Below are 60948 nucleotides of genomic sequence, written 5' to 3' on the forward strand. Positions count from 1 at the left end.
AAACATTCAAATGAATTAAAACATACGGCCATTAATTTTAGTTTAATTCATATAAATAAAACTTGTTAAAATATTTGTTTCCATAGGATTAGTTTAAAATGAAAAAAGTAGAGAGAGAAAAAAAAATTGCAAAAGAAAAACTTGAATTATGCTTATCAAAGTATGAATAGGAAATTAGCAATAATCTCTAATATTATTGGTGTAATACCTATTAGATTTAAATACAAATAAAACTCATAATTATGAACATTCGAAAAAATATATATACAAAGCAATAAACAAAACTTCTTTTATGAATACAAAATAAAACAAAATTTTTCACTCAACATTTAACGCAGTCAAATAAATTATCTCACATCAGGTTCAATGTTTAATTATCTCTTTAGTGTTTTGAAAGAGTTTCTATTTCTTTTTTCCACAATAATCAAAAGAAATTTTTGCGTTATTTTGCTTTCAAAAGTTGAAAAAGTACTTACCAAAAAATGCCTGAAAACCCCTAAATTGAATCAACGTCAAATTTAACCTCCACAACTCACAAAAATAATAATAATAATAAGAAGAAGAAGAAGAAGAAGAAGAAGAAAAGATAATTCTTTACTTCACTTCAAACAATAGTAAAGTGTACTTGTAGTTATATAATCACATTAAGAATGTTGTGTAATTGTTAAATGATTTTTTTTCTAAATACTGATATATCCAAGCAACGAAATTTTAGATTAAATAGAAAGCTTAAACTGAATCAACATCAAATTCAACCTCCACAAAATCACCAAAAAAGAAAATACCGCTCGTGGGGGTTTACTGCAAAAAGGCCCCTGCATATGGGGTTTTAAATAACGTATTAACACATATAACTCTTGATTTTATATTTGAGATTTTAAGTAAATGTATTAATATATATTAACGAAACCAATTCAATTTTAATTAAAGGACCAGTTCACTAGGGGTGTAAAGCTGGCCAGTTATAACCGACCACCAACCGGTAACCGACCAACCGCTTTTAAACGCGGATGGAAATAATTGATAACTTGCTACCCAGGGTTGTTACCGATTTTTGCATTTTCAAACATCCCGATATATATGGTTGGTTCTTTAATTTACTATGCCTTGTATGATAAATTTATTAAGTTCTGTGCCTAATAATTTGTTTCTTCAACGTCTCCAAAATCTAAAGAAAAAACTGTTCTATTGTCATAGGATTCTTCTTCTGTTGTTGCCTTTAGTATCTACTTTGCTTGCAGTTATACAATTTTTTTTTCTTCTTATTTTTTGACCCCGTAGAAAACAAGGGGAAAATGCATTTACGCGCCCCCCCCCCCCCCCCCCCCCTTCCCAAGTTTCACCCCATTTGCAATTTGGACTCCAATATTTAAAAATTGGCAATGTACCTCAACAAAGTATCAAAAATTTTCAATTTGACTCATCTATTACGTTACCCATTTCCATCTAGTTTGACTGAAAATTTCACACGCACATGCATTTTTTGTCTCTACTTCCTAAACTTGGCCCATATTTTTTCGACAAAATTCCAAAAATACCCCCAAGTAAAAAAAAAAAAAATTGTCTTTTTCAAATTTTTTAAAATATAAGGGCAATTAGGCCTTTTCAATAATTTCCATTAGAGATAACGGAAATTATTGGCATATGGGTCACATTGCGAATTTTTGATACTTTGTTGAAATACATTGCTAATTTTTAAACATTGGAGGCCAAATTACAAATGGGGTGAAACTTTAATGAAGTAAAATGCATTTTCCCCAAAAACACAAAAATTTGTAATCCAATACTTGACAGATTACCTAGGAAAACTGTCAACTCAAGCCATAATATTCCAAGATACAGTTGGATAAGCTATAAAATCTTGTTCCTTATTCCAAGTATTCTTCTCGTATTTGCACCATATTCATTAAGAATGATTTTTCTGAAAGGATAAGTTAATTATAGTGAGGATATATTTAGAATTTGAAAATTGGCAAAAAAAACCCTAACTTTGTTTTTTAAAAATGGCAAAAAAAAAAAAAAAAAAATGTATGACTTAAGGCCAAAAAGTAGGCTCAATACTTAAAATAAGCCGAAATTGTCCAATTTTTTAAAGACCTGATTACCGGTGCGGATAACCAGTTATCGATGGTTATTATATAACTGGGTGTTACAAGCCTTGGATTGAGATCTTGTAACAGGGCGATGGATACGTGAATTAGCAGGTTTGGTCCTACTGTGTTTTCCTATGGTGGAATGAAGGGGATGGAAAATAGGGTTTGAGGTTAAGAGGACCTCACCTCACAACACAAGGTTGATTTATGATAAATATTCGCTGCCATGCTTTATTCCTTAAAAGTGCTTATATAAAGGTTACAGGGCCGACTCATACTAGAATTAGAACATATAATCCTACACAGGTTAGGACTCCAACCCAAGCAAGGACTTGACTCCTACGACTTTGACAAGGAAAGTAAATAAAGACTAATTACTGGCAGAGATGACTAAGAGTCCTACTTTGACAAGGGTTGTAACATTCATTTCCCCTTAAAAGTGTCTTTGTTTTCAAGGACAAGGTCTGGATAACGAGAAAGGAAATCATCTTTCTTCCCCCATGATGCATCTGCTGGAGAATACCCTGCCCAATGTACTAGGATTTCTGGAAAACCCTTATACACTCTTTGTTCTAGAACTGCTAGAGGTTGGATTTGCAAGGAAGGAATGTCTGGTAGCTTAGCTTCTGTAGGAATTGTAGTCCCCACATGCTTCTTCAAAACGGAGACGTGGAAAACTGGATGTAACTTAGATTCCTTTGGTAACTCCAGCAAGTAAGCAACAGACCTAATTTTCTTCAAAATCTTAAATGGGCCATAATATTTGGCTGCTAATTTAGCATTGCTTCGCAACTTCACAGAAGATTGCCGATACAGCTGTAACTTCAAATATACCCAATCCTCGACATCAAATTGTTTCTCTTTGTGATGCTTGTTGTAAACCTGAGTTATACGATGTTGAGCCTTGTGCAAGTGATCCCTTGAATCCGTGAGTATTTGATCACGCTCCTCCATAGTTCTTCCAACAGCTTCTACCTGCGTTGTTCCCTTGACATATGATAGTAGAGTAGGGGGAGATCGCCCATATACTAATTCAAAAGGAGTAGTGTTATGAGCAGAATGTGTGCTCGTGTTATAACAATACTCAACCCATGGAAGCCACGTAACCCAATCTTTAGGTTTTAAACTCGTTAGACACAGTAAGTACATCTCCACCGTACGATTGAGGACCTTCGTTTGCCCATTAGTTTGCGAATGGTAGGCGAAACTAAAATTGAATTTAGTTCCATGAAGCAAGAACAACTCTGTCCAAAATCGGCTAGTAAATGTTGGGTCTCGATCACACACAATAGATTCCAGCATGCCATGTAGTTTAAAAATATTATTAAAGTAAATTTTCGTTACATGATGGGCTGTATAAGGATGACTAATAGAAATAAAATGGCCATACTTAGAAAGACGATCGACAACCACAAGGATTGTAGATTTTCCATGTGACTTAGGTAGCCCATCAATGAAGTCCATTGAAATTTTAGCCCACTCCTTAGTAGGGATGGGTAATGGCTACAGAAGGCCCGAAGGCATTGTTGTATCAACCTGGACTCTTTGGCAGAACTCACACTCCCAGATGAAGGTATTGACCCGTTCCTTCATTCTAGGCCAATACAACACAGTATTGAGCTGGCTCATAGTTTTAAAGAACCCTTCATGTGTGCTCCCATGAAATTCGATTAGGATGGGTTGGATGAGAGGAGAAGTGCTAGGCAAGTAGACTCGTTCTTTAAAAAAAGTTACACCCCTCTCTGAATTTCCATGGACCCACTGCTTCCCATACCTGTATACGGATTACTAAAGCTTGCAGTTCCGAATCGAATTGAATTTCTTCTTGAATTGGCTCCAACCAATGTGGAACAGGATGAGAAATAGCCATTAATGTTTTGGGCCCCTCTACTCGGGATAGAGCATCAGCTATTGAATTTCTTTTCTCCGCTTATACTCAATGTTATAATCATATCCCAATAATTTTACTAGCCAGCGTTGTTGAGCTGTGGTAGATATAGTTTGATCCAAGAGAAAATTCATACTTTTTTATTCGTATGAACAATGAATTTAGATCCCAACAAATAAGGCCTCCACCTTTAGACCGCCAAAACTAAGACCAACATCTCTTTTTCATAGGTAGATAAGTCCAACTCCGTCCCTTTGATTGCCTTGCTGAAATATGCTATAGGCCAGTTGTCTTGCACAAGTACTGCCCCAATGCCTAACCCTGAAGCATCACACCGCTACGAATGGTTTGGAGAAATCAGGAAGAGACAGAATTGGGGCTTGAGTCATGGCTTGCTTCAATTGAAGGAAGGACTGCTCTGCTTGAGATGACCACCCAAACGCATTCTTTTTTAATAGCTTTGTTAAGGGTTTGGCAATTGTGCCATACCCTAGAACAAATTTGCGGTAATATCCCGTGAGGCCCAAAAATCCTCTCAACTCCTTGAGGGTAGTCGGCGCAGGCAACCGTATCACGGACTCAATTTTTTCCAGATCCATCGCCACCCCTTGTGGAGAGATTATGTGCCCCAAGTAGCTCACCTTAGTTTTGCCAAGTTGGCATTTATCCCGTCGTACATACAATTGATGAGTTAATAAAATTTCAAAAACTTGGCCCACATTGTGTAGGTACTCTACCCAGGTTTTGCTATAAATCAATATGTCATCAAAAAAAATCAGAACGAATTTTTGAAGTACCTTTTGGAATATGTCATTCATTAGGGTTTTAAAAGTGGATGGAGCATTGGATAATCCAAATAGCATGACAAGAAACTCATAGTGCCCATGGTGAGTACGAAATGCCTTCTTTTCAATGTCAAGTGGGTGAACCCGGATCTGATGATAGGCTGCCCGTAAGTCCAATTTAGAGAAGATTTGGGCTCCATGTAATTCATCCAAAAGTTCGCCGATCACCGGTATTGGAAATTTATCCTTCACTGTAATGTGATTCAAGGCTCGGTAGTCGAGACATAATCGCCATGATCCATCATGTTTCTTGACCAACAAGACTGGTGAAGAATAGGGGCTTGTGCTAGCCCTGACTATCCCAGAATTGACCAATGCCGAAACTTGCAGCACAATTTCATTTTTTTGATAAAAAGGGTATCAATAAGGCCGAACACTAACTGGACCCTAACTAGGTAATATGGGTATTTTATGATCATGGGCTCGGATTGGCAGAATGCCCTTTGGTTCTTAAAACAGAGCAGAGTATTGGTCCAATAAGGTTTGTATATCAGCTTGTAGTGCTTCTATTTGGTCTCCCTTTTCTCCTAGGCGGACAACCTTTATTTACAAAATCGCCCCCCTTTGACAACCACGTAGTAGTTTGCAAATTGTTGACTCATCCACAATTTTATCGTGTGGCCTTGAAATTCCATGCAACACCACTCTATCTCCTTGTTATACAAAACTCATCCACAAGCTGAAAAAGTCTCATAGAATGGGTCCGAGTGTCTTCAGCCAAATTGCTCTAAGAACACCCTCGCAACCTTCAATGTCCAAGATGTAGAAATCCACTGTGAATGAAAACCCTCCTATCTTAATGGAGACTCCACAACAGAGACCCCCACTATGCAGCCTTTCACCATTAGCCACAAGTACTTCTAGGCTCCCTTTTGATGTTGGCGTAATGCCCATCTTTTGGGCTGCCTGTGTGCTAAGGAAATTGAGGGTACTCCTACCATCCACGAGGAGCATAACCTTGAAGCCTCCTATGGAGCTCTTGACCCGCATGGTATGAGAATCAAGAGTCCGTTGTCACAGTTTTCTTCCAAGTTCTCAATGACTCCTTCTAGCAAAACTCATTCTTCCACGTCCTTCAATTCCAGCCAAAACAATTTGGCACACCGATGTCCCGGTACAAACTTCTCATCACAATTGAAGTACAATCCTTTCTCCTTTCTATCTTTTAATTCTTCAGGACTAAGTTTTTTGATTTGAGGGTTGTGGGTTCTGGTTAACGCCGGTAATGACAAAGGCGTTGGGCCCCTCCGATTTTCTAGTAACCCATTCCGTCGTTGGGCTTGTTGCTTAGCTTTATACAACCGGGCAAAACCTATTGTAGCAGTGAGATTTGAAGGTCGTGATGCCTGCACCTTCGTGCGTAGTGTGTCCTTAAGTCCACTAATGAAACACCCTAGTTGGTGTGCCGGGGATAGTTTCCCCAACACGACTTAGGAGTCGCTCAAATTGGATTTGGTAATCACGCACTGACCCAACTTGTTTCAGCTTAGACAGGTCGCCAAAAAAATCCTCGTATAGGGTCGGACCATACCAAGTGTGTAGCCCCTCTTTCAACGCGTCCCATGTGACTTCCTCTGCTTCACTTCCTCAAAAGAGCCGATAACATAGCTGCGCATCCCCTTCGAGGTGATAGGCCGCCAGTGGCAGCTCGTCTCCTTCTTACCATGGAATTCAAAAAACTGCTCTACCTGTAAGATCCAACTAGTTGGGTCTTCGTCGCCGCCGTACCTCGGAAAATCTAATTTACCAATTTTTGGAGCTCTTGACCCACTTGTTCCTGAGCCAATCCGGGTGATTTTTGGCCCCTTGTTTCAACTGTTGGATCCCTTTCCAGCGCTAGAGCGACGATTTGCTGCGAGGTCATCAAAGCGGGTATTCATAGCTGCTAGAAGCTCACGGATACCACACATCTCAAACTTGACCGTAGCCTCCAAGTAGTCCATCCTCTGTTCGGGGGTGGAAACGAAGCGGACATTGGTGGCTCTGATACCAAGTTATTACAAGCCTTGGATTGAGATCTTGTAACAGGGCAATGGATATGTGAATTAGCAGGTTTGGTCCTGCTGTGTTTACCTATGGTGGAATGAAGGGGATGGAAAATAGGGTTTGAGGTTAAGTGGACCTCACCTCACAACACAAGGTTGCTTTATGATAAATATTCTCTGACATGCTTTATTCCTTAAAGGTGCTTATATAGAGGTTACAGGATTGACTCATACTAGAATTAGAACATATAGTCCTACAAGGGTTAGGACTCAAACCCAAGCAAGGACTTGACTCCTACGACTTTAACAAGAAAAGTAAATAGACTCTTGCAAGGAAAGTAAATAAAGAAAAATAAATAAAGACTAATTACTGGCAGAGACGACTAAGAGTTCTAGTTTGACAAGGGCTGTAACATTGGGTAACCCGGTTTTCTAATTTGACCAACCGGCTACCCCAATTACAGTTAGCGGTTTTAACCAATAATTGCTAACCAAGTTTGACCAATAACCGCTAACCGCAACCAAGTTTTCACCGATACGGTTTACTACTTAAATTACCTGTTCACTTACTAAAAGATGTAGATTCATACCACATGTTGCAATTTTAAAGCATTTCCAAGGTGGATTTCTTTTGTTTACAAGTTACAACTAATAAAAAGTTTAGTTAATGTTCTCCTTAATGGGTCATGTTGGAAGGACTCGTTGTAGGCAATGCTCCATCTATTTAGGTAACCATGGTTGTTGTTGGATTGGTGGTTCTAGTTACCTTTGTGGATGCTCATTTCTTTCTGATATCAAACATTTTTTTATTTTTTTATTTTTTAGGAATGCTAGGCTTACAAACACATTTTACAAAAAAAAAAAAAAATAAATTTACAAACTGATGTGGCACAATATGATTAGATATGAAATAAATTTAAATTTTGAGAAATTCAATCATGTTGTGCCACATCAGTTTGTAAAAGGTTTTTTTTTTTTTTTAATCAAAACTCACTTCATTATTATGTTAAAACAATCAAATTCTTTTTCCTTTTTGTTTCAAATTCAATTTAACATTCTTACTTTTTATATCATATTGTTCACATTTTATTACTATTCAAATAAAAAAATCACTATAAAACAAAATTTTTTCACTTTTTCGTATCAAACATTCGTACATTTTTCATGCATCAATCAAATCTTGTGGGCCTATTTTTTTTTCAAGCCAATGGCAAACACAGCTTTATGACATTGAGAATGTCTTGTATGTGAATCCTCGTACACACGAACACTAAAAGCCTGGCTAAAAGAATTTAATGAAGGAAAAAAAAAAAAAAACTTATGCCCATTTTTTTATTTTATTGGAAAAGAATTACACACGCTTGAGCTGAAGAAAGCCCTATGAGTCACTGAAACGACGTCAAAGCGTGCGTTTCAATCTTCTCAATAAAGGGAGCAAAAATAGATTAATTTAAAAAAAGATATATTTATTTTCATCTAAAAATATGTTTATCAATGCTCAGGAGTATTTTTGACATTCTAAAAAACCCACGATGATCAAAATATTAATTCTACAGCCAGTAAATAAGCATGCATAAAACAACTTTAAGCAACTGAAGTATAAATTTTCGAACATAATATTGTTTAAATTACGGTATAAATGTAGTAAAATCAGATGCAAGTTCATAAAACCATAACAAGCACTGTCATATTACTTACAATTAAAGCATGTAATTTCATTACAGAACATATTTACGGAGGCAATCATAAGAGCCATTTTTAAAATATATAAATATAGACAACCACATATCAAGTGATCTTTCAAGTTGCAGATTATGTATGCATCAATCATGCACTGAATCCCTTCTCCAGAGAGCTCCAAGGCCCAGAAGGAACTCGGACACAAGCTTGAGCAGATGCCTCAGCCATCTGCTCCTTCACAATCCCAGCGTTGCAGATGTTGGCAAAGGACCTCATGTGTTTCATCCCATATTGTGATAGGGATCCACAATGTGTCTCAAAACTCCTCACCTGCACAGATGATCTTTTGTTTTAACAAAAAAAATTGACGTTTTCTTTTTAAGTGCTTATACAAACTCTTAAATGCTTACTCTTTGACGTGGTAGTAAAAATCATCATTAGATGAAATAACAAATGAAAATAAATGTAGCATTCAATGGTGATTTTTATTGCATCGTCAAAGAGTGAGCAATTGGGAGTAGATTTAACATTTCTCTTTCATTTTTATTTTAAAAGTACTCTTGGTGTAGGCTTGCTTAGAAGCAGCCATCCTTGTCAGATAGCTCAATGGCAGCCAGATCCTGGTATTAGAGGATCCGGCTAATTTTTACTTGAGACAGTGGACGAGAATAAAAAAAGTGTTCAAAGAGATAAACGGACAGGCTGAGGATTGGTAATATTACCAGCGTCTTAAGGCAGTCCCAATCATCAACAAGTGGCTCCCCAGCAGGTCGAACAATGTTGAGCACCTCTGGACCTTTCCCGATTCCAAATAGGAGCTTCCCGATATGTTTCACGCTCTGATCTATATGCATTCTATGTGCCATTGCTTCAAAAAACTGCTTCTGAGCTTCAACTTTCCTAGGAGAGCCTTCTGGAGCCTTGAGGAACTGCAAACGAATTTAGAAAGAGAAGGCCAGGTCATTAGAGACTAAAATTAAAGGCCGGCAGCCTCCAAACAAAAACAATCTAATGACTCATGTTCCTTATAATCAAGTGCTCCTCGTATAATTACGAGTAAAGGGCAAAAACAATAGAGAAATTCGAATAAAAGAGTTGGGGAACAAACCTTATCCCAGAAATGGACAAGATCAGCATCTCGCTGGTTGGTTGCAGATTTTGTACGTGGCCTCAAGAAGTTCTCCTCCACAAAAGTGTAGTTGTCATTCGCAGGATTTGTACCCAAATACAGGTCAAGATTGTTCTTGCTAAGACCTATATCACCATATTGCATGACATGAGAGCCATAAGCAGAATTGTCATTTGCTGTCCTCGTTTTGACCTGTGAATTCCAACATAAGGAAATCATACAATCATATTAGCAATTAATAAGGCCATAGACGGCATCTAGATGCTTTTGATACAACAGACCCTTGAAAACACACATTTCTTGACCTCAGAACCTTGTATTGGCACCAATTGTTGACACAGTAAGTATATGGTAATATCATTGGAAATGTGATTCGGTGCTTTCTTACCCCCTCCCCAAAATCAATTTATAATGTCTATGACAATGCAGCAGTTGATTCTCACCAGTTCATACTGCTGGCGCAAAGTTTCTGTCTGCAGATTGTGTACGTCACTGATCACAAATTCAGATTGTTAAAACTTGAACAAAAAAGTATAAATTGAACATTATCAATTGTATATTTGTAAAATTGTGTTCTTCAGCATAATAAAACATTTAAGCAAAAGTGATAAGATCAAAAGCATCAAAAGCCAAGGAGGGAAAACTGCATGATGTAATAATATCATTGACCAATTAAGAGATGGTGTAGATTTCAGCTAACATCCATTCACCTTTAAAGGTATATATTTTAACAATATTCAATTTTTGGGAGGTGAGTGCATGTGCAAAATCTACTCAATTCTAGAAACTGATATTAAAGGCTGCTTTCGTTTTCCCTTCTCCTATGACATGAATTCCTAAACACATGTTTTGCGTACCTGTCTTCCATCCAAGCAACACTATACAAGTCACCCAGACAAGTTTCATATTCTGGGGGAGGACTAGGAATCTCTCCAGGGCAATAAGTTCCCCAGCTGCTCTCTTCAGCATTTGATGCTGTTGTTGCATAGATATTCAAACCTTCTGGAAGAAGACCCTCAAAGATGCTTCCAGATTCACAGGCTTCAAGATAAAATACCTACAATTTTAAAAAGTAGTCAGCTAACAATTAAAATCAAACCAAAATGTAATATGCCTCAAGAAAATGATAGTTCAACTAGTAACATACCAAGCTTTTATAGGTCCCAGATGCGTGCTTTTTCTTCAAGACTTCTATTAGGTCTCCAGCGTAGAGGTAAGGATTGGTAGGCATCCCTGACAAAAAAATTACAATATGGATAAGAATATAAAATCCATCCGTAATCAAGTCTTCTACAATGAAATAACAGTTTAAACATCCATAACCTAATCGAACAAAAATGTATTTAAGAAACTCAAATTAGTTTCTTCAATTAACTCTTAAACTAGTTTAAGTTTTGACCAACTGATTGGAAACACTAGTGGCCTTGTAATGTAGTGGCCAATTTCTCAGGAGATTCCAAGGCTTATAGTATAGACTGGCCTTGTAATATAGTGGCCAATTTTAAAAGGATTGGATATTAATACATTCAAGGGAGAGTTGTAAAGTGATAAGAGGACAAAAGAAAATATAGATTTAGAATCTTACACATATATTAGGATCATAGCCTCACTATCTTGAATGGTAATCATAGCCAAAACTTTCTTTCTTTCCTTCTCTCTTGCCAGTGGCACAATGTACCATATAAGACAAGAAAAAAAAATTTGGGGCCAGAACTCTTTAAACGAACCACGGTTCCTCTACAACTAGATGGGTAATATAAATTTTAAAATATCATCAAATCATCAAAGACACAGTTCATAAGTCATATTTATACACCAACAAAAATATGTTTTCACATGGGAACCAATGCTAAATAGCTTCAGGTTGAGGCTAGAAGTTTTCTCAGAAACTTTGGGCCCATTTCGTAAAATTTTCAAAACCCCTTTTCACTTCTCAAATGCTGAAAACTCTTTCCAAATATCAGTTAACCAAACAAATTTTCAGATGTGGCCCCCCACCACTAACACACTTTTCAAAACAAATTACAAAACACAAAACACAAAATTAAAAAAAAATTAAAAAAATAAAGCTACAGAGATTCTGCTGCAGGGCCGCCAGTGGTGGCCACCAAAAGATGTGGCAACCAGGCGGTGGCTGCTAGAGGGATTTGGCGGCCGCTGCGGCTGCCTGAGATCTGGCAGCCGGCTGCAGCTGCATCATCGCCACAGTGGCAGCAGAAGTTTTTTACCACATTTTTATATTATTTTGTAATTGTTTTTCCAAAACTCAAAACACTTCTCAAAATTTTACCAAACTTTTATTTTGTGGACTCCACATACAACACTTCTTTCAAATGTGGCTCCAACCAAATCAATTCTCTTTACCAAATGGGCCTTTCTTTCTTTTGTTTTTTGTGCGCGTGTGCTTCGGGGAGGGGGATTGAATTTGCCAGTGTAAACCTTAACTACACAAACCAAGAGATGAAGCCAAGAAACAATCAATGGGAAATCAATAGGGGAGACAGTTTTTTACTTTCAGCTACAAGTTTCATATTGGGCAAAGTACTTATACTGAAAATTATCATCAAGAATTACTTTATCAACCACCATCTCCTTAAGGGCTCCCTCTTGAAATATTTTTCAAATACAACAAGAGTTCAGCCTCTTCCCACGAATTAGTAAATTGGCAGGATTTGTTTTTCTTTTATATTTTTGTTTTCAAGCAAAGCTGAGAAGCACTCTAAAGACTTTGGGGGCAAAGGATGGAATTGAATACGTGAGGAAAATAGTTCCTTATTTAAGGCTATATCAACAAAGTAATTCTTAAACCTATTATATCGTGCAAAGTGAATGGAGTCAGCCTTAACTGCTCTAATCCAACTGCATAACTGCTGCATCTATCAGCAGCCAGATCTATGGCTTGCCCTATCTAGCAAAGTCAGCCACACTGGCTTAGAGACCGACTTCTAACCCTAACAAATGAGAATTGAGCCATTGGGTGAATTTCTACAACCAACACAAGCAAGTTACAGAATTTTATGAGAAATTTATTTCTAAGAGAGCTACTAACCAAGCACTCCAGGGCCCCCATGATCACTATAGTATATGAAAATATGATCGTTGGGACCGCTATCCACAACCTTCCCACTGCCTCCTGTAAGAGCAGTTCTATTTCCAAGGATAACGGCAAAAAAGTTCTCAACAGTAACATCTTCCCCAGTATAATCCTGCCACATGAGAGGGAAAATTACAACTTACAGTATCATCAGTAGGTTAAGACCACAAGGAAAGAAATCTGACCTTTGGCACTCCTTGATACACGTCACTGCCATGCGGGCTATTAATGATTACTCCAGGCCTAGGGTTCTCTTCATTTAAAGCAATGTCGTCATACATGAAAACAATAATGTTTTCCTCTTTCAATCCACCTTGCCTCAAGAGTTGATAAGCATGACAAATATCAGCCTGTGAATAATTAGAAGCAAAAAATGCCTGTTAACAACTCAAACTATAAAATCAAATTACAAACAAGGAACAAGGTCTCTTACTAAACTCTAAACAGTATATAAGCATTCAAACATTAATGATATGAAAACTAACCAGAACAAGATCTTATCACTTTAAAAAGACAATAGGCACTCATTAAACTAGTCAACATAACAGTACTACGCTACCAAGCAAATTATTTTATTTTCCCATCTCAAGATGAATCTTCTTTCTCCAACATTTAATATACATTTTCCTTCATTAATGCAATATTTGTATTCGCTAGAACAACAACAAAGTGGGAAGATTCAAGTTGAAGCACGTCACAACAGGATTTAACGTGAAAAGTCCCACAGAGAGGCAAAAATGAGGGAAGAAAGAGCTAAGAATAATTGTGGGAACCATGTGAGAGCTTAACATGGAATTTAAGAGATGTTGAATCAATATTATCTAAGTGTACCCCACAAAGTGATCTGTCCAAATCAAAATAGAAAATTGCCAAGCAATGGTGAAGGGAGCGAGGGCTGCAGGGCCCTTCCCCCTCAAGCCTCTTGAAGCCCTCAAGTACAGTTAGACTCTAAATTTTCATTTCAAGATTGGCCTTCCTCATTTTTTATTTTATTCATTTTCTCCTTTAATTGTGTTAACTTTTATGAGACAATATTCCCCTCTATTATAACATTAATTTTTTACTCGATTATCTTTTTTATTTGTGTTCTTACTTCTCAAACTCATTAATTTAATAAATTACAATCTATTAACGATCATATTATATGTATTAGTTTATAACTTAATACATATAGGATGAAGGTTAATCAACACTCAATAAGCACTTGTGACATTCTTTCATGGAATGGGATTAATAATTGGGTGATGACTCTAGTCCATTGGGTCTCATTCTTTCATGTCCCACACTTGGCTCCTACGTAAGATACCTATATTGATTTCACGTAGCCAGACCCTCGAATATATACACATAAAATATAAATAACTCTGACACTGTTGCCAAGTTCCCATTATGTGTCGGTGAAGGTCAATTCTATTTTCAATGCTACAAGAATGCGTAGAGCAATACAAGGTCCTTCTCAATACAAATTTATAATCCTAGGCCAAAATCAAAAGATGCTTACTGAAACTGAGACAAAACCAGGTTTAGTCTTGAACGTTGAATTCCCACAGAATTTTACCACTTTAGGCCAAATGCGTACAAATAATGAATCCATAATAATCATTGGGCTCTTAAAGAACAATCTCACCAAAAAAACAATTATGAAAATAAGAAGAAAATCCAGCTATTTGGAATTGGAGAAAACAAACTGAGCTTAAGGCAAAAGGTGAATTTCTCGTACTTTTAGACACCACAAGAACACCAAACGAGGATCTTAAAATCTAAATCAACTACGAAGAAACACGAGCAACAAACTCTCAATACAGAGCTCGTAGCCAACAGAAAAAAAAAAAAAAAAAAAAAAAAAAATCAAATCAAATCAAATCAAATTCTTCACTCTTCAAAAGAAACCCCAAGTTTTCAGCTATTTTTTTCAAAGGAAAATAAATTGAGACATGAAGTCACAAGGAAATCATAATCCAACACGGGTGAAAAAAAAAAAGAATTCAGATAAGCATAGAAGTTACTTTTTTTTTTTTTTTCTTTTCAAGTCAAGCATACAAGTTAAATACATGTGAAAAAACAAGTTAATAAAGATGCACAGAGAAAAACATGATCAAAGTTGAAAATGTTTGAAATTAATTGAAACTGGAAAGGTAAAATTATTACCTGATGCCTGTAATTCCAGTAGCCATTCGATCCGGCAATCAGAACCGCCCATCTGGTACCCGATGTCCCGTCATCGTTATCAAGAACATCCCCATCACCTCTGCCGAAGAATCTCGAAGCTTCTGAGGGCAACCGGATATAGTCTCTACTGGCCGAGGTGGAACCGGAGAGACCAAGGAGGAAGAGGACGACGACGACGACGACGGAGGGTATGCGAATCATGGTGGTGAGCTACGGCTTTCTGATTGGTTGGAGTCGGAGATTCCGAAATTGAGAGAGAGGGGGGAGATATATCCTGTTAGAGTGATACTCTCTCATGATTGACTTGGGGTGGAGCCATGAGCTTCGGGTTTGATTGCATCTCGGCCATACACGTCATTGCTGGTGTTGGGAATTTTGGATCGGGTGTGATGGAGGGTGAGGATGAGACCGGTGGGGCCGACAGCCTCTTATCCATGTTGCGTCTTGGCCGTAGATGATTTTTTGTTGTAGACGAAATTACCCTTTTAGTGCTTACGTCTCCTTGCTTATCGGATGACATCGCAGCTGTCCACGTGTCCATGGTGCGGACATGGCGGTTGATCCTGCTAGCTTTTGCTTCTGAGGGTGTAGATGTAGCCGGGCACAACTCTCTACGCAATTGGATTGGATGGTTTATGAGGGGCCCACCGTGGTTAACTTGCTTTTAAGTTATGCTTGTTGATTGGCTGCACGCATGTACCTGTTTCACTGTTTGTTAACAAAAAATTATACAGAGAACAAGCGTTTTGTTTTGTGTTGTGTAATTTAGAAGGAAAAACAAACTTTTAAGATAAACAATTCGTAGAATTTTCTTTTTTGATCATATTTGACGGAAATTTCCAAAACGCTGCCGTCTTTAGATGACACGTGTACAACATTTCTCAAATCTCAAGTAATCGGACCATTGAGAAAATCTTAACTTCGGAAATAATAATGGCATGTTTGTTAAGGATTTTTTTAAAAATAAAAATAAAAGAGAAAAAAAAAACTTTTTTTCTAATTAAATAGAGAAAAAAGGATTACAAGCGAGGATCTTACTCACTTTTGATCTAAATGAACAAGAAAATGGGAGATCTGTTAAGAATACTTCAAAAAATAAGATAAGAACGACTTAGGCACAAAAATTTACATTAAGAGACATTTTCAAAGCATTTTAACTTCAAAAGAAGGACAAGCCTTCTGAGAATAAGGCCAACTGAGCATGTGCCTGAAAAAAACTCAATGATTATACATGAATATTGATTTTTTAAAAAAGTAGAAAAAACCAATACCCATTAATGCATCATGCTTTTTTAAGAAAACAATAATACATCCATTAATAGTTTTTTTTACCCCAAAACAGCATCATTTTAATTTGCATCTTTGACCGCTTAGGTTTTTTTTTTTTTTTTTTTTTTTTTTTTTAAAAAAAAGCATTTTGCTAAAGATAATTGCTTTAATTTTGGCTAATTTAGGAACTTAATTTAACCAAAAGTACTTTGTAATTTGTAAAAAATTAATCTGAAAGAAGGTTGCTATTTGTTTCTTTTATTGAATGAAAACTTGTATGGTATTTATTAGAATCAGAGGTAATTTCACTTTAAACACATAAATTATTATGCAATTTGACAAGTTTCTCGAACTCTAAAATCTTTAAATTTGAACCTCTGAATTTTTAATTGCAGTCAATTTACTTTATTCCGTCAATTTTTGTCATTAAAACTCCTAAAAAAACAAAAGTACCCTTCAATTTTCTTTTTATTAAAACAAAATTAGAAGAAAAAAAAATTGAAAAAAATGTCACAAGGTGCCCAACCATGAGTCACTAAGGGTCTGTTTGGCAAAAGCCATGGCCTAGATATTATAATTTTTATAATTTTTAATTTAAAATTAAAGATAAATTTAAAATTTTATAAATTAAATTAAGGATATAAAAATTATTATCTTACTTTTAATTTTTAATTTTTTTTTAAATAGGACGAAGAGGTTGGAATTGACTGGAATTAAATTTCATGAGTTTAAAAACAAGATAGGAAATCGGTGACAAAGCAAGCGATGCCGACAGGAGAAGAAATTTCTTCCTTCTTTTGTGTTTGCTTTGGCCCTCTCTTTTTCTTATGGCCGCCCTGACAACTTTTGATTTACCCAATGATCGTTACCAATGATAGCAGCACTTGCTTTATGTCAACTTTTGAAAAAATATTCTCTTATCCTTTATAATATATATACATACATATATGATCGTTACTAGGGGTGTAAACGAGCCGAGCTTGAGCGAGCTTCCCGTGTTCAAGCTTGGCTCGTTTAAATTTTACTCGAGCTCGAGCTTAAGGGCGAGCCAAAAAAATCGAGCTCGAGCTAATAATAAGTCGAGCCGAGCCAGCTCGCGAGCTGGCTCTTATATTTAATATTTTTGTTTTAATTTTTTTTTTTTAACTTCAAGTACTCTTAAACGGCTTAAGAAGTTAGTTTGCATATGAGCATTTGTTTAGCCTGACTAGTCGAGTATGGAGCCTGAGTCAATACAGCAAGACATTTGGTTTCAAAGAGAGAGGATATGCATTCTTTTATAGATAAGCAAACTTGGAGATTGATGTTTTCTTAACAATGTGGGACAAGTTAACATGTTGCATTCAAACTGCATTGGGACAACGCCCCCTACAAAAAAATATTTTTTTAACGTTTCTCTCTCAATTCCCCTCACCAGTCACAACGGATCTTCTACCTAAACTCTCGTTTCCCACTCTCTCACTCTCACTCACCAGACAGGTAGTGATAGTGTTTGGGTCTGTTTGATTCTTCAATAATTTATGCCTTTCGCAATCTTCCTCAATAGTTTCTGCTTGATTCTTCTTCCTTTCGTTTGGATATGCTCTAATTAAATCGAGGTCTTTTTAATGATTGCTCTCTCTCTCTCTCTTTGATCACGAAGAGTCTAGAATTTTTCATTCTCTAATGGTTAAATATAAATGTAATTTTAAGGTTTTAATAATTATGAGATTTATAATTAATTATGTATTACTTAGTTTATATATATATATATATATATATATACACACACTCGAGCTTATACGAGCTGTTCACGAGCTTAGCCGAGTCGAGCCGAGCTTGCTTCGTTTAATATTCGAGCTAGGATTTGTGTTCATGAAGTGCTTCATTTAATATTCGAGTCGAGCACGAGCCGAGCTTGCTCGCGAGACGCTTCGCTCACTTAACAGCCCTAATCGTTACCCAGTGATAGCAGCACTTGCTTTATGTCAACTTTTGAAAAAATTTCAAATATTCTCTTATCCTTTATAATATGTATATTATTAAATTTTCAAATATATATATATTCAAATGTTTCTTACTTAAGAAAAAATAAAGTCACCGCTTTTGAGGTTAGTTTCTTCCCTTCTATTTTGATTTGATGGATAATTATTAAAGCTAACTTGATTTAATTTATGCACTTCATCTTTTTCACCCTCTACTGTTTCAATTTTTTTTTTAACAATACATGAGAAATACAATAGGAGGCCGAGGCAGATCTTTACAGACAAGGATTAATGAAGGGATCCAATTGGTTTTAAAATTAGGATAAAATTATTATTATTATTTTACATTTATACCAATCAGCTCCTGAGAAATCTAAATTCCCTTTTTCTTTTTCTTTTTTTCTTTTTGTGTGTGGCTTATTTAGAGCCCGTATTCATTTATAAAGAACAAGGTCGTCCAAGTCGGCAATCTTACCAAACAGAGTCACAGTATAGGATAGAGGCTCCGGTGGTGATGGCTACTATCATGATTGGTTTGCGTGCATATAAATATTTACAAAGGATAAGGGGTCTAGATTCAATGAACCTGTTCACGCACAAACAATAAGGGGTCTAGATTCCTGATTAATTTCTCTTTCCTAGGCAAACAACTTTTAATTAGCAACCTACTAAGTTTAGGAAAACAATGATTTTTGGTTAGTTTTATTTAATGGGTATTTTTATTTTTTTACTTTTTAAGATGACAAAAATATCATTCTAATATAATTAATCGAATATTATTCGGTTCATTTGAACTAAAAAAGATTCTTGAACTAAACAGGAAGAGTATGTTAAAAGTTACTCATGTATTATTATTGTATAACTACAAGAATGATGTAACTTTTACAATCACAATGTTTTAAAATCATAATTGGCATTGTGATTAATTATTATTGAATTTGAATCGAATAGTGATTTTAAAGGTACCTCATTCAAAAAGACTAAAATTGTGTTGTTGGGAAAGCTTAAAATTCAGTATAAGGATTTGAGAATTACACATTTCTGTTAAGTATGACTTGAATTAAAAGTCATGATGGAACGAGTGATTTGTCTCCTTCTCCAAGTATGAGAGGTTCTTGGTTCAACTGGTTTGCTCCTTTACATATGGGTTTTGGAGTCCTTCTCCTATGTGTAATTGGACTCCTTGTTTGACTTATAGTAGAAGTCTTAGACCAACATGTAAAATAAGAGTTAAGCTTCTATATAAGGAACAAAGCACAAGGTGAATTTGTGTGTGCCAAACGTGAATATATGTGAACACCAAAGGGAGGAGAAAAAGAGAGAATTTGAGAGAAGAAGGTACAAGGGCTGCCACGGTGTTTTCTTCTTTGTGGTTTTTGGAGGAGCCAAAAATAAGTGATTAGAAGAAAATGTGCTGCAGAGTAAGAGAAGAAAATAGAGATCAGCCACCATCTGTTCCAACAAAAGAAAAGTTTGTACATCTGTCTTTTGTATTCTATTTTTGAAATAATCTCTCTTGTGTGATAGTGAGATTTGGGTGTATTGGGACTTTGGGATCTAAATGATTTTCTCTCTACTATTTTTGTACTCCATCTTTTGATAGTGAATTTTCTCCGAATCATCTCCACAAGTGGATGTAGGCTTGTTAAACCGAACCACTTAAATCTTTATGTCGTGTGTGATTGCTTATTTTTGTTATTTCGTTCTTATTTTTCGCATCTCACAGGTCTTGAGAAATAGGATTAATTTTCTAACAACTGGTATCAAAGCTTTTGGTTCGAGTTGGAGCGATGGTAGGTGAAGAAGGAAAGATGGGAATCAAGAAATTTGACAGCAAAGACTTTGGGTATTGGACGGTATAGATTGAAGATATTCTTTATGGGAAGGATCTTCATCAACTTCTTTTGGAAGAACAACCCGACGACATGGATGATTGCGAGTGGGCTCTGCTTGATCGTAAAGCCCTAGCAGTTATCAGGTTATCACTATCAAAATCAGTTCAACACAACGTTGTAAAGGAGAAGACCACAGTAGATGGTGGCTTTATCAAGTATGTATGAAAAACCGTCATCTAACAACAAGGTGCATTTAATGAAGAAATTGTCCAACCTAAAGATGGCAGAAAGGGCTTCGGTGGCACATCATCTCAATGAGTTCAACACTATCACAAATCAATTATCCTCCATGGAAATTGATTTTGATGATAAGGTTCGTGCGTTGATCGTCTTGACATCTTTGCCAAATAGCTGGGAAGCAGTAAGGATGATTGTGAGTAACTCTGTAGGAAAGAGTAAACTGATCTTTGAAAACGTTAGGGATTTGATTCTCAGTAAAGAGGTTCGCAGAAGAGATGCGGGTGAAGCCTCTTGTTCTAGTGCTGCTTTAAACCTCGAGACTCAGGGCAGAGGACAAGACAGAAACTCTAGTCAAGGCAGATCAAATTTCAGAAAAGGGAGAAGCAAATTCAGATTCGGCTAACAACCTGAGTGTTGGAACTATGGCAAGACTGGCCACTACAAGAAGAATTGTAGGGAACTACGAAAAGAGACTGAGAATGATTATGCAAACATAGTGACAAAAGAAGTATATGATGCCCTACTTCTCTTTGTTGACAGTCCCCTTGATTGTTGGGTCTTAGACTTAGGAGTATCTTTTCATACGACAACGATTTGTGCAATTCTCGAGAACTATGTTGGTGGAGATTTCGGGAAGGTGTATTTGGCTGACGGAACTGCGTTGGATGTTGTGGGCCTAGGCGATGTTCGCGTTAGAGTTCACAGTGACTCGGTATGGAAGCTACAGAAGGTTAGACATGTTCCAGAGCAGAAGAAGAATCTGATTTCAGTGGGACAGCTTGATGAGGAAAGGCATTCAATTCATTTCCACGGTGGAAAGTGGAAGGTCAGGAAGGGAGCTAGGATTTTGGCTCGTGGTCATAAAACGGGTACTCTATATATGACGACGAACAGCAGGGATACAATTGCGGTTGCAGATACGGGTGCTGACTCAAAATTATGGCACCTAAGGCTTGGACACATGAGCGAGAAAGGGATGAAGGTACTTCTATCAAAGGGGAAACTACCGGAGTTGAAGTCAGTTGAGTCTGATTTGTGTGAAGGCTGCATCCTAGGAAAGCAGAAGAATGTGAGTTTCGCGAAAGTTGGCAGAACACCGAAGTCGAGAAAGCTAGAGTTGGTACACACGGATTTGTGGGGTCCTGCACCAGTGACATTTCTTGGAGACTCGCGGTATTACATCACATTTATTGATGACTCAAGCAGAAAGGTATGGGTTTATTTCTTGAAAAGTAAATTTGATGTATTTGAGACTTTTAAGAAATGGAAGGCCATGGTTGAGATTGAAACGGGCTTGAAACTAAAGCATTTGAGATCAGACAATGGAGGAGAATACGAAGACAAGAGGTTTAAACAGTTTTGCGCAGTGAATGGGATTAGAATGGAGAAAACTATCCCGGGAACGCCGCAGCAGAATAGCGTGGCTGAGTGCATGAACAAGACTCTCAATGAGCGTGCCAAGAGTATGAGATTGCATGCTGGGTTACCAAAGACTTTCTGGGCTGATACAGTGAGCACTGCTGCATACCTGATAAATAGGGGGCCTTTCGTTCCGCTGAGCCATAGACTACTGGAAGAAGTCTGGAGTGGAAAAGAGGTAAATCTTTCACATCTGAAAGTTTTTGGTTGTGCTGCGTATGTCCATGTTGAGTCTGATGCTATGAGTAAACTAGATGGTAAATCCAGTAAGTGTTTCTTTATTGGATATGGAGATGAGGCCTTCGGTTATCGATTTTGGAATGATCAAAATCGGAAGATCATTAGAAGTCAGAATGTGACTTTTAATGAGTGTGCTATGTACAAGGATAAGTTAAGTGCAGAACTTGGTGTTACAGAGCAAGAACCGAAGAAGTCTAAGTTTGTTAACTCAGATGATCTTTCTAAAACTACAGTGCAGAAAGAGAAACAATTCGTGGAGGTGGAGCTTGATGAACAGTGTTCACTCACGGATGAATGTGATGACAGAGAATCTTCAAGAGATTTACAGCATCGGGAAGAGTCTTATTCTTTAGCAAGAGGCAAAGAGAAACGTGATCGAAAAGCAACAAAGAGGTATGGCTTTGAGGATATGGTTTCTTTTGCTTAGACAGCTAGTAGTGGAGATCCATCGTCTGTTCATAATGGTATGCCGTAAAAGGTGGAGTCACTACGGAGTGGTAAAGCTTGGAAATCAGTAAAATTACCCAAAGGAAAAAAGGCTAAAGGATGCAAATGGGTCTACAGGAAGAAAGAGTCATCAGAGAAAGCTGTATGGTCAACGAGACAGATAGGGAGGCATGGTGTTATGTCTAAATCAAGTCTTATGCTCAAGTTCAAGAGGCACTTGGACTTGAGGGACACTTGTGGAGTGTGATTGCCCTTGGGGGCTAAGGTGGAGACATCCGGAGGAAACACGTTTTGGTAGACTTGATGGGATTCAAGTCAAGGTGGAGATTGTTAAGTATGACTTGAATTAAAAATCAAGGCAGCACCTAGTGGTTTGTCTCCTTCTTCAAGCAAGAAAGGTTCTTGGTTCAACCGGTTTGCTCATTTACATGTGGGTTTTGGAGTCCTTCTCCTATGTGTAATTGGACTCCTTGTTTAACTTATAGTAGAAGTCCTAGACCAACATGTAAAAGGAGAGTTAAGCTTCTATATAAAGACAAAGCACAAGGTGAATTTGTGTGTGCCAAATGTGAATATATGTGAGCACCAAAGGGAGGAGAAAAAAAGAGAATTTGAGAGAATGAGGTACAAGGGTTGCCACCGTGTTTTCTTCTTTGTGGTTTTTGGACGAGCCAAAAACAAGTGATTAGAAGAAAAGGTGATGTAGAGTGAGAGAAGAAAATAGAGATCAACCGCCATCTGTTCCAACAAAAGAAGAGTTTGTACATCTGTCTTTTGTATTCTATTTTGAGAATAATCTCTCTTGTGTGATAGTGAGATTTGGGTGTATTGGGGCTTTGGGATTTGAGTGATTTTCTCTCAACTATTTTTGTACTCCATCTTTTGATAGTGGATTTTCTCCGGGTCGTCTCCACCAGTAGATGTAGGCTTGTTAAGCCGAACCACTTAAATCTTTATGTCGTGTGTGATTGATTATCTTTGTTATTCCGTATTCTTCTTATTTTTCGCATCTCACAGGTCTTAGAAAATATGATTAATTTCCTAGCAACTCTTCCTATGATAATCTAAAGGGATGAAAGCATGAAAGAAAGATATAGAATTAAGGTGTACGTAGTTTGATCTATGACCTACAATGCCTTTTTTTTTACTATGTATTTCCTTAATTTTTTTTATTTCATACAAGATTCTAGATCTATTTATAGAGAAAGAGTTTGAATGTTACACGTCTCTTTTACTTATATATTAAAAATAATAAATTTAATTTACACAACTATTTTGTAACTTTTGTATCTTACTTCTTGTAACTCTTACTCAATATTGAGTTTTTGTTTTGTTTTTTTTTTTCTTTTCTTTTTCAAAAAAAAAAAAAGTTTTTTTAATTTTTTTAATTTTTTTTTTTTTTATATAGAAAAAAGCGACATTTCCTAATACAATTTCAGATCAAATATACTCTATATGTGGGCTTGGAGAGCTTTTTGAATGTCAATGTTTCGTTGTATTAGAAGGAATGAGGTTGCAGCCAATACATTGAAAGGAGCTTGCATATCGTGAGCCATATCTATCATTCACACCTATATCCAATCCTTACAATTGTGTACAAAGATGAAAAAACGATGTAAAAGACATTTATTGTATGTGATGTTGAACAAAATGACATTTATTTGTTTATATAATATATCATTACTTGCAATTTTAATAATACTTTTGTTATCCCATAACATAGGTGTGGGAGTGGACAAAAATTAGTCTATCTCATGCAACAACCAACGATGCCAAAATATCTTAGCCAAAGTATGAGCTATTAGATGATTTTCAACTTCTACCATATCAAGATGTTAAATTATCTCAAAGTTTAAGCTGATAGGAATATGTAAATTTAATAACTTAATTATTTATTTTAACATTCTCCCTCATGTTCAAACTCCCTTTTTAGTAGGTGGGGCTCAACTTGTGAAATATTTAATTTAAATTGAGGTCATTTGACAAAGTCAAGGTTCGATCCTATGACCTTTGGCTCTGATACCATGTTAAATTAACAGCTATCCTAAAAGCTTAAATTGATAGGAAAAGATAAATTTAATCACTTAATCATTTACTTTAACATAAGAGACAATACTTTATTTCCTATTCTTTTGAGAAATGAGAGAATCCCAAAGAAAAATACCAAAATTTCACGTAATCCGTTCAGTGTAAGATAATCACACCAACATATCAATTAGAATTTAGAAGTCTTAACTTCCATGATTAAGACAGATCATTGATTCATCGTGATGATATGTTATACTCTTATCATATGGAATATTGCCAAATTTCATTACTGACTGTGAACTATAATTTGTAAGTTACAAGGTTTATGATTTAAATATTTTGTGTGATAATCTCATTATCACACCTAAACCATATGAACCTAAATCATATGAAATATAACTTAAGGACTACATGTATATATAGGATAATATGCACATGTAAATAATGATATTCCTATATATATATTCTAATAAAATTCTGAAAAAAAAACAACAACTTTATTTAATAAAACAAAATTGTAATTCAAATGAAATTATGTTGATAACCTATTTTGTTGTTATGTTATTTCAGTTTCTTTATTTTTTTGTTGCTTGTTGGTTACTCGAGTATAAGTATCAAACTTCATTAATGAGAGAAATAGATCATCTTCTCCAAATTCTTCTCTCGATTTCTCATGACTCTAACAACAAAGAACAAAATAGGATTTATAGACGATTCTTTGTCCAAACCTTCAGAATCCTCAAAATCTTTCTTGGACAAGGTGTAATAACATGGTATTATCATGGATGATAAACTCGGTTTCTTAAGAAATTTGTTAAATTGCTGCATGCATATATTGCGTCCCACAAGTATCTTAAACTATCAAGAATCTTATTCAATTTAATCACCCTTCATTACTATAAGATGCACGACATGATCATGGACACAATACGTTTATTAGCAATTGAAATATAGCAAGTACGAGCACACAACACACACAAAGGTTAATTACAAGCTTACATATATATGATATCTTGTGAGTTGTTCATACAAAACATTTATTGGCAACCAAACGTTGGTCAACTTTCAGGCGTTTTGAAACTCTACTTCTTAAAGTCTAAAAACTTTTAATTTATGCATCAAACTTTTAATTCTTTTACAATGTCCTCGGTTAAGATTTTTCGTTATATCTTGTAAAAAATTTCAAAATAACTCTGTTTTTTTTTTTATTATTATATTATAAAATAAAATAAAATAAAAATTTGCAAAGATTCAGGTGTTGGTCAGAATTTGCAAAACTACCTACACCTAAATCTTTGCAATTTTTTAATTTTTATTTTATTTTGTATATAAAAGAGGGTATTGTAGAAATTTTAACAATGTTTAACGAACAATTCTAGGAGAGGGGAACATTGCAAAAAATTGAAAGTTTAGAGAGATTTTGTGAATTTTTTTTTTTTTTTTTTTTTTTTTTAGTGAAGCCATGACCAGCTACTTTCAAGTGTTACGTACACAAATCGTTAATTAACATGCCTTTATAATAATTGCAACACCTTTTGAAACACTCACGAACATATCTCCTCCAACATGACAGCAAAACAACAAGACCACCTAACATTCCAAACTTACACAGCTTGAAAAAAAAGCTACGTTGGAATATTTTATATTTTCTAAATTAGGTTTATTAATATTTTCCTTAATAAGTTATTTCTCTTTATGTTAAAATATTTTTATTCTCGGTTATTATATTTCCTTATAAGTTTTATTCTCTTCCTTAATTAGTTTAGGTATACTTTAGGGTTTCTTGATCACTACTCAATATCTCTTTATAAATAGACAATTATATAACATTGTTTGATATATTGGATATAAAAGATGTAGCCCATATGTCTCTCTTTGCTTCCGCTCTCTTTTTTTTCTCTTTAATATTTTACTATTTTTATATTTCGTATACATTTCAACATAGTACCATAGCCAGTTTCTATGGCTTTCAATAAAAGTATTATGACGGTTTTTTTTTAAGTGTTTTATGGCATTCTCTTTTGACGATCTCCCAATATTGTTGTGATCCATGACTCTTTTCATTGGCAAATCTTGACACAATGCGGTAACAGCTAGTTTCTGTTCTCCGGCCTCATTGTCAATTGCGGCTTGGCCCTTCACCGGATTCTTTTAGCAGCTTGTCTCCGTTCTCCGATATTTCTCCGGCCGTCACTTTCAGCCTTTCTCGTCTTTCTTGTTGGCGAATCTTGGCACACTGTGGTTTGGCCCTTCACATGATTTTTAATGGCTAGTTTTCATTCTCCAGCCTCATTTTTAGTTGCGGCTTGGCCCTTCACCGGATTCTTTTAGCGACTTGTCTTCGCTCTCCGGTATCTCTCTGGCCGTCACTTTCAGCTTTTTTCGCCGGCATTGCTTTGATCCAACCATCAATTTTGGATGCCTTTAATTCATTATCTTTTCCAAACTCAAGCTTACACCTTGAGTTTGAGGGCGGATGTTAGAATATTTTATATTTTATAAATTAGATTTTTTAATATTTTCTTTAATAAGTTATTTCTCTTTATGTTAAAATATTTTTATTCTCCTTTATTATATTTCCTTGTAAGTTTTATTCTCTTCCTTAATTAGTTTATGTTTACTTTAGGGTTTCTTGATTATTACTCATTGTCTCTCTATAAATAGAAAATTATGTAATATTGTTTGATATATTGGATATACAAGATATAACCCATACGTCTCTCTCTACTTCCGCTCTCTTTTCTTTCTCTTTAATATTTTAATATTTTTATATTTCATATATATTTCAACAAGCTAGATAAAACGATCGAGCACAAACAACCTCACTAAAACAACATAAACAGACACAAAGCCCGACTATTTGACTAGGAATGCATCTTCAGAGATACCACAAGACCAGAAAACACCCACCATCAACTAACTTTACCACGTTAGAGGGAACATAACTACCAACAGATTGGGCACTGACCAAAGAGGAGGGAAATGAGAAAAAAGCAATGAGTACTGAAATTGTTCTCTCACTCTTCAACATCAAATTCATTAAAAAGAAAAAGGAAAAAGACTCGAGCAGAATGACTTGTGTCGCATAGAAATGAATGGACAAAATACAAATTGTCATAGAGAGAGAATATATATGCTACGAAGAGACACTATGCACTCACAATTTTAATTGGCTAATATTTAGGGGCTTCTTCTTTATCTTCTAGAGAGATGGTTAGTCCAAGCAATTTGCCAAATGATAGTCTAGTTGGGATCCCAAAATGAAAAAGAGACACCAGTAACCCTTCCTCGGTTCCTTTTTTTTACATGATCCCGACATGGTATTTTATGACGTGGACTTTCTAATGATGTGACAATATATGGATGAAGCTGATTGTGCAATATATACACACATCACAAAACTATTGTATATGTTATGAAATTCCGCCATAAAAGTAAATGGAAGTGGGACGGAGGGAGTGATTTGATAACATATTAAATCTTAATAGTCAATTTTTTATGTAGCCCGACATAGTGGTATCGCAAAAGCAACAAACACAATAATCAAAACACTTTTCAAAACTAAGGGTCAATCAAAGGTTCAAAGTAGGATAAGAAAAACTGGAAATATGACATTTTTAGTAAAATATGTCCAATTAAAGCTTGTCATCCATCATTCTCCCCAAGTTAGAGAGAATTCGTCCTCCAATTCTGATGGTTCTTACCTCGATCCTTTGTATGACCAACTAGTGTCTTCCATCTCTTGCACTTCAAATGCCAACCAATGTAATAACCAAAAAGAAATATCATTCCACTCATCACCACAAGATTTTGATGATCAATATTGTGAAAAGTTTACAAGATTTAAATAACTATTTCTTCACTCAGTTGATATCCATCTTCTCTCGCTCACGCGCCTTGAATATCTCCCAAAAATGGATCAACGATAAGTTCCTGTTTAAACATAAAATTCTTCTCCACTACATAAAATTGATCAAAATAATTATTATGATAATCCCAAAGAAATCCACAAAATTGATTTCTTCAACACTCAAATCAAACTTTTCAATTTTAAGGCTCGCATCTAACTCATGATGTATATATAGTACTCTCATCAACATTTATATATATATATATATATATATATGGGAAAATTACAGTTTACCATCCTAAAGTTGACAGCGTATTTCAATTCGAACACGAAAGTTTCAATTTTTGCAATCCACCCCCCCAAAGTTTCAAATTTTTGCAATTTGACCAATTGTATCCAAAACTTCCTATATTGCCCCTAATTTTTATTTTTTGTAAAAAATTAAAAAAAAAAAAAAAAATTAAGGGTGGCCGTAGCCACCCCTTTGTCCATCTAGCCATTTTTGCACCTCAATTTTTTTTTTTTTTTCATAAAAAATAAAAAAATATATATAAAAATATAAATCAGGGGCAATATGGAAATTTTGGGTTAATATTGGTCAAATTGAGAAAAATTGAAACTTTGTGGGAATGAATTGCAAAAATTGAAACTTTGATGTTCGAATTGAAAAACACTGTCAACTTTGGAGGATAAACTGTAATTTTCCCTATATATATATATATATATATATATATATATATATATATATATATATATGTATATGTTGATGAGAGTACTATATATACATCATGAGTTAGATGCGAGCCTTAAAATTGAAAAGTTTGATTTGAGTGTTGAAGAAATCAATTTTGTGGATTTCTTTGGGGTAGATAATCTTTTGTCATAATAATTATTTTGATCAATTTTATGTAGTGAAGAAGATTTTATGTTTAAACAAGAATTTTATGTACTATATATCATCCAAGAGACTTACATCAACCAACCGATTTTCTTGATCACAGAATAAAAAAATCCCACAAGATCTTCATTATTACATCGGTGACATAGCTAGATTGGTAGAGAATACCAATCCATGGAACATAATGAAGGATATTCAACATTTTTATGAACATTTCTATATTTGAACATTTTATCAACGAACTATTCTTCTTGGAATGTTTCATCAAAAAATTCATCTTCCTCCTCCACATAACATGAATGATAGATGGATTTGAGGTTAGTGAATGGTCAAGGCAGCACACCACGGACTCTGTACATCAAACTGTACCTTTCTCCATTGGGATCGCACCTCACTAAAGGTAAATTCGTCATCCTCATCCACAAAACATAGATTTTTTTGACAACAAAGAACGTTAGCAACGCCCTTTGAGCAAATTGTGCAACTAGTGCAGCAACTTGATCATCATATTTTGCTCAATGTCGCTTAAACCAATATGTAATCGACACCTCCATCTGTTGCCCCCAAGTCATCAATTGCTCCTCACGTGTTATTTCTTCACGTTCTTGCACAACACCAAAGCTTGCATATTTAATTTGTTTATTCCTTTGCCTCTTCTTCGCACTATGGTAGGAAAGTTATTGCGCTCTAATACCAACTTATGTTGCGCGATGTAGTGGGTCAACAAAAATATCAAACACAAGAATTACAACTCTTTTCAAAACTAAGAGTTGACCAAAGATTGGATGTAGGCCAGATATAAAAGAAAAGCACCCTCATAGTATTTTTTATTGATAATCAACCAAAATATATGAAAACTATGTTCTTAAGTCACCAATAACATGTATTTATAGTATATAAAACCCTAAACCTAGTATCATACTAAAATAATTTGCCTAACAAAAATTGTCGCAGCTAGCTTGAACTGAGCCACTTACATGTTCTAACTGGTAAAAAAATCTCAGCTTGTCTTAAGTTTCGTTCGAATTGAACATGGAATGTAAACTTCTATCCAAGTTTTTAGTTTCCTTTTCATAGCATATTTTGACCCAATAAACGTTGAAATTAGCAAAATTTCATGAAACATGACTTTGTAGGCCTTTGAATCAACTTTTCAATGCCACCAAGATTGCCTCCATCCAAAACTTGACATTTGACCTTTTTACTAAAGCAGATCTAATTGAAACCCACATTTAATTGCATGAGTTTTATATTAGTTTTGAACGTCATAGAGTAATTTGATAAAAGATCAAACCACATGAACTAGCACTACAAAAAAATTGCTATTTTCTAACGTGGCAAACAGTACAAGAGTTTAGCCACGTCAGCATTTTTTGACGTGGCATTTTATTTTCTGACGCGCCAATTTGGTGCGTCAGAAAATAAAATGGCCGAAATTTTGAAAATTTTTCCTCTTCTTATTTTCCCTCAACTTTTTTCCTCTTTTTATTCTTGACACACTAAATTTAGCGCGTCAGAAAATAAAATGGCCGAAATTTTGAAAATTTTTCCTCTTCTTATTTTCCCTCAACTTTTTTCCTCTTTTTATTCTTCCCTCCTCATTTATTTTTCCCACACTCTCTCTCTCTCCTCTCTCAATATTCTCCCTTCTCTCCACGGCAGATAGAAGAAATTTCTTCAGAAGGAGAAGAAAAAGAAAGGGAGAAGAGAAGAAGAAGGAAAAAAAAAAAAGGAGAAGAGAAGAAGAAGAAGAAGAGGAGGAAGAAGAAGAGAAATAAGAAAATTAGAAGAGAGAGAGAGAAAAGTGAGAGCTGGAGAAAAGAAGAGAGAGAGAGAGAGAGAAAATTGAGATCTAGATCTCTGCACCATAGAAATGTGTTTCATGGTGCAGAGATCTCTGCACCATGGTGCAGATTTGCACCATGAAACACAGATTTGCACGGTAGCGTGAGGGAGCTGCCGTGCAGAGGATTAATTCCAAAAAAAATAATAATAATTTAATTGAAAATTAATTTAAATTAATAAATTTTTTAATTGAAAAAAAAAATTAATTTTTATTTAATTTTTGAATTTTCTGACGTGTGAGACAGTAGAACGTCAAAAAATTCTGACGTTCTACCCATTGACGCGTTAGGAAAATTTTTTCCTGTCACCTATGTTTCTAACAATCTACACGCGTCAAACACCATAAAACGTCAGAAATCTCTAGTCAAAAAAAATTTGTTTTTTGTAGTGTAGTACAATATTTTTCCCTTCAAAAAAAAATCAATAGAATGATGTTTACAATGATATCCATAAATTGTGTGCAAATAATATTATTCGTATTTTTATTTATTTTTGGATTTCAATATTTTCCTATTTAGGTAAATAAAGAGAAAAGGTACACATATCCTTCCTCAAACTATCATTTAATTGTTAAAATCGCCATAAACTACCAAAAAATGTTAATGCCCCCAATGGCAAAATATATATATATATATATAAAAAATCTTAAAATTATTAAAAAAAAAACTAAAAACTAAAAACAAATTTGAAACCATCCCCTCTGGCCGGCCTATGGGTAGTTGAACCATCCCATAGATTCTTAGGAGTGCTTCGTCGACCACCTCCTTCGGCCATATCTAGGGGTGGGCGAACCACCCCTTAGCCATTGAAGGTGGTTCAACCACTCTCTTGGTTTTTTTTTTTTTTTTTTTTTTTTTTTTTTTTTTTTTACAAAAAAAAAACAATTTCACTTTTTTAATTATTATTATTTTTTCAAATTTATAATGATAAATTTGTCTTATTAGAGAAAATTATGAATTTTTTTTTATAATCTTTTTGCTCACATTGTAAGGGTTCATTAATATTTTTGATAGTTTCAAAGAAATATTGACACAATTGATAATTTAAGAGAGATCGACATTTACAATGAAATAATAGTTTAAAAAAGATATGTATACGTACTTACACGAAGCAATAATACTAATAACTTTTACTCATATTCCATGTTCAATAGTTGCATATATACATACCAAACCTCTCCTAAGTTTCGGTGGCCGCCATCTTCATTTTGAACGTAGAATTTTCCAGCCGGCGAGAGTCCATAGAGTCTCTCAACCATCTTTGCAGGTGCGCATAGAGCAAGTAAGAAGCGAGTAGCTAGCAAGTAAATAGAGCATGCGATCGAGCAGAAAAAGGGCATCGGGGGTTTTTGTGGGAAGCTGAGAAGAAATCTCAGAGGGCAACATGTAAGCATCTCGACTAGCAATTATGTCGAATAAGTTGAGCTCAATCATCAATGGCAGCGTTCAGTGCCATGGGAAAAGATGTGAGAGGTGGACATCAGCATCACATAGAGATATGCATCGTCATTCGTCATCTTCTTTGTTACTGGACTGGTTTACTGTGGTCATGTGGAAGCCATTATTTAGTTTATATATATCACATTATTCAATTCTTAATACCATTTAAACTGCTTAGAAAAAAATATACTATTTAAACAGAAAGAAAAATTGTATTTGTACTAGTCGCGCCTTTTTTTTTAAAAAAATAATAATAATAATAATAATTTTTTTCGTTGACATGGCTTTGACAATCCTTTTATTTATTTTTTCTATATTAATACATAACTTTCTTTACTTTTAACTCAAGACCTCGTTTACTCACCACAAAAATTTTGCATTTTAATGACTTACTAGTACTGATTTTTTAGTCCAAAAAAACGTCACTACTGGTGTGGTGACGTGTCAATAGCGACGTGAGTGACACGTAAAAAAAAAACTGTAGTCTACACCGGGAATTAGTGACGTGTGGATTTGATCGCACGTCACTAATTGGTGACATGTAAACAGTAAAAACGTCGCTAACATTTAAAAAATTAAAAAAATTAATAATAATAATAATTTTTTATATATATATTTCTTTTTTTCCATATATATATATATATATATATATATATATATATATATATTCTTTTTTCTTTCTTCTTGTTTCTTCCGTCTTCTTTTTTTTTTTTTTTTTTTTCTTCCATCCAACAAACCTAGAATCAAATTGAAGGAGAAATAATATACAACATAAAATAACCATAAAGATTTAAGGGGAAAAAAAAAAATACCCATAAGCTCATTTTCCTAGTCGCCAAACGGAGCATTAGACCCAAAAAAACAAAATAAAAAAATATATAAAAAAAAAATTGAAAAAAATAAATAAATGATAACTTCTTCTTATTCATCAATCTTGTTGTCCCTCTTTGTCTCCCTCAGATCTTCTTCTCTAAATCGCCAGTTTGGTTCCCTCTTCTTCTTCTTCATCAATCGATCTGATTCTCTTTGGAAACCTAGACCAGAACTCAACAAAAACAAAAAAAATTAATTAATTAATTTAAATAAGTGACGTGTGCACAGTAATAACACGTCACTAATTTCTTCAAAAAAAAAATAAATAACACGTCACTAATTTAATTTTAATTTTTTCGTTGAGTTCTTTTAAAGAAGAAAAAAAAAAAACAAAACAAAATTCACTTAGTGACGTGTGAATGTTTACACATGACTAATTAGTGACGTGTGAATCATTCACATGTCACTAATTGAATTTTAAACTCTTCTTTCCCTCTTTCCTTTAAAGAAGAAAGAAAAAATAAAAATTCAATTAGTGGACGTGTGAATGTTTACACATCACTAATTGAATTTTAAACTTTTTTCCCTCTTTCCTTTAAAGAAGAAAAAAAAAAAAAATCAATTAGTGACATATGAACATTCACACCGCCCTAATTAGTGACATGTCATTGTTCATACGTCACTAATTAATCATGACGTGTAAATATTAACATGTCATTAAATTTTTTTAGTGACATTTTACTCATTGACACGTCACCATTTGGTGACGTTTTGAAACCCATGGTACTTACTGTACACACGTCACAAAAGCCTGAATTTAACTTTCAATATTTTTATTTTTTACATTACATTAATCTTTTTTTTTTTTTTTTTAATGACTATTCAAATAGAAAAATAACTTCAAAACATTTTTTTTTTTTTTTTTTGGTGTTTTCTTTTGTCTAAGGACCATGCAACAACCACTTAGCAAAGAAAACAAATAAAGCTAAAAAAAAAAGAAAGAAAAGAAAAGTTGCCATACGTATGACCAAATTTACGCGAAAAAAAGATATTTATGTGGTAGATCAGTAGATGTTGACAACCTGTTGTTGTTATTCGCTCTTAATTGTAACCCTAATTGGTTGAGGCGGTTATTTATTTTAAATAATTACAATCTGTTAAATCAGTTAACGGTTAAGTACTACAATAGATTGGTAATTGAATGCCTTTTCATAAAAATCCAAAACACAGTAACGAATTATATATAAATAAATTTCAAAATATTAACCAAAAGTGTGGTAATATTTTGAAATTGGAGATCATTAACTCGATCTCTTTTCCGATTATAGTTTGCAAGAGAGAGAGAGCTCTTGCTAGTTACAATGATGGACTACATGCAGGTTACTAATATATATATATACAGTTTTAGTCTGCAGATAAAGGGACTACATCGGCACCTGCTTTCTTATTCATCACACAAAAAAAGCAGTGCCTAAGGTTGTCACACATACATAAAGATTACATGCATGCAGCACGTACACCGTACGTTGCAATTACACATAAGCATCTATTTATTAATAAACCCGCATTTTAGGGTGTACTCAACGAGGTTTTCCAGCTCCTGATCGTCAATATTGATGAACTTATCGCCGTTGTTGTCACCATGCGGGAACCCTTGCACAGCGCGAAACCAAGGCCAAAATGCTTTCAACTCTACGAAGGCTGCCTTCACCTCATCCTGCGAAAGTTTGCCATCCTTGTTTTTGTCCTGCTTCTTGAATATTAACGTTATCTGCTCTCTGCTGAAGGGCACAGCACCCTTACAGTCGATTTTCGGCCCGAATGGGATTGGCAGACGAACCATCTTGTTTGGGAGGTCGAAGTAGATTAGGGTTTAAGGTTTAGATTGTAGGGTAAGTGTGCTCTTTGGCATGCTTTAAAACGCAACATTGATATATATATATAGGGTTCTAGCACTCTCTCTCTCTCCCTCTCTCTCTCATTCATTATCTAAGTATATATCCAATTCAGAATACGGGAGGAATATTCTTCAATCAGCATCTAATATATGAAGTGATAATATATATCTGCAAAGAGAATAACTTTTTTTTTTTTTTTTTTTTTTTTTGTTTTTTGTTTAAGAATATGGGGAAGGGCTAAGGGTGGCTTGCCGCCACCCCAGCCCCTCTAGGGTGGCCTGCGCGGCCACCTCCGCCCATGGGGTGGCTCGCCAGCCACCCAATCATTTTTTTTAAAAAATAAAATAAAATAAAATCGATTTTTTAGGGTTTAGGTGGAATAATCTGATGTGGTAGTGTTTTTTTCTTAAACTTAGGTTTATTCTAAAATGTTGAGGTGTCACTTGATGAGTGGTGGGCACAAAGGGGTACTGGGTCTACACCACTCCTTATTGCAGTCACTTCTTATCTGCAATGGGTGGGGCAGGATTTTTACATTCTTTTGTTTCAACTTTTTGGTCAGCACAGTGGAAGTACTATACATGGATGCAGATTCCCTTCAAATGTTTTTGATAAAACTAGTTGATTTTATTCAGATATACATGTAAGCCATTTTGATAGTAGATAAGATGGGAAATTCTACTTCTTTGTAGTGCCTTCTTTTCATTCTTTATCCTTTAATTAGTACATATCTGGTCCATGAATCTTAGCAAGAAGGGAATAAAAGGTAAGATAACCTAAAAAGGGAAAAAGATGTGATATATATCCGTTTCGATTTCTAGGCTAGCTAGCCAGCTTGAATCAGAGTCGCTGTAATTGTTTAATGGTAATTTGCCAAGACATTAACATAATTTTTAATGGTGCTTTTTGTGGTCTTTGTTTTGGTAATTAATATATATATATATATGGACCCATGTTGTGTTGTGCTTAGACCTCTAATCATCCCTCCGATGCCATGCTTGATGTTCACAGATGATTGAACGCTGAAATATACTGCTTTAATTTATTACTATATCTGATAGAAATCAAAGATAGGAAACAAAGAAGGTAAACATCTAAAGAAAACTATGTACAAACTATGTATTTCTTGTTGTCTAGTCAAGTACAAGATGGGGTGTTACTGTTTAGAGTAATGATATAAGAGGGCTAGAGTCCTCACTACAAAAATTCTCATGTTTAGGAGCATGTGGCTGTTAAAACGACCCTATGTTATGTCATTTTGGAGTCAAAACGATGCCAAAGAGGCGTTGTGTGAACAGTGAATTTTAGGGACAAAACGACGTAGCTTAGGTGGCCTCTTAAATATGATGTGATTTTTAAAATTATAATTGAATTTAAAATAATTATTATTAAATTTTAATAATCCATTGACAATTTTAAAAACTACCTTATATTTGAGAGGACTATAAAAAAGACTACAAGAAAATTGAGAGATAAAATGTCTAGTCTATTAACTGTACGCGAATATTTTATACATGCATGGATGTCACTTCTGTAAAAAGTATGTTATCATTTTTCTGCAAGCTTGGTAGGTGAATGACATAATTGCTAGTTGGAATTTCCTTTCTAAGTTAATTTGAGGTTGGTGAGTGAAAGTTGCCCTGGTTTTCCTTCTTTGCTCATACTTTTCCTTCTCTTAACAAAATCTTTAAAGAAATGATTAAATGGCTAAATTTAGCTTAAGTTTTTGTGATAAGTGATAGTTTAAAATGATATTAGAGCCAAAAATCCTAATAAAAAAAAAAATTGAATAATTTGTCAGTTGAGTTTTTGTGTTGCTTTTGATCTTTTATGGGTGTGTAGATTTATGGTTTAAAAATGACTGTATAGGACCCTCTCCATAACCATAGAGTTTAAAAATTATTAAATCGCTGGTTTGAGATAATCATTTCATTGCCTTTATTGGAGAAATATAACTCAGAGAATTGAGACCACATTAATTTTCTATATACGTCATTTAAATAATACCACATAAAAACACACACCAAAAAAAAAAAAAAAAAAGCAAATAGAAAAACAAAGCCTTTAAAAATGGAAAGAAAAAAAGGGTGGAGGGATTGGGCCTCACCACTCCGCCACCAAGTAAAGGAGATAGAGTAAACACCCCCTTAATTAGTTGTTGGAAAGGATGGTTGAAAACTTGCAAAGGCTTGCCGCGAGGGTGTATGGTTTAGTCATCTCCAAAGGTTAGTTTTGGGGTGCATCAGCCAGTCCCAAAGGCTAGTTTTGGAGTGGCTCGACTACTTCCTAAATTTTTGGAAGTGGTCAAACCACCTCCCTAGCTTAAGGGCAAAATTTAATGGTGAAATTTGATTGATAGAATTATGTAATCTTATAAACTCGATAGTAAATTGTGATTGAAGATTATAAACTAAGTATTGATAAGCATAGAAAGAGAGTGGAGAAATCTGGAATTTGTGGATAAAGGAAAGAACCCAAGTGCTTAAAATTTGTAATAGAAGGTTTAAATACTGTTTAATTAATTAGCATTTGTTAACATACATAGCTAATTTAGAAACTTTTATTAAGATCTAGCTAACTTTCACGGAAGTTTAAGTCTTTATTTTAGTTATATTTGATTTGATATGTTGGTTGTGATTGAAGATAACTTAAATAAGTTTGATAAACATGAATAAAAGAAGTAATACTTGAGCAAATGTGATTGTATTGATGAACATTTAGGGCTGAAATTTTAGATGCAACAAGAGACGAGTTGCTTGATTGATGCAGATTTTATATGGCTTATGGTTTTCCTTGTTAGTTTGAAACTATTTTGAACAAATATGCAAATATGGACATCCTTGATAATGAATCAATATTGATGGTTGTGTGCCTAAGAAATAGATATTGAAATGTTTACTTGTTTGTCAAATAGACAAGTATAATAGTTTGAACTAGTGACCTCCACTTCATGGGGCGTGATCTCTAATCAATTGAGCTACCTCTTCTGAACACTTTTAATAAAATTTGAACAGCTTTAATATGTAGATAAGACTTAGTGTTTTAATGGATTTATATCCATTTTTGGAGCATGTTATTGCTAAAAATTTAAAAGCTATCAACTAAGTTCTTAGCATTATGTCTCAAATTTAGTAAAACATATATCATGTACTAATGAGTTCTAATTATGTTAATTGTTGAAGTGGAAGAATTGCTAAAGTTGTAAAGAATCTTTGTGAATTGAAAGATTTTATGTTATTTTATGTATGATGGTTGATAAAAATTCTGATGTGTTAATTTTTAAGATTGGCTTATTCGGCATTCAAAACAATTTTTAAGATTGGTTATTTTTTATAAGGAAACAAGTCCTATCAGAAATCAAATTCCCTTGAGCTGAAAAACAGCTTCAGTATTCTCGACTTTTAAAATAACTCCACCCAGACCTTGTTCCAAAGCCTGCAAACGCAGAAAATGAATATTGAAAGGAGGTCATGATGCATCACCTATAGAGCCAAATTGACAATTTTGATAATTGAAGCATCTCTTCGAACATATGAAGCTCAGTTGCCGATCCTAATCTTAGAGCATCTAGACTATACCTCAAGGAAGACTTGTGCGCCATAATGACTTTTTGAGATGGCAAAAACTGTTTTTTGAGAACCTTGGAATGCAGCAACAATATTCTCTGCAGGAATTACCTTTAGAAACACAAAATCAGGGATCAATTCAGAAGTGCTTTATATTGAAAATGGCAGGTACAGGAATATGTTAAGTGGAAGGTGCTGGAAACAAAAAGTGCAGCATAGACTATGTTTGTGCTCAAAACATCCATGAATATGGTCCATATAATGTAGATGATCTGGTGTGACTGTATAATGGAAAGTGTACTAGGTTCAATGATTAGAAGCAACGAAACACGCAAAAAAGCAAGATTATCTCCGGATACAAAGACAGCCATGTAAAATGAAACCTAAGAAGTTTCCATCAAAGCCATTGTAATAAAAGGATTCTGTTGATTAATTCAAAAGCAAGTTTAGAGAAAATGTGATTCAGCATGTTGTCATCTTTAACGAGATCAATAATTAGTATATAACTTCACACAATACCACGTATCTTCTAAGTCATGGACCAAGTAGCAAAGACTTCGCATCGATTTCCAATATTCAATGCTCTTACTAAGAAATGAATTGTTCCGACTTTACAGATATCCACAGTTTTTGAGGAAGTTGATTTCTTTTTAGCTTAGCTTAAACAACTCCACAAATAACAATGGGTAGTTGATATGCAGTACTTGAAGGCCAATTCAAGAAAATAGAAACAAATTTTATGTGAATTATCCTAAGCAGTCAGCAACAGGCCTACCTGCCAATCTAGCAAATTGATAACAACATTCTCTGCCTGCCCATTTGCGGGTTGGAGCTGCTGCAACTCTTGCGGATTTGAAACCTCAAAAACTGTGGCAACCCTTCTATTCTCACCATCAAAAATGCCTCCCTCTTCAATATACAGAGGACTTATTAAGGCGATTGCTGAAAACCCAGAACCAAAATTAAAAACTAAAAAAGTCGGATAAAATTATTGGCAAAATTAACATGACTCATGCTTTGACAAAAATATAGTGAAAACCACCAAAATCCTCACATGGGTCACAGCAATGTACCCAATTTTTTTCTTGTACTTATTTTGATCTACGAAGCATAGAGCACACAATTATATATATAAAATTAGCTCACAAGCTAATCGTAATGTAGATATACAAAAGAACAAGAGGGGGTCATAAGGAGCTTACAAGACCACTCATTGGCGAGTTGTCGATCCTGGGATGAGAAAACGAAGGTATTCCTTCCTCTCTCCACGGCGGCCGTCATGACCTCTTTGCTTTTTGTCCAAATCCACACCGTCTTCAATTTCTCGTACGACCCAAAAGACGACGTCGTCAAAGAGGAATGAGAAGCACACATTGCGACACAAGAACAGCGTTGCAACAACTGGGTTGCTTTGTAATTGTTAGCATTCGATGAACGATAATTGACCAATGCATTTGATCTGAAAAAGATCCATTTGTCTGCGAATATGATTCGACTCAACAAACATTAATTCTGAACGAGAAAGGACGTGGAAAACTTGAGTAACTTGGAATGACATGAAATAGGTAGATGAAATTGATTTACATGGAGGTTGAGCCAGTTGAGAAATGGTAATGTCGAGCAGTGGAATAACCTGAATTGAGAGTAAAGCAGGGGAATTGTTTGGGTAATCGAACCAAAGAAGCAGATAATAGCACAACCATCCCACTTCTTCTTCTTCTTCTTCTTCTCGTTTTCTTCTTTTGATGTACAGATTTGGATATGGATCGTTTTCTCAGGTGACGTCAGGTCAAGTTCGGTCTCGCATTCAGCTCCGCCAGAGATACAGCTGATGCAATTTTTTTTTTTTTTTTTTTTTTTTTTTTTTTTTTATGTGCATGTAATATGATAAAAAAAAAAATTAAAAAAAAAAGGTACAACCAAGAAGGTCATTTAATTTTTATGGCGTTATAATTATCATACACAACAACTTTTATTCATATAAGTTATTCAAATAATATGATACAAGTAACAAGCTTCTTTTTTTTTCTTTTTTTTTTTTGAGTGAAGCATTTGATAATTGAGTTTTTTTTTTTTTTTTTTTTTTTTTTTTTTTTTTTTTTCATTTCATGCAACATCACGTTTTCAGAAAATGATGATGATAATGATGTTAGGAGTTTCATATTGGATGCCTTATTAATATTTTCATTGCCACAACTCCAAAGCTATAAACATTGCATTTTTCAGTAACTGTTATGGTATAAGCTAGCTCTACGCACAATGAAAATAAAATTTAAAAACTATTAAAATATATATTTTTGTTTATTTTTGTATATTTTTTATTTTTTTTAAAAAATCAATATGAGAAGTTCATCAAGCCTTACGGTTCCAAAAAAAATCCATACTGAAATTAGATAATTTGCTACCATACATAATTCAATTCAAGAAATAAACATCGAGGTATATATCCCAACTAGCATGAGTGTGCCAGCCATTTGGATCACGTACATGGCCAATTGTACCTTCTTGAATAATAGATCGATGGATTTAAAAACAAAAAACAAATAAATAAAGATATAAATTATACGGAAAAAAAAAAAAAAAAAAAAGAACAGTTCGCCTGGAGCAACATAACCATAAGTGCCGATAACTAACATTTGATTAGAGAAATCAGGATCAAGGATCTTAATTGTGCCAAAAGTCAGATACAAAAAGCCTTTAGTTTAGAATTCAATAAAATATTATTGCTTGTAATATCTCAATGAATAATTGTTGAAATGCATTCATGATTCATATAAGATAAAGTATAGGCATGCTCTTGCTCCAATCCAATTCAATAGCTTCAACATCATTGTTTAGGACACAAAATAATCTTTTCCTTTTCATAAACTCGTAAACCAAAATCATGCATAGCTTATAAACCAAAGCCAAGCCGATTGTCAACGATCAGGTGCATGGTCGTGTAATAACTCGTACTCCAACTTTTATGAATTCCTTCGTTCCTACTATAACTAATTATTTCGGTTTTATACTGGCGGCTTCAACTATATTTTATATATATAAATAAGCCGAGCTCTATTTCTTGGTCTGAGCAATATGCGGCTTATTCCAAATAAATTGAATGAACAATTCATAAAAATTATATGGGGTATTCAATAGTTCCTTCTCGTGTCAACAAAATTTAAAAATTAAAAATTAAAAAAATAATAATAAAAATAAAAATAAAAAAATAAAAAACTGAGTTGATAAGTCCTCGTGCCACTTGTATACAGCTTCATGATAAAGATTTTGGAAATTAATGTTCTTAATTTTGAAAGTGAGAACATAGAAGAATTTGATTTGAAGAATGAGGCCGTTGTAAGTGTATGTTGCGAGTTCTAGTTGAAGTCACTTTTAAATAAGCAAATTTAGTAAATGGGAACAACCAATAAAGTTATATAATTTTTATGGCATTATAATTCTCATACATGCACAACATTTTTTTTTTTTTTTTAATTCATACAACTTCATCAAACAATATGATACTTATGATACTCCACCTAGTAACGGGCGCTTTATAATTGAGTTTCATCCCTTGATCCAACCATATACATTTTCTGGTTCTTTAGCTGCCATAGTGAAAGTGCATGTAAAGGCTTGGTTATTGGCTTCTTCCGAGAAAGAAATTCTTGGGACACAGATTTCATTGTAGGCCGAGACTTTGGGTTGGTCTGTAGGCACGCAAATGCTATTGTAGCGACAAGAAAAATATCTTGTGAAATTAGATGATTTGGAGGAGGCAAACGTTGGTCTAATATTGCATGTAACATCACATTTTGAGAAGACGATGATGATAATGAAGTAAGGAGTTCCATTGGGTGTCTTCCCATTAATATTTCCAATGCCACCACTCCAAAGCTATAAACGTCGCATTTTTCAGTTACTTTCATGGTATAGGCCAACTCTACATGTAAAAAGAAGAAAAATACAAATTATCATAATTAAATGTGTAAACCTTTCTTTCCCTTTTTTTTTTTTTTTTTGGCATATTGGCAAGGTAACCCTACTAGAGCAAATATTGGGAAAGACATTTGTTCTACATGGCTAGTTCTACCTTTTAGAATAATAGGCAACAGTGGAAAAAATAAACAAATATAGATATAACTTATACTAAGAAAAAGAAGAATTCACCTGGAGCAACATAACCATAAGTGCCGGCAACTAACGTTTGATTGGAAGAATTCGGATCAAGGAGTTTAGCTGTGCCAAAGTCAGAGACAAAAGCCTCTAGTTTTGAGTTCAATAAAATATTGTTGCTTGTTATATCTCGATGAACAATTGTTGGAATGCATTCATGATGCATGTAAGATATGGCATGTGCAGTACCTTTGATGATGTTCACCCTCTTGCTCCAATCCAATTCCATAGCTTCAACACCATTGCTCAGGACACAAAATAGGCTTCCTCTTTCCATGTACTCGTAAACCAAAAACATCGATCGATTATGTAAACAAAACCCATGAAGTTTTATAATGTTTCGATGACGAATTTCTATTAACACTTTTACCTCGTTCCTGAAACTCATATCAAAAGTTGGGTTCTCAGCCTCCATACGATGAAGTTTCTTCAAGGCAACCACTTTCACTACAAGAAATTTGCTCATTAGCGGCGACCCAAAGTCGCCGCTAATGAGCAAAACGTCGCCGCTATTGATCAATAGCGGCGACACTTGGCCGCTATTCAGTTGCTGGTATTAATCCGCCACTGATGATCAATAGCGGCAACATTTCGGGTCGCCGCTAATGACTTTTTTTGTTGCCGCAAAAAAAGCTTGAAATGGGCCGAGTGTCGCCGCTGATGATGGTCAATAGCGGCGACCATCTGGGTGGCTGCTATTGACTATCAATAGCGGCCACCTTCTAGGTCGCTGCTATTGATAATCAATAGCGGCGACGTTATAGGTCGCTGCTATTGACTATCAATAGCGGCGACCTAGATGTCGCCTCTACTGACTATCAATAGCGGCAACCTAGATGTCGCCGCTACTTAGTATCAATAGCGGCGACCTGGTAGGTCGCCACTATTGATAGTCAGTAGCGGCGACATCTAGGTCGCCGCTATTGATAATCGTAAAAAAATAAAAAAATCATTAGCGGCGACATTGAGGTCGACGCTAATGATATTTAAAAAAAAAAAAAAAAAAAGAAAAAAAAAGGACCTGCTTATAATAGATGTTATTATATAACAGTTATGAGAATTACATCAAGCCTATTTATAGTCAAATCGCTCGAGATAACTAAAGTTAATTGGTGCAAGCATTGCATATATATGAAAGGACAAGTGGATTCAAGGATTCACTTCTTATCATGAAACAAAAAAGTGAAAAGAGGGAAACAACAACACAAAATAATGACGTGTTGGGGACGTCCGGACAATAAAGTTATAATCAAAAGTAAACTCATGCCAAGTCAATCAAACTAAACCACCCAATCCAAGGCTTGCCTTTGAATTGTGGACCCTAAGAGCAACAAACCTTACATATATTGAAGGGTTTGAGTCCTCACCTATGACCACAAACTATGTCCAAAAAATAATAAAGGACTTCATCTCATCAAGCAAAGGAATAATAGGTAAACCATTAAAACAAGTTGGTGCAAGCATTGCATATGGAAGGACAAGTGGATTCAAGGATTCACTTCTTATCATGAAACAAAAAGTGAAAAGAGGGAAACAACAACACAAAATAATGACATGTTGGGGACGTCCGGACAATAAGGTTATAATCAAAAGTAAACTCATGCCAAGTCAATCAAACTAAACCACCCAATCCAAGGCTTGCCTTTGAATTGTGGACCCTAAGAGCAACAAACCTTACATATATTGAAGGGTTTGAGTCTTCACCTATGAGCACAAACTATGTCCAAAAAATAATAAAGGACTTCATCTCATCAAGCAAAGGAATAATAGGTAAACCATTAAAACAAGTTGGTGCAAGCATTGCATATGGAAGGACAAGTGGATTCAAGGATTCACTTCTTATCATGAAACAAAAAGTGAAAGAGGGAAACAACAACACAAAATAATGACATGTTGGGGACGTCCGGACAATAAGGTTATAATCAAAAGTAAACTCATGCCAAGTCAATCAAACTAAACCACCCAATCCAAGGCTTGCCTTTGAATTGTGGACCCTAAGAGCAACAAACCTTACATATATTGAAGGGTTTGAGTCTTCACCTATGAGCACAAACTATGTCCAAAAAATAATAAAAGACTTCATCTCATCAAGCAAAGGAATAATAGCTAAACCATTAAAACAAGTTGGTGCAAGCATTGCATATGGAAGGACAAGTGGATTCAAGGATTCACTTCTTATCATGAAACAAAAAATGAAAAGAGGGAAACAACAACACAAAATAATGACGTGTTGGGGACGTCCGGACAATAAGGTTATAATCAAAAGTAAACTCATGCCAAGTCAATCAAACTAAACCACCCAATCCAAGGCTTGCCTTTGAATTGTGGACCCTAAGAGCAACAAACCTTACATATATTGAAGGGTTTGAGTCCTCACCTATGAGCACAAACTATGTCCAAAAAATAATAAAGGACTTCATCTCATCAAGCAAAGGAATAATAGGTAAACCATTAAAACAAGTTGGTGCAAGCATTGCATATGGAAGGACAAGTGGATTCAAGGATTCACTTCTTATCATGAAACAAAAAGTGAAAAGAGGGAAACAACAACACAAAATAATGACATGTTGGGGACGTCCGGACAATAAGGTTATAATCAAAAGTAAACTCATGCCAAGTCAATCAAACTAAACCACCCAATCCAAGGCTTGCCTTTGAATTGTGGACCCTAAGAGCAACAAACCTTACATATATTGAAGGGTTTGAGTCCTCACCTATGAGCACAAACTATGTCCAAAAAATAATAAAGGACTTCATCTCATCAAGCAAAGGAATAATAGGTAAACCATTAAAACAAGTTGGTGCAAGCATTGCATATGGAAGGACAAGTGGATTCAAGGATTCACTTCTTATCATGAAACAAAAAGTGAAAGAGGGAAACAACAACACAAAATAATGACATGTTGGGGACGTCCGGACAATAAGGTTATAATCAAAAGTAAACTCATGCCAAGTCAATCAAACTAAACCACCCAATCCAAGGCTTGCCTTTGAATTGTGGACCCTAAGAGCAACAAACCTTACATATATTGAAGGGTTTGAGTCCTCACCTATGAGCACAAACTATGTCCAAAAAATAATAAAGGACTTCATCTCATCAAGCAAAGGAATAATAGGTAAACCATTAAAACAAGTTGGTGCAAGCATTGCATATGGAAGGACAAGTGGATTCAAGGATTCACTTCTTATCATGAAACAAAAAGTGAAAGAGGGACACAACAACACAAAATAATGACATGTTGGGGACGTCCGGACAATAAGGTTATAATCAAAAGTAAACTCATGCCAAGTCAATCAAACTAAACCACCCAATCCAAGGCTTGCCTTTGAATTGTGGACCCTAAGAGCAACAAACCTTACATATATTGAAGGGTTTGAGTCTTCACCTATGAGCACAAACTATGTCCAAAAAATAATAAAGGACTTCATCTCATCAAGCAAAGGAATAATAGGTAAACCATTAAAACAAGTTGGTGCAAGCATTGCATATGGAAAGACAAGTGGATTCAAGGATTCACTTCTTATCATGAAACAAAAAATGAAAAGAGGGAAACAACAACACAAAATAATGACATGTTGGGGACGTCCGGACAATAAGGTTATAATCAAAAGTAAACTCATGCCAAGTCAATCAAACTAAACCACCCAATCCAAGGCTTGCCTTTGAATTGTGGACCCTAAGAGCAACAAACCTTACATATATTGAAGGGTTTGAGTCTTCACCTATGAGCACAAACTATGTCCAAAAAATAATAAAGGACTTCATCTCATCAAGCAAAGGAATAATAGGTAAACCATTAAAACAAGTTGGTGCAAGCATTGCATATGGAAGGACAAGTGGATTCAAGGATTCACTTCTTATCATGAAACAAAAAGTGAAAGAGGGAAACAACAACACAAAATAATGACATGTTGGGGACGTCCGGACAATAAGGTTATAATCAAAAGTAAACTCATGCCAAGTCAATCAAACTAAACCACCCAATCCAAGGCTTGCCTTTGAATTGTGGACCCTAAGAGCAACAAACCTTACATATATTGAAGGGTTTGAGTCTTCACCTATGAGCACAAACTATGTCCAAAAAATAATAAAGGACTTCATCTCATCAAGCAAAGGAATAATAGCTAAACCATTAAAACAAGTTGGTGCAAGCATTGCATATGGAAGGACAAGTGGATTCAAGGATTCACTTCTTATCATGAAACAAAAAGTGAAAAGAGGGAAACAACAACACAAAATAATGACATGTTGGGGACGTCCGGACAATAAGGTTATAATCAAAAGTAAACTCATGCCAAGTCAATCAAACTAAACCACCCAATCCAAGGCTTGCCTTTGAATTGTGGACCCTAAGAGCAACAAACCTTACATATATTGAAGGGTTTGAGTCCTCACCTATGAGCACAAACTATGTCCAAAAAATAATAAAGGACTTCATCTCATCAAGCAAAGGAATAACACTATCTTTTATTCAAATGCTTCTAGTATTTGCTATTTACATGCTTGCAAATTCTTATAAAAAGAAGAGCAACTCACATAACGGTGGAACAAACAAATGTTGAAAATAAAATTCACCAGAAAACAGACAAAAATTAAAAAAAAAACCATCCAAATGAGACCTTCTTGGGGTGTCAAACTAGTTGTTAGATCTAACTACAAACTGGGTATAGCTCACTGATCTGAAACAAACATTCATATGAACAAACTAAAAAAAGAATTAACTAAGACTAAAAGCAATTCTTTTTTCCTGAAACAAATAACGTAAGACAAAAAAAGATCGTCGGCCTTAATTACCACAATCAAACAGAAACATAAGCTTATATGATTAATGAGGTCACAAACGCAAACCAACAAACAAATATAATCAAAAACCAAACACTCCAATTCACATTCTACTCATCCTTATAACTCCATGCAAGCCTCCCGCTCGCTACATTTCACAGTACTTCCACCAACAAGTGAGTGACAATAGGTTTGAAATAACTTACCATCAATTGAGTCCTTTAGTGCAACAATTTCTTGCCTATCTTTCTCTCCAGCCATTCTACATACACTAAAAAAAGAAAATAGTCTTATATACTTGTATTAAATGGAATTAACTTCCCACCAACAAGTGAATGACAATGGGATTGAAATATCTTACCCATTGTTATTTGAGTCCTTTAGCGCCACAACTCCTTGCACATCTTCCACTCATGTCATCCTGTATACACTTAAAAATGAAATATTGTTATATAATATTACTCTCTTGCATTGTTTACTCAACTTGATAAACATGTCAAGAGAGGTTCACTAACTCAAAGTTCTTAAACAAAAAAACTGTTTGAAGTTCTTACCTTCTAACACAAACCAAATTTGTTATAATCTTTGTAATTTTAAAACTTCTTCAACAAAGTACAACTAAAGCACCCTCCAAGTTCTTAAACATTCAAACTATTTAAAGTTCTTACCCTATAATACAAATCTTAATAATATTAAAACAAAGTCTTAAACTAAATACAACAAAAACTCTTTCAAATGTTGCTTCCGCTTGCTTGAGATCCATAAGAGCTCCCTCCAATCCTAGGAATAAAAGAATTCATATCATAATCAATGATCTTTCTAACAATTACTTGATATGTGTGTGAAATAAAAAAATAAAAAAGTTATAGGCAAGATTCTTTTACCCTCCTATATGTTTTAGCAGCATTTCCATTTGTGCTTGCATAGCAGCTTGAGATGCTTTTGACTCCTTAATTTGGGCCTGAAATGCTGCCTCCATAGCAGCTTGTGATGCTTTTGACTCCTTAATTTCGGCCTGAAATGTTGCCTCCATAGCAATTTGTGATGCTTTTGACTCCCTAATTTCGGCCTGAAATGATGCCTCCATAGCAGCTAGTTTCTCTTCGGTTTCTAGCTGTTTAGCCAAGCATTCATCATGGTTTTGTTGGTTGCATGAGGAATTTGACTTGGTAGGTTTGGCACCACAACTTTTTCCTCTGACATGTCCTGAGCGGTGTCCACCTAGCACCTTTAAGAAAATGTCTTCTTGGCTGGCATTAGTGTTGTCGGAGTTTGCTGCTATTGATTCCTTTTCATTCTGCACAATCCATATAAACCTCAACTAAATAAGCCATGCAAGTTCATTAGACATATTCATCATGAGTACCCATTTCATTCACTTACATATTTACTCTCAGCGTACTCACTCACAAATATCCCATCCTTGTTAGTGTGCGTGTCCTTGTATATTTCTATCGGATTGGGTGCGGCATTAGTTTTCTTTGCCTGCACATAATACACATAATTAACTGTTACACTGAAGAACATTACTATAAAAGCCTAACACTATATATTCTTACCTTCTTGTGAATGATATTGACGAACGTCGTGCTGCCAGCGGTATGATTTGTTTCCATCTTTGCTCTGTTTTTCTTATTTCGCTCAGATTTTTTCTACAAAAATTCAATCAAAAAACATATTAGTTTCATTTTTTATAGCTGAATACAAATCTTAGAAATAATAATTGACTATCTATTTGAATAAGATGTGTTTACCTTCCATATATCAACTTCGAATGAATCACATATAGCAGGCCATTGTTCCGGAGAAATACTAGTTGGAACATTGGCCCTCGCCTCAGCTTGAGCATTGGCCACTGCTACTAAATCATCGCTATCCACATTTTTGAAATAAATTTGGTAGTTCTTGAGGTGCAATGCGGAGCGTTTCCTATTATAGGCCTTACCTAGTTGATGCTTTAAGGCATCCTTGTGCTTCTGTAGCTCCGGATCCAAAACAAACTTACCCTGAGACATAGTAATTACGAAAACAATGGTCAAAAGTTTGTCACATTATTTGTAGCAAGTGACATAATACACATACACAATGAGATTTATACCTTCACTCGTTCTTCCAATCTTTTCACCATTTCATCTGGGACCATGGTCCAACTCTGATAATGGAGGTCGCAATGATCAAGGACAATCTTAGAAATTATCCTCGACCACGCCCCGGAATTGTCGCCCACAGGTACGACATACTCATCATTGAATTCCAAATTGAGCGGACCATCTTTATCTATCATATCATTAACCTTGGAATTCTTGTTCTGACCCCTTGGCCGTCTAACAGACGTGCTAGCTATTAATCAACATATGAAAACGTAGTTAGTTGTATCTGGAAAAGAAGTTCGCACAGTGTATGCAACAAACTAATAGGAAAAAGATTTTATATTCACTTACAGCTTGCAGTGGGTGCAACTCCCGATGAGGGTATGTCATTAGACCGCTCATGGGAAGAATGGCTATGGCCCTCCGCCGAATCGAGGGTCACCGGTGATAGCATGTCCATATCATCATCAACATCAACAAGAGTCGGCCTATCACGATCCTCAACATGACACAGGCCTCGGCCTTGACCTCGGAGTTGACCACGACCTTGGACTCGGCCACGCCCTTGGCTTTGCCCTATCACCATTTGTAGTTGTTCTGATAGATCTGCAAACAACACAAAATAAATGTGGATCAGTCATATAACCATAATATTGCATGCTATATGGTTTGGACAAAAAAAATTATTCATACACTTAATTTAGTTAATTGCACATAAGTGGTCAATATGTAGAAAAATAAAAACTAAAAATAAAATATGAGTAGCAACACATCATACAATTTGTTAATCCAATTCCAACTTGATCATTCTGTATCATAGTCTGTATCATTGTTGCTTGAGGATGACTGTTCGTGTTCAGAGTTCTCTGTGTGCTCAGATTCTGTGTCATAGTTGCTACTTAACTCTTCTTCACTATCAGAGTTAGTATTGTGCTCCTCAATCGAAGGGTTATCGTCAATGAACATGCTTGCATCAAGTTGCACATATAATTCGTCAATAGGTATTGTCGAATCATCTCTACGTAACATAGTAGAGTTTTCAACAATTGCAATATTACCCCCAACACATTCATTTTCCTGGTATACCTCATTGTTGGTTCCTTGGTCACCATTCTCATTATCTTCCCCTACCATTGTTGGATTATAGTATGTGTTTCTATTGGTCAGCGTCTGTGCTACTTTCCAACTGCCACCCAATTTAGGATCACTCAAGTAAAACACTTGCGCAGCTTGGCATGCTAATATGAACGGGTCGGACTCATACCATTTACGAGAGGTATTCACAATTGTAAAACCTTGTTCCTTTCTTATTCCCCGCGTATTACTCCCAGTGTCCCACCAATCGCACTCAAACAGATACACCCGATTTTGGCCAGGGTAACATAACTCAAAAATGCTCTTCAACTCACCATAGTACTCATCGTCTGACGTGTTGTACCCACCTTTCACAACAATACCACTACTCTGGGTAGTACGAGTTTCTGCACATTCTTTTGTGTGGAACCTAACCCCATTCACAATGCAACCTCTATACGATCTAACTTGACGATCAGGCCCGAGTGAAAGATGATATAATTGTTCTGGGACATTTTCTGCATTACGCCCACCACTGTATATATTATCTCGAAACCAGCGCTCAAATGTGGCCTCATGCTTCTTCTCAATGTCATGGCCACCTTCCCGTTCGATCATCTGATAGTGTTCACTGCGTAGAAAAGTGTATGTCGTTAGTAATCATCTAGTGTCATGATTAAACAAAAGAGAATCGGATAAGGAACCCACAATTATACACTTACTGCAAGTATGAAGCTGTTTCCTTACAATTGCTAAGTACATACCATCGAGCCCTCGCAAAAATGTTCTCATCAAGTGTCATATATTTTGCCGCACCCAATGGTTGAACTCGCTGAAAGAACACATCGAGGCCTTGTTCCGTTTCTTCCATACAGCCGTCAGCATTTCGCTCTTCACGGCTCCATCTTGTCTCAATCCCACGAAGATACATGGAGCAAAACGTCAAACACTCATCAACTAAATAAGCCTCAGCAATTGAAGCCTCTGGTCGCGCTTTGTTTCGCACCTTCCTCTTATGTTTACCAAGTGTCCTTTCCATTGGATACATCCAACGGTTTTGTACCGGTCCCCCAAGCTCAGCCTCTCGAGGTAAGTGAACCGCTAGATGGACCATAACATCAAAAAATGCTGGTGGAAATATTTGTTCCATCTTGCATAGAATCACAACAATGTCGACCTTCATTTGCTTCAAGATATCTACTTTTAATGTCCGTGCACACAACTGCGTAAAAAAATTACTCATCTCAATCAATGTTTTTTCTATTTCAGGCGTTAATTTTCCACGGATCGCAACAGGAAGTAAGCGCTGTAAGAAAACATGACAATCATGGCTTTTCATTCCCGATATCCTGCCAGGAAGCTTGTTCACACATCGACCAATGTTAGACGCATACCCATCAGGAAATTTTACACATTTCAGCCACTCACATAACTGGTTCTTCTCATCTCTTGTCAAAGTGTACACCACAACTGGCATCTTGGTGGTTGCACCATTTGTCTGCAAGTGCAATTCTTTACGTATACCCATCTCACGTAAATCTCTTCGTGCGTTGGCTGTGTCCTTTGTCTTCCCAGGAATATTCATCAATGTACCCAAGATACTATCACATATGTTCTTCTCAATGTGCATGACATCTAAATTGTGTCGTAATTTCAATGTTGACCAATAAGGCAACTTAAAGAAAATACTTTTCTTCCTCCAATTCGACACATTTATATCACCACCACTTGTGCGATGCTTTCTCTTGTTCCCAATATGTTTCCCAAACTGCACATGTTCAACATGTATTAGTTGTTGCAACAGTTGATCTCTGGACAGTTCTTCAGGTTCCAATCTATGCTCCTCTGTACCATCGAACAATTCTCTTTCTTGTCGCCACACATGGTCTTGAGGAAGCCACCTACGATGACACATGTAACACTCTTTAGACCCATACTTCAACCTATAAGACATTGTATCCTTGTTACATACCGGACATGCCAGTTTTCCCTTCGTAGAATAACCAGACAAGTTTCCATACGCAGGAAAATCGTTTATGGTCCATAGTAACGCTGCATGCAACTGAAATGTCTCTTTAGTCAAAGAATCGTAAGTGGTTACACCTTCATTCCATAATTCATGCAAATCATCAACCAAAGGCCGCAAATACACATCAATGTCGTTTCCAGGTGCAGTGCGACCAGGGATAATTAAGGACAATATCATATTTGGATCTTTCATACACCTCCATGGAGGTAAATTGTACGGCATTAATACTACTGGCCATATGCCATATTACCAAATGGGTTGAAACCATCACTTGCCAAACCAAGTCGCACGTTGCGGGAATCACGAGCAAACCATTCATGTTCTTTATCAAACTCTTTCCATGCAAGACCATCGGCTGGGTGTCCTAGAGTGTTGCCGTCATCTTTTCGTTCATCTTTGTGCCACCTCATATTTTTGGCCATATCTTTCGACATGAACAATCGTTGCAACCTCGGTTTTATTGGGAAATACCGCAAGACCTTTTGAGGAATTTTCTTGCCGCTACGCTTAACACAACTCCATCTTGAAGTGTTGCATGTTGGGCATTGTACTTTATCAGCATGTTCCTTCCAAAAAAGCACACAATCATTCTGGCATGCATGTATAGACTCATAACCAAAACTCAAGTCCCGGCAATATCGCTTTGCTACTCGGTAGGAGCATGGCAAAGTCTCTCCATCAGGAAGGGCCTCCTTTATCAACTTAATAATCATATCGAATGCCTTGTTACTTATGTTGCAAATCGTCTTTATATTAAGCATCTTCAAAATAAAAGCTACTTTTGTAAATTTATCACAGCCTGGATAAAGTTCACCCATGCCATCTTCCCATAATCGACCAAAACCAGTTCTATGTTCGTGATTGTCAGTTGTTGGACCCCGACTAGTAGAGGATTCACCTATGTTGGCTTCCAAAAATGTCCCCATTTGAACATCGCCTAACAATTCTTGGATCTCATCAACCTCCTCTATCCTCGCATTTGTATTAGTGTGTAAGTTGGCAGTCACATTTATATTACACGGATCTTCTTCCCCATGAAATATCCATCGAGTGTATGTGCGATCAATTCCATGTAGATACAAGTGACTCTCCACCAATTCAATATGATGAAAATATCGATTTGCACAATCACGACATGGACACCTCATAATACCATTTACATCCACACATGGACGCGCCATTGTAAAGAATTCTTCAAGTCCTTTTAGATATCGATCTGAACATCGAATAGGTTCTTGCATCCAACTCTTATCCATCTCAATGTCACTATCACAAGTTACTCTTTCCCTACATTTAATCACAAGCGTGTTTAGAGAAGATAAACGTTACCTCTATAATATGAAACTATTCAACTTGGAACTATTTACCAACATCTAAGATACATAAGGGTTATGACATTAAATCATTGGATGTCATCTTGTGCAAGAAACTGACATCTTTTATTTGTAGTTGTAAAAGATGTCATCTTCTTTCATGCGTGACATATATATAATTTGCAGTTTATGGAATGGTTTGATATTAAAGGACAAAGCCCATATAAAACGGATATTTGTAATTTTATAATTACAAATGGTTTCATTCTATAAATTTTACCTCTGTCTTCATTGAGGCTTAAAAAAGATGTTAGTTTCTGCAATGAAACTGACATCTTTGTGGCGTTGATCACCATACACGTTTACATGTTTTAAATTTTAATTTTTTTTTTTTTGACCTTTTTATAATCTACCTTTTCATCCATTTTGCTCAAACTTTTATTCTATAAATATATCCACCTAATCCATACGGAATTTCTGATAATTATGCTTTGTCTCATTAAAGTCATTTGCTTTAAATGCTTACTGATATCATTGAATGTCACATCACCCCCATCCAAATCCAAAAGCCTCGTTTGTTTCAATACTAATATAAAGAGAATGGATCTTAATCAAACCTATTTTTTTTGAAATTGAAGCCAAGAATGGTGATAAATTCAAATTAAGTTGTTCATAAATTCAAATCCTCCTTTCAATATTAATTAACCTAAGTTGATATATTGTTTCAGCTTGAACAACAGGCAAATCAATGCAACACATGTACAAGTTAGAAAAAGTGTTTGGACTTATTCTGTAGCAAAGGATTAATTTAGTGACAAAGCAACCAGTATATTTAATTAATTAATGAAAGGGATAAAGTAATTAACTTAAAAATTAAAAAGAAAAAAGAAAGAAAGGTATAAAGCGATAAACATGTACAGAGTTCTTTTGCCTCGATATATAGTCATGATTATTTTGTACAGTAATCATATAATAATTTAACACAAAGCTGAACTATGATAATATAATTTAACAACTATAGTACTATTAATAGAAATAAAACTGAAATAGGAGGGGGCCGGTGGGGATCCTTACAAACACCTAAAACAATATTAGAAATAAATGAAAAATGAATAAAATATAATCCGGTCTCATAGTAGCTTGACCAAAAGGCTAAGGAGAGGTCGTCTTGATAGCAGTACAAAACACATTACAAACTATCTAGCAATAAAATAATCTTTCAGTCAATTGATTTTTTTTTTTTTTTAATGAATAGGAACTTTATTAGCACCCAAACACATTACAAACTATCCAGCAAACACTGAACAACAAAGATACAACCAACAATATCAAGAAACAAAAATCAAACACTAATAAACACAGACACACAAAATAAGAATATTTTATATAGTCCTTTAATATTTTGAAATTTAAAATAAGATGAATCCCAGATTATCATTGTATAGTCCTTTAATATTTTGAAATTTAGTCATCTGTTTTCAGATGACTAAATTTAGTCCTTTAATATAGTCATCTGGAATTTGCTGATTGCAAATATTTTAGTAATTTAGTAAATATTTTCAAATACAGATCGACGATTATTAATTTAGTCCTTTAATATAGTCATCTAGAATTTGCTGATTGCAAATATTTTTTTAGCATAGCAGTTTTTATAAAGGAATTTGCGAAAATAATCCTGATTTTGTAGACTTCGAGTAGAACAACAGACTGGAAAGTCGGGTCCTATAGCATACTGCTAAGAATAGATCATGTGAAGCTGTTCAGAAGCATTTCCAGGAGTGGTGAACCAACTAATTGGAATACTTTGCCATCAAACAGCAGAGGTTCTTATTTGCAACAACCTTCCCGAGTAGTAAAATTCCCACATTTGAAAAAGGGAAATCTACCTCAAATCTACAAATTCCATCAAAATCACAACTTGGAATGTAAAACTAAGACAAACCCACATAATAAAACCAACCAATAACACCCAATAACCCCCACCAAGAACCAGCTACAGACAAACTACACAAACAAAAATCACAAGGAAACAGCACTTGAATTTGCAAAATCCCACTAAATTTTCCAGCAAAACTGCCCCAAATCTACCAGTAGATTTAAGAGAACCATGCATATGCCTTCAAAAACCAAGTCCAAAACCCATCAAAAACCTAAAACCACTCCATTAACATATACCCACTTTCTAATAATGACCAAAATCTAATCCCACAGGCCACAGCCCCAAAAGAAATCCCCCTACCAGACACCTAAATTAGGTCAACCCCTCTAATCTTCTGCCCCCAAAAACCACCCAGCTGTTCACAGACAAACCCAAAAAGTTGCTAAAATTTTTCCACCCTTAAACCCACCAAGAAGATTCCCAAATTCAAACCCTCAAGCAACACAAGGCATCAAGATTCAAAGCCACTCATTACCATTAAAGAAAAAGGATTCAGATGACTATATTTGCAATCAACAAATATTTTCAGATGACTATATTTGGTAATAATCGTCGATCTGTTTTCAGATGAATCCCAGATTATCATTGTATAGTCCTTTAATATTTTGAAATTTAAAATAAGAATCAAATGAACCTGCATCATTTTTGAAGAGCAACAAAAGTAGTGATCAAACTCCTAAAGAAAAAGTGAATGTTGTCGGGAGGCAAGCATTTAGGAGAAACTCATACCGGAGAGAGGTACGCCGGAGAGAGATCGAGCTACCGGAGAGAATTGAGTGCCCCGGAGAGAGAGCTGCCGGAGAGAGTTGAGTGCGCCGGAAAGAGAGCTGCCGGAGAGAGAGAAACGTTCGCCGGAGAGAGAGAGAGAGAGAGAGAAAGAGAGAGAGAGAGAGAGAGAGTGAGAGAGTACTGATGGGGAGGTCTGAAAAATGAAAAATACAGCTGAAAATAAAACAGAGCTTTCTAAAAACAGAGCTGATCGATGAGGGATTTTGATCCAAAAAAAAAAAAAGAAAAAAATAAATAAAACATGTCTGAAAATTTAAGAAATCGCGCCAATATAAATAGCTGGCGCCAATTTTTTATGCACACTCATTAGCGGCGACTAATGAGCTCAATTATTTTTATTTTTTTTTTTTAAATTATACTTACAATTTTGGGTAAAGTCCATGTACCCCCCTCAAACTACCACCCAATTGACAATGTCCCCCCCCCCAAACTTTTAATTGTAACAATGTCCCTTCCAAACTACCAAAACATTGACAATGTCCCCCTCAAAGCTAGCAATAAGACAAAAATGCCCCTATAGATTTCTCAATAAGACAAAAATATCTCTATAAATTTTTAAAAAAAAAAATTGATTTTTTTTAAAAACGAAAATTTTAATTTAAAAATAATATTTAACTATTTTTTAATTTAGTTTTAAAAAACAAAAAATTTCATTTTATTAAGCGAAAATTTTATTTTTTTAAACGTAAATTTTTATTTAAATAAAATTATAGAACAAGAATAAAATAAAATAAAAAAAAAACAAAAATTTTCAATATTTATAAAAATAAAAAAATCAAAATCAAAATTTTTAAAATTTTTTTCTTATAAAATTGATTTTTAAAAAAAAAAAATTGGCCAAGTTTGGATTTTTTTTTGTTAGTTTTAGATTTTTTCTAAAAGTTTTAGTATTTTTGTTTATATTTTACTATAGGTAATTTCGTCATTGGGGGGAACATTGACAATTTTTGGTAGTTTGGGGGGGACATTGTCACAATTGAAAGTTTAGGGGAGACATTGTCAATTGAGTGGTAGTTTAAGGGGGTTATGTGGACTTTCTCCTACAATTTTTTAATTTTTATTTATTTATTTATTTAGAGTTTTTTTTAAAAAAATTTCTCTTGTAATATGTTATTATTATTATAATATTAACTAAAAATTTCCGTTTAATAAATTTTTATGATAAAGATCATTAAGTTGATATTTATCTTATAATTAATTATAAAATAATACAAAATTCAAAAAGAATATAAAATCAATATAACTAAGGCACTAAGATAATGTAAAAAGCTTACAGTTCAATTGAGTATTCGATTGAACCTTTAATTGTATCCAGTTTGATCTATCAGTTGATTATATCACAATCAATCAAACTAATTCATTAAGATCGATCGGATGTTTGATCGAATATTTAATCATATCACGATCAATCGAACTAATTCATTAAGAGTGATCGGATGTTTGATCGATCATTTGATCATATCACGATCAATATAATTAATTTAATAGGATCGATCGGATGTTTAATCGATAATTTGATCCTATCATGATCAATTGAATTAATTCAGTAGGATCGATCGGACATTTGATTCTATCTCGATCAATCGAACTAATTCATTATGATCAATCAGATGTTTGACCGAACATTTGATCCTATCACGATCAATCGAACTAATTCATTATGATCGATCGTTTGATCCTATCACGATCAATTGAACTAATTCATTATGATCGATCGGAGGATTCGATCAAATGTTTGATCCTATCACGATCAATCGAACTAATTCATTAGGATCAATCGGATGTTCGATCAATCATTTGTTCTTATCACGATCAATCGAACTAATTCACTAGGATCGATTGGATGCTTGATCAAACATTTGATCCCATCACGATCAATCGAACTAATTCATGAGATCGATGTTTGATTGATCATTTGATCATATCACGATCAATTGAACTAATTCACCTGGATCGATCGGATGTTTGATCAATCATTTGATCCTATCACGATCAATCGAATTAATTCACCAAGATCGGTCAATTGTTCGATCAAACGTTTAAATAAGAATAAGAAATAGAAAACTTCAATAATAATTAATAGGAGAATTTGTTTTCTTTAAAAGAAAAAAATAAATATTGATTTTTTATATAAAATAAGAATAGAAAAATAGAAAAATAGAAAAAATTCACCAATAATTAATATAAAAGAAATAATGACATATTATCGGAGGATTCGAGGTGAATTTTTGGTAAATAATTTTTTCTATTATATATGTAGGATCAATAGCATCGCCCCAATATATATATATATATATATATATATATTTTTTTTTTTTCTGGTGTCAATAGCGGCCATCCCTATAGTCCCCGCTATTGAGGGGTCATTAGCGGCCACTAAAAATGTCGCCGCTAATGACCCATTAATAGCGGCAACTTATGGGTCGCCGCTAATTAATTGAAATTACTTTTTCCCGTGTCAATAGCGGCCATTCCTATAGTCGCCGCTATTGAGGAGTCATTAGCGGCCACTAAAAACGTCGCCGCTAATGACCCATTAATAGCAGCAACTTTTTGGGTCGCCGCTAATTAATTGAAATTACTTTTTCCCGTGTCAATAGCGGCCATTCCTATAGTCGCCGCTATTGAGGAGTCATTAGCGGCCACTAAAAACGTCGCCGCTAATGACCCATTAATAGCGGCAACTTTTGGGTCGCCGCTAATTAATTGAAATTACTTTTTCCCGTGTCAATAGCGGCAACTTTTTTAGTCGCCGCTACTGACCCATTAATAGCGGCGACTTTTGGGTCGCCGCTAATTAATTTTAATTACTTTTTTCCTCTGTCAATAGCGGCAACTGTAGAGTCGCTGCTAATGACCACTTATTAGCGGCGACTGTTCAGGGTCGCCGCTGTTGACTATCATCAGCGGCGACCCTAACGTCGCCGCTGTTTGGTGTATTATTAGCGGCGATAAGGGTGGCCGCTATTGTTGTTTAATAGCGGCGACCCCGCAGAGTCGCCGCTAATGATGCTTAATAGCGGCGACTTATAGTCGCCGCTATTGTTGTTGCTGCTAAATAAATTTTTTTTTGGTTTTTAGTGTCGACTATTAGCGGCGACCCACATGTCGCCGCTATTAATGGATCATTAGCGGCAACTAAAAAAAGTCGCCGGTAATGACCCCTCAATAGCGGCGACTTTTGGGTCGCCGCTATTTGTTTGGTCGCTAAAGACCATATTGCTTGTAGTGTTTGCCACAAGGTAATTCTGCTTTGTAAATGCTACCATAACCACCAATTCCAATACAATGCTTTATATCAAAATCTTCGGTTGCTTCAATGATATCTTCATATGCAATATGTCCATCATAATTCCATATCGAGAACAAGTTCCCATTCTTTGCTTCTCTTGAGTCAAATTGAGTTTTTTTTACCATGCGTTGAGACAGTAGAAAACCCCCAAGAACTAAGAATCCAAGGGAAATGGTGATGGGAACAAAAATTTTCACTTTGGTTACAATTGATTTGTTACTGGCTAGAAGACAAACAGGGAAGCCCATGATGTCACCACACAAATCCTTGTTTCCAATTAGTGTGTAAAATGTATGATTTTGATCAAAATATCTAGGAATCGGACCCTTTCAAAGAATTATATGACAAGTTGACATTATGAATAGAAGTGTAAGTATCCGGAATGTTGCCTGTAAAATTATTGTAGCTGAGATCCAAGTAAATTTGACCCCCAATAACCCCAAGTTCATCACGTACTTCTCCACTGATAAAGTTATGACTAAGATTAAGAGTTTCCAGCGAATGAAGGTTGCCGATTTGAGTGGGTATATGACCAATGAGATTGTTATAATCGAGAAACAAGTATCTCAAACTCATCAAGTCCCCTATTTCTATGGGGATGGAACCATTAATTTGATTTTCACCGAGGCTCAAATATTCCAAATTAGTTAAATGACCTATGGTCGAAGGGATTTGACCATTGAGGTTGTTCTTCCGAAGGTACAACATACTCAAATTTTTCATATTGCCTATTTTTTGGGGAATGAAACCATTGATTTGATTTTGACTAAGGTCCAAACCTTGCAAATTTGTTAAATGACCTATAGCCGAAGGGATTTGACCACTAAGGTTGTTATTATTGAGAGACAAA

At 35.1% G+C, this 60948-nt stretch overlaps 5 protein-coding genes, 1 long non-coding RNA gene and 1 pseudogene across 6 annotated transcripts; all 7 read right to left on the reverse strand.

Moving 5' to 3' along the window:
• Nucleotides 1–5884: 5884 nt before the first annotated feature.
• LOC148584642 (uncharacterized) lies at nucleotides 5885–6769 on the reverse strand (annotated as a pseudogene).
• Nucleotides 6770–8478: 1709 nt separating this feature from the next.
• On the reverse strand, nucleotides 8479–15162 carry LOC132184128 (vacuolar-processing enzyme). The gene is made up of 9 exons (XM_059597639.2): nucleotides 14863–15162; nucleotides 12900–13064; nucleotides 12670–12826; nucleotides 10768–10853; nucleotides 10478–10677; nucleotides 10064–10112; nucleotides 9600–9812; nucleotides 9214–9420; nucleotides 8479–8821 (listed from the first exon to the last, which is right to left on the reverse strand). Exons 1-9 carry the CDS (start codon nucleotides 15082–15084, stop codon nucleotides 8639–8641), a joined length of 1482 nt encoding a protein of 493 aa, XP_059453622.1. The 5' UTR covers nucleotides 15085–15162; the 3' UTR covers nucleotides 8479–8638.
• A 23322-nt stretch (nucleotides 15163–38484) lies between these two features.
• On the reverse strand, nucleotides 38485–40070 carry LOC132185123 (uncharacterized). The gene is made up of 3 exons (XM_088518681.1): nucleotides 39837–40070; nucleotides 39410–39576; nucleotides 38485–38745 (listed from the first exon to the last, which is right to left on the reverse strand). The coding sequence occupies exons 1-3, from the start codon at nucleotides 40006–40008 to the stop codon at nucleotides 38641–38643; spliced, it is 444 nt and encodes a 147-aa protein (XP_088374807.1). The 5' UTR covers nucleotides 40009–40070; the 3' UTR covers nucleotides 38485–38640.
• A 2097-nt stretch (nucleotides 40071–42167) lies between these two features.
• On the reverse strand, nucleotides 42168–43081 carry LOC132185120 (MDIS1-interacting receptor like kinase 2-like). The gene is made up of 2 exons (XM_059598933.2): nucleotides 42784–43081; nucleotides 42168–42556 (listed from the first exon to the last, which is right to left on the reverse strand). Exons 1-2 carry the CDS (start codon nucleotides 43064–43066, stop codon nucleotides 42168–42170), a joined length of 672 nt encoding a protein of 223 aa, XP_059454916.2. The 5' UTR covers nucleotides 43067–43081.
• Nucleotides 43082–47649: 4568 nt separating this feature from the next.
• On the reverse strand, nucleotides 47650–48749 carry LOC148584643 (uncharacterized). The gene is made up of 3 exons (XR_015912824.1): nucleotides 48457–48749; nucleotides 47934–48352; nucleotides 47650–47843 (listed from the first exon to the last, which is right to left on the reverse strand). It is a non-coding gene; the product is annotated as an uncharacterized LOC148584643 (long non-coding RNA).
• Nucleotides 48750–51454: 2705 nt separating this feature from the next.
• On the reverse strand, nucleotides 51455–52381 carry LOC148584644 (uncharacterized). The gene has a single exon (XM_088518197.1). It carries the CDS (start codon nucleotides 52364–52366, stop codon nucleotides 51455–51457), a length of 912 nt encoding a protein of 303 aa, XP_088374323.1. The 5' UTR covers nucleotides 52367–52381.
• A 611-nt stretch (nucleotides 52382–52992) lies between these two features.
• On the reverse strand, nucleotides 52993–54021 carry LOC148584645 (uncharacterized). The gene has a single exon (XM_088518554.1). The coding sequence runs from the start codon at nucleotides 54019–54021 to the stop codon at nucleotides 52993–52995; it is 1029 nt and encodes a 342-aa protein (XP_088374680.1).
• Between the last annotated feature and the right edge of the window lie 6927 nt (nucleotides 54022–60948).

This window comes from Corylus avellana, chromosome 7, assembly GCF_965113065.1.
Source record: "Corylus avellana chromosome 7, dhCorAvel1.hap1.2, whole genome shotgun sequence".
Classification (NCBI taxonomy): Eukaryota; Viridiplantae; Streptophyta; class Magnoliopsida; order Fagales; family Betulaceae; genus Corylus; species Corylus avellana.

Bases quoted from the DNA above. Each gene is read 5' to 3' on its own strand.
- LOC132184128 (XM_059597639.2), bottom strand. From the start codon at position 15,084: ATGATTCGCATACCCTCCGTCGTCGTCGTCGTCGTCCTCTTCCTCCTT. The intron at 10,113-10,477 runs GTACGCAAAACA...ATTTGTGATCAG, and splicing joins GTTGCTTGGATGGAAGACAG to TGACGTACACAATCTGCAGA. The intron at 8,822-9,213 runs GTAATATTACCA...TCATCTGTGCAG, and splicing joins GGGACTGCCTTAAGACGCTG to GTGAGGAGTTTTGAGACACA.
- LOC132185123 (XM_088518681.1), bottom strand. From the start codon at position 40,008: ATGTGTGCTTCTCATTCCTCTTTGACGACGTCGTCTTTTGGGTCGTAC. The intron at 39,577-39,836 runs GTAAGCTCCTTA...CTGGGTTTTCAG, and splicing joins ACTCGCCAATGAGTGGTCTT to CAATCGCCTTAATAAGTCCT. The intron at 38,746-39,409 runs GTAGGCCTGTTG...GTGTTTCTAAAG, and splicing joins TCAATTTGCTAGATTGGCAG to GTAATTCCTGCAGAGAATAT.
- LOC132185120 (XM_059598933.2), bottom strand. From the start codon at position 43,066: ATGGAAAGAGGAAGCCTATTTTGTGTCCTGAGCAATGGTGTTGAAGCT. The intron at 42,557-42,783 runs GTGAATTCTTCT...TTTTACATGTAG, and splicing joins TTATGGTTATGTTGCTCCAG to AGTTGGCCTATACCATGAAA.
- LOC148584644 (XM_088518197.1), bottom strand. From the start codon at position 52,366: ATGCACATTGAGAAGAACATATGTGATAGTATCTTGGGTACATTGATG.
- LOC148584645 (XM_088518554.1), bottom strand. From the start codon at position 54,021: ATGGATAAGAGTTGGATGCAAGAACCTATTCGATGTTCAGATCGATAT.